At 33.3% G+C, this 60948-nt stretch overlaps 3 protein-coding genes across 4 annotated transcripts; 2 read left to right on the forward strand and 1 right to left on the reverse strand.

The window, feature by feature from the left end:
• The first annotated feature begins 26254 nt into the window (after window positions 1-26254).
• LOC107907838 (uncharacterized) lies at window positions 26255-28672 on the forward strand. Its single transcript, XM_016835151.1, has 7 exons — window positions 26255-26398; window positions 26542-26748; window positions 26910-26954; window positions 27050-27214; window positions 27485-27901; window positions 28232-28483; window positions 28604-28672. Exons 1-7 carry the CDS (start codon window positions 26255-26257, stop codon window positions 28670-28672), a joined length of 1299 nt encoding a protein of 432 aa, XP_016690640.1.
• Window positions 28673-36025: 7353 nt separating this feature from the next.
• LOC107909559 (pentatricopeptide repeat-containing protein At2g13600) lies at window positions 36026-38645 on the forward strand. The gene is made up of 2 exons (XM_016837142.2): window positions 36026-36126; window positions 36288-38645. The coding sequence occupies exon 2, from the start codon at window positions 36371-36373 to the stop codon at window positions 38447-38449; it is 2079 nt and encodes a 692-aa protein (XP_016692631.1). The 5' UTR covers window positions 36026-36126; window positions 36288-36370; the 3' UTR covers window positions 38450-38645.
• Window positions 38646-40936: 2291 nt separating this feature from the next.
• On the reverse strand, window positions 40937-45102 carry LOC107909558 (probable protein phosphatase 2C 15). Of its 2 annotated transcripts, none has more exons than XM_016837139.2 (9): window positions 43729-45102; window positions 43211-43583; window positions 42562-42733; window positions 42306-42459; window positions 42159-42222; window positions 41966-42073; window positions 41753-41878; window positions 41429-41661; window positions 40937-41343 (listed from the first exon to the last, which is right to left on the reverse strand). In XM_016837139.2, the coding sequence occupies exons 2-9, from the start codon at window positions 43418-43420 to the stop codon at window positions 41124-41126; spliced, it is 1287 nt and encodes a 428-aa protein (XP_016692628.1). In that variant the 5' UTR covers window positions 43421-43583; window positions 43729-45102; the 3' UTR covers window positions 40937-41123. The 2 variants fall into 2 exon arrangements, with proteins under 2 accessions (XP_016692628.1, XP_016692629.1); XM_016837140.2 differs by having other exon boundaries at window positions 44661-44893.
• Between the last annotated feature and the right edge of the window lie 15846 nt (window positions 45103-60948).

The raw sequence follows: 60948 nt of genomic DNA on the forward strand, positions 1-60948 counted from the left end.
ACAAAAGAAAAAAAGACAAATTTGAAATAAATGAAAAAAAAACCACTTTGAATGCGCAGGAAACAAGGGAGGACTAAAAGGGAAATTATTTCCACCTTCCCAAAACGCTGCGCAGTGATGGGCCAAATTGAAGCAAAATTGAAATCTGCAAACCAATTTAAAAAAGAAAAATAGGATTTAATCTAAAAGGCGTTGCAAAAGGGAGTGGCCAATTGCGCAAATTCCCCATTGAAGCCAAACGCGCGAATCCTCCCCTTCAGGTCAGGTCACCGCGCGGGTCAGGGCTTGGACGAAACGGCGCCGTTTTGATCTGTTATTTAAAACAAATTTTTTTACTCTAAAAGTCATTTACCCGAATGACACACACACAAAAAAACCGCCCCTCTTGTTTGCTCTGCTAGGGTTTGGAACCCTAGCGTCCTTGCGCCGCCGCTAACCTGGCCAGTGCTCCGATCGCGACGGAGATGGCCACCGATCCGGCGTTCTCGACGAATGGGGTAAGATCCTTCCCTTTTTTTCATTTTAAACAAAATAATGATGAAAAATAAAAGAAAAAAACAAGAAAAGTTTCGAAAAAATAAAACAAACGCTATAAAATAAAAAACAAAAATCACCTTTGAAAAACAAGTTTAATATCTGTATTTTCTTTCAATTTCTCTGTGTATTTCTCCGTCTATTCAATATCCGTCCCCCTTTTACATATAAAAAAAGGTCTTTTATAGGCCGAAAAAAGAAACAAAAATACTGTTTTTTTGCTTGTTTTTTTCCCTTCGGACTCTTTGAGTCCCTTTTTGCAGGAAATCGTGAAGCAAATGGCGCGAGGGGGAGGCCGAGACGTGCGGCGATTGGGCGTCTGCTGGAGACTGCTGGGGCTTGCGGCGGCGCTCCTTGCTGTTTAGGGCTAGGGTTCTTTTTGTTTTTTATTTTGCTTTGGGCCAGGGTTGTTTTGGGTTATTGGGCCGTGTAAAATGTAGGCCTGTTTATTATTTTTTTTGTTTTGGTTTATTATATGGGCCCAGGCCGATTGGGCCTTATTACAGCAATTATTTAGTTTCATAAAAAAATTGAAAATTCATCAGATATTAAATTTGATCTCTCTGTGAATTCCAGTAGTAGTCCCATTGGCCATAGTAGTACCCGTTTGATTGACAAGTTCGTATGTGTGGGTGTATGAGTTTGAATTTGTATTAGATACAAAAGAAAAAAAATATATTTCTATGTTGTTTCTTTTTAGTAAAATATTGATTGAGGTACATATAATTTGGTTAAATTTTTTTTTATTAATTCAAGGTTTTCAGAATTGGATCGATGGTCGAACTAATGAAATCATCGATTTTTTATTTGATCGATTCTTGATCCGACTAATTTATCTGATTCAATTGAATAAATTATTAGAAATAAAAATGTTTATAAAATAGAGACTTAAGTGCAATAGGAGTGAACAAAACTCGATTCGATTCAAAAAAATTAAAATTTGAGTTAATCGAATCAAATTGTTCAAGTAAATTGAGTCAACTTGAATAAGTAATTCGAGTTTCGAGTCAAGTTGAATTTTATAATTCGAATAACATATTGGTGTAAATACTCATTTGGTCTAAGGGTGAGCAAAATCCGATTTGATTCAAAAAACTCGATAAAAATTTGAATTTTGAATTAAATAGTTCGAGTTATTTGAGTTAATTAAGTTATTCAGATCAACCCGAATAAAAAATTAAGTTTTTTTAGTTTAGCTTGAATAAAAGGTAAAACTACATTGTTTTGATAAATGTTTACCTTTTCTAAAGTTAAAAGTCAAAATTAATAAGTTAAAAGGTAAAACTACGTCATTTTAATAAATGTTTACTTATTAAGTTAAAAGGCAAAAGTATTATATTGTTTATGTAGTTAAATAATTTTATACTTCGCCTACTAGTTAAATAATCGGTCCATGTAAACGCAACATTGAGTATAAACAATAAGATTCGTTAACTCGACTTAAAATTTCATGACTCGATTCGATTCAATTAAAAAAATTCAAATTGAGTTCAGTTGCTAAAATTGAATTTGTCAACTCGACTAACTCGAAATTTTTTGACTTGATTCTACTCGATCGAATACTCACCCCTACTTTGGTCCCTATCAATTTTGAAAATGAGTAAATTGGTCTCTCTTTCAACAAAAAATACAAAATAATTTTCAAAAATTCAAAATAATTTTTAAAATTTAAAATATTTATAAAAATTCTAAATTTTATATAAAAAAATTTAAAAAAAGTTCTAAAGAATATATAAAGAAAGTTCAAATTTTTAAAATTTTCTAAAATAATAATTTTGGGAGCTAAATAAATTAATTAATAATTTAAGTTTATCATATTAATATATACATTTATTATTTTGCTTTGAAAAAGTTTTGAAATATATACGCTTTCAAATTTATATACTTTGACATGGAATTAGTTATACTGTAACAAGATTTTAATTTAACATGTTTAATTTTTTTAATTTAACTCAAACAATTTCATTCGATTCGACTCGACTTGAATTTTATTTCACTCGACTCAATTTGAAAAAAATTCAAATTGAATTAAGATGATAAAATAGGACTCGTCAGCTTGATTAATTTTAAATTTTTAACTCGATTTAATCGAACGCTCACCCCTAATGTGCGAATAAGGAAATTGAATTATTTTAAGGCTTAAAAGTATGATTTGGTCCATAAAATAGATGAGTTTTTTCATTTCAATTTTTTTTGCCTAAATTGATATATAAGATTGCATTATGTTAATCAACTTAGTTTAATAATGCTAAAAAAATCAAGCTAGTATCACGGGTCACGGATCGAAGCCCGTGATGAATGCACATAGAATGTCCTATGAAGGTTAACTAATTAAATTAGGCTTATTTGATCTACTTGAATTGGCCCAATTTGTAAAACATGTGGAGAAGCCCATCTACTTGAAGCTTAGTGGTACAGTGAAACACTCAAGTAAAACTAAAGTTATCGTGGTGAATATTATAAATCCTAAGGGATAAAATTTTATAGAGTTTAAATATTTTAGGACTCTCATAATGTAGATAAGTTTTAATCTTGACCGTTGTAATAATTTATTGAATATATTTGAGAGCATTTACTCAAACACATCGTGTGCATTGTTTTATTGTGGTTTTTTTGTTCGATTTGAGTTCCTTTGTATTTTGAGTTTGCTTTTGCTTTATTTCGGTGCCTTGGAGAATTTCCTTTAAAGAATTTTTACTTTTGAGAGATAGACTGACTTAGACAGATTTGAGGTAAAGAAATCATTTAAGGTAAATAATTTCCTTTAAAGAATTTTTACTTTTGGAGAATTTTTTTTATCCTTTTAGATGAAAAGGTCACAAAGAAAAGCACAACTGAAAAAAAAAATTATACAATGTGTAAATGTTGAGGATTAAATTTTTTAGAATCAAGACTAAATTGACATAACGTATTAATGTTAAGGGTTAAAGTTGCTATTGTGCCAACTTTAAAAGCTACCATGTTTATGTTAGTCATATAGTGGATGATGACTAAAAAAGACAAAATCGAAAAATGGGTGATCATTTTGTAATTTTTCATATTTAGGTGATTAAAAAAAAGGTTAGGTGACTACCATTGTAGTTTACCCTTAATTTTTTATTTTTATTAATTAATTTTGGAATATATATTTTTTATTTTTTATAATTTGTACATATTTTTAATTTCAATACATTATGTCATGTTTTAATTGCCTGAAAGTGCCATGTAGTGGGTTCTAATAAGCGCCACATGTCAACCAGAGTATTTTTAATGTCATTGGACTTGATGAAATATAACTTTAGATACCAATATAAAAAAATAAATACCAAGATAAAAAAAATAGTATAATTTGGAGGCCTTTTAAGCCTTATTCTAATGGCAAACTTTAGGTTAAATTATGCTATTAGTCCTTTACTTTACGAAAATTGTGTATTTAGTCTATTTACTTTAATTTGATCAATTTTAGTCTTTTGTACTTTTTGAATTAGTTAATTTTAGTTCTAACCCGAACAATAGCAATTAAATTTATTTGGTTAAATTCAATTACTAGTCTTGTACTATGCATATAGTTGTAGATTTTGTTCATATTCTCCAATTGGATCATTCTAAATCCCTATACTTTTAGAATTTTAAAATTTCAGTCTTGACACAAATGACAGTCGTTAGTCCTTTAATTGAATTTTTAGTGAGTAATATTTGGAAATAACAAGTTGCATGACATTACACATATAATTATATGTTTGACACATCAAATTCTGAAAATAGCAAAACTGAACTTAATGAATTTAATAAATATTATCGAATGAAGATTAAAATTTTAAAATATGTGAATAGTTAAACTAAAAATTTTAAAATATGAGAAATAATTAAACTAAAAATAATCAAATTAAATTCGTAACATTTGTAAACAATTAGGACTAATTACCCGGATGTGGGTGTCATTGATCCGTCCCTCTAAGTCCTCATGATTCAAAACTCCCACTTCTAAAGGCCCGTAGGGTAGCCCACCACTTTTAGCAATAATGTGAGAAGCAAGCACCGACCCACCGGCCATGGAGGCCGCATTATCAGACATGCGTAGTGCCACAAACCTCATTAATTATACTACTGTCATACACTCCCATCTTAGTTTCCACTACCCGATCAGCTTCCTCGCCATCTCCGAGTAGCTAGCTAGGCTGGCCAAGGACGACCATCTCCGATCGTTCCATTTCATCATCTCTAGCATTTTCGGTTTGAGTATCTCCTTCCATTTCGTCGGACATAGCTTGAGATCATAATCACTATTTGTGAAGAATATGGCCATCATTAGGGAGCAACTCAATGTCTTCCACTCAATTTCCAATACCCGTTAAACATATAATTTCTTAAACTTTCTTCCTTTCCTCGGTTTTTCGATTAATATAAGACCCTAAGTAAATTTAAAAAAAAGACTCGTCAAGTTGAATAAAAGAACCCCAAACACTAGCATTACTCTGGAAAGTCCAAATATTCCTAACTTGAAGGAAATGCCATAAAAACATATCCAAGTAAGCATCTTAACATGGTTAAAGGTTAGTCTTGTATTATTTTTAGAAAGTGTTTTTGAAAATGATTTTGAAAAATTAAAATGTTCATTTTAAATAATAATATTGTTGAGTGGCACTCGACAATGCTAACTACAGACTGCCACTGAGGTGGTTATAAAACCTACTTTATTTGGTTTGACAATTTAATGAACAAAATATTTGGTTCTGGTTATATGCTGCTTTATTGAAGATATTATGATCCATTCATGGAAAACCAATCCTTGGCATTTGAAGATTGAATTGGATTCAAGTGAATCAAATAATCCCTTGAAACATGGAGGATCGGTGAAGATTGTGTGCTATTTTGGAAATTAGATCATTGATTGATTGTACTTTGATTATTTTGATTGTATTAGCTATTTTCAAGGAATTACTTTATATTGATTTAAATGCTATGTTAGTAAGCCGAGATTGATATATCATTTGAAGCTTGTATAAGTTATGTATGAGAGCTTATTTAGTGCATTCTAATATGTTCATCAAAGGAACGACTGTGTAAGAGAGTGCAAAGTTTGTATTATAAACATTGTTGAGAGCGTTTACTGCCAAAGTTCTCAGGGGGAAGATTTGGAGGTGAGAGTTCTAGTCTTTAGGTACAAGGGTGAGAATCTCTATACTTGGAGAGTGATAGAGTGTGAGTCACTTGTAGTATTCGTGACTAAGGATAGTGGAATTTCTCACTGAGTTAGGCTCCACAGATGTAGGGAAACTGATCTGCGTAAACAAATTCTTGGTGTTATTTGTTATTTTGTTAGCACAATTTTGCGATGCCAAGTTGTAGTGGCCACTGCAGTCTAGTACTTCCATTGCACTTGTTGTGTTAAGCAAATAAGCTACTTAAGTAGCAACAAATATTATAAAGTAAAAAAAAAGTTAATTTAAATGATATTCAAATTCCATAATATTATTATATATGAAAGAACAATTTTTAAATATTTTTAAACAATTAATATAAATTGTTTGTAAATTTGAATTTAAGTATATAAACAGTATTTTAGATATAAAAATCACATAAAAACATACTCTTATAAATTAATAAATATTCCATAATTGATAATTTACTCAAATGCAAAAGATCACTCTTTTCTTTGTATCTTTATTATTATAATGATGAAATGTTCGTTTATTTTTGTATTAAAAATATATATTCAACTTAGATTATAACAAAATATATAAAAAATAATTTATAATAACTCAATGTTAAAATTACTATTATATGAAATATAAATTTTAAATATTTTTAAAAAACTAATATAAATTATTTTTAAATTTTAATTTCAATATACAAACCATATTTATAATTTATAATTTGTCACTTGAATGAATTTGTGAAAGACAATTCTAAACCATGCCTAAACTAAGGATAGCAATGTAACACCCCTTACCCGTATTAAACACTGGAATAGGGTACGAGGCATTACTAGAACACATACACTTGTAAACGTATTTAACCGAGTTATAAAACTTCATCTAAATTAAAACTTTCAAATTATTAACATGCTTTTAAAATTCTTCATAATATATCCTCAAAATATTATATTCATAATAAATAGGACCTACAAGACCCGATACATATTCATGCAGTTTAGAAGTCTTAATAATTCAATGCTTCATTTCCATTTCATTCAATTCACAAATTTCTCATGTTCATAATTCAAATCATTAAGTTCAATTTTAATACGTATTTACCATTTAACTCAACGTTTATCGATTGTACCATTCATTTACACATTTATGAAATTCTCAATTTTGCAATGAAAATATCAATTTAGCTTAATAACAACATCAATCCAACTCATCATCCTAGTATAAATTCACTACCACTTATCCATTTACTATAATTCATTTGGGCCCATTTGTCACTTACCATCCTTAATCAAAGTAGGGAACGGTTACGGAAAATTGAGTACTTCACTTCCACTTTGCCATAGTATAACTATGGTCTTGCGTATGATCACTTAGCACTTTTCGAAGCCATAGCCCTGTCATGGTCTTACACGGATCACATTTATCACTTGTCACTGATCAAATAAGTGTAGCTAAAGCTACCACTTATCACTTGTCACTTGTAACCGATCAGATAAGTGTAGCTAAGCTACCACTTATCACTTGTCACTTATCACTGATCAGATAAGTGTAGCTAAAGCTACCAGTTATCACTTGTCACTTATCACTGATCAGATAAGTGTAACTAAACTACCACTTATCACTTGTTACTGATCAGAAGTACTCAAATCTGACGTTCCGCTCAATTTGATCATTTATTCGGTTTTCACATTGTTATTTTATTCTCAATTCATCAACAAATATATCTCATCATACAATATATAATTCATGAAATTAACATGTAATCATTAAATTTCAACCATATAAACTTAATATTTTATTACCTTTCTACACTCGTTTCCTATGCATATCACACAAGATATAAACATATCATTCGACCACAGTCGCAAGCTAGTGTATTTAAACATAACTTTTTTTGGAACTAACCACATGATAAACCATTTCACTAGAGATTACATAATTTAAACCTTACCACCCTTTTTTTTATGATCACAAGCATATTTCCAATTAGGCACTTACCATTTCAATGCATAACTTATAAATTTAATGTGGCATAATCCAACCACTACTTGGCCAAAGCCTAAGCTTGTACACCAAATATGTTGGCCAAATACACATATAGCATAAGCATTATAAGCATGGATGAGCACAACATTTATTCATGTATCATGCTTATCAACATGTGTTAATTCATAAACCATTCATGACATTACTTCATGTCAAATCATATACCGAATATACCATACATACATACTATGAAACTTTATTTTCACACATGAGCTTAAACCATGACCAATAATGCACAAATATAAGCATCATTTCTATTTCATCGTTTACCAATTATAATCAAGCATATGACCAATTATACACCAATCATTCGTATATTTTCCCAATTTTCCTCCTCCTCCTCTCCATTCCACATCCTTAATGTGTATAACACATTTAAACAACATTTTCCATACTATCACTATTTTCCTGTATGTAAATTCAAGTTGTTTATCTGAGTCAAAGTCACTAATTTATTTATATCTCGAGCTACAGAGCTCCAAATTAAGATCCGTTAATTTTCCCTGAAACTAGATTCGCATATCTTCTTACCATAAAATTTTTAGAATTTTTGCTTTAGCCAAATAGTACAGTTTATTCTTTAAATTTTCCCTATTTCACTGCTCGACAGTTCTGACCTCTCTTCACTAAAAATTAATTATCTCATTGTCTAGATTTTGAATATTATTTCCGTTTGTTTTTCTTGAAAATAGATTCAATGAGGATTCTAAACATATAAACTTTATCTCATATTATTTTTGAAAATTTTCCAAAGTCAGAACAGGGGATTCCGAACTTATTCTGACTCTGTCTAACTAAACTTCAAATATCTCAAAATATATAACTCTTTTTGCTTGCTCTGTTTCATTTATGTGAAAATAGACTCACTCAGCTTCAATTTCATATATTATTCAGCCTCTAATTCAATTTCCACCATTTTTGGTGAATTTTCAAAGTCGCACAGTTGTTGCTGTCTAAACTGTTTTGTTGCTAAATGTACTCTTTCATAATTTCACTTTCTCACTTTTCTTTTTATCGGTCAAGGTTAATTTCTCATCTTTCTTGATTTAATACAATACATTTAACTTATTTAGCACTCACATTATTCAATTTAGTTCAAAAATCACTATTTGGAAAAATTATATTTTCGCCCCTAAACTTTTCATTAATTCCTATTTCGTCCCTAGGCTCGAAAAATAAAATTCATGGAATTCAATCCCCTTTTCAAGCCTAAACGAAATTTATATGTATTTATAACAGTTCATAGATTTCACAAAAATTAAAATTTTTCCTTTGAATTTCACAAGTTTACCATTTAATCTCTAAATCTCAATTTCACCCAAAATCACTTTGTAAAAGTTGTTTATTTACTAACAACCTTTCATTTTCTACCATAAAATTTTAATTTTCAGCATGTTCATCCATGGCACAATTTCCATACCTTGATAACTTTTCAAATAAATCCTCAAAATAAAGAGAACATGTTATCTCGATCTCAAAAATATAAAAATTATTAAAAACGGGACATGATTACTTACCAATTTATACCAAGAAAGTCTCTTCTCTCTCTCCTAGGGTTTCCATGTAAATTTTGGGGAAGAAGATGATAGAAAAAGATGATATGTCCATGTAATTAATTATCATCTTTTAATTTCCCCAAATTCCAATTTAGTCCTTTTCTTTTTCTCAAATTTCATGGATGATTCATCCATAAAAATCTACCATATTTTGATTGATAGTTTATTTACCATATAAGGACCTCTAGTTTTGAATTTCATAACTATTTAACCCTTCTAGGTTCTAGAATCCAATTTCTACATTTTATACAAATAGGTCCTTTCCTTAATTAATCACTAAATCGATAAAATTTTCATATCAGTATTTTCATGCAACCTTCCTATCATAATGCAACCCATGTCATAATTTTAAAATAAATTTTTCCTCGTCGGATTTGTGGTCTAGAAACCTCTGTTCCGACTAGACCCAAAATCGGGCTGTTACAAGCAAAACCCGAACAATCCCATGGATTTTGAACTGATTTGTTCTGACTGTGGTAGAGATTTTTCCTTTTAAAAAGTGGATATGGGGCGGGGTAGGTGGATTTTTTTTGGATAATGGGTATGGAGCATTTATGATAATTGCTTGCCCTGCCCCGCCCCGCTCTACTATATGAAATTACCATTTTATCATTGATATATAATTATTGAAAGGGTAAAAATGTAATAATGTGTTATAGAAAAAAACCATATGTTTTATTTTTAAATGTTTTTTGAAGAAATATGTTTAAACATTAATTGTATTTAAAAAGATTAAAAATATTAAAGACAAGTAGCAAAAATTAAATTAGAATGAGGTGGGGTGGGGTGGGGTGGGGTAAGGTGGGTCGTGAAAGGATACATCCAACATCTATAGGGGTGGTATTAGTTTTCAAGATTATACATCTATAGTAGAGCGGGAAATATGGTGGAGCTGAGCGTACCGACTATAGAGTGAAAGTGGATTTAGCAACATCCGCCCCCATCCCACTCCATTGCCATCCCTAGCCTAAACTGGTGAAACAATACCACAGTACTCGACAACCAATCGTTAAACCAACACAAATTTTCATTCTTGAAAGAGATCAATTGATCAAGATCTTCAAACTCAATTAAGAAGTAGCCATTTCTAGATTTACAAGATTGACTTCCATGTATCTCGATTAAAGAAATTTTTCTTGATACCAGTAGCAACCATGAATGATTGTTTGAAGTTTATGTGAGACTTCACCACTAATAATAGCCTTACAAGATCTGAAATCCATCCAGATTAGACATTCTAAACTAGAACTTCACTTTAAGAACCAACTTTATCGGTACTTATTTTATTTCTTTTATCATACTCAAACAACATAACTTGTTTACATGTATATATATTTTTGTGCTCACTGTATTAATTATGGATGACAATTTCTTCCTTTGATCATCCGTAGGAACCTTTCTCCAAAATGAGGATCTAATACCAAATCTAGCTAGATTAACACCAAGATGATAATCCAATATCCACGTTCCATTTAGATTGAAAGAACCAAATCAATATTTGCAAGCAAATTTGAGCAGTACCAAAAGTAGTTCTTAATATCAAGGTACTGAGCATGAACAAGGAAGAAAAATAAAGAACATATTATATGTTTAAGCAGTTTGATTTCACTATGTCTGTGGGGCTTTTCTTAGAAAGATAATATACTATCTTAGTAACTCATATAACAAGTGATTTCAACCTCTAACACTCACCGGATTAGACTCCTCACTTTTGCATTTAAGATCTAGACAACTCTCCTCTAAATTTTCCTTTTGAAAACTTAAGACATAAACCAAGTTACATAATTGATTTTGCACTCAATGCACTCACAAGAGACATTTCTTAATGACCAAGAATAAGTACTCTCCAAATCAGTACTATACCTATACAAGTCTCCTTAATTTATTTTTAATCGGGACTTGCTAACATACTATATCAATTACAATCAATCTTTCCATGAAACAACAAGATAATAAGCATAAAGAATATCTTCAGTGAGCTTAAGATAAGTCTTGAATCTTTAAGATAAGCTTTCAAGTTTTACCCGATCCAATCCAATCTCACCAAAGCTGAGAAGATGATTTCCTTTATTCAAATCAATCTCTAAGATATGTTGTTATATGCAATTTGGATACCAAAGATGGACTTGTAGTTTTCCAAAGTATTAGAAAGACTAAAATTCCAAATATTTTTGTTGCTAAAATTTGTCAACTTAAACATGGCAAGTTTCTAAGAGTGTCTAGCACTGCTTAAAAATTGTTGAAAATAGATTATGAATAACCCTTTTTACTTTGAATAGTGTTTAATATCTCATGAATCCAAGTTGCTTACTATAGATACTTAGTTTTGGCTACTAATATTTTCTCTTCATTGAGATAAATAATATTATATTTCAGGAAATTGTGCTATCAAGTGTGTAACAACTGTCATCGTCGTTTCACTTAATATCTCTTCCAAAGCAACAAGGTTTTAGTTAGAATAGTTTTTGTTCAAAAAAATTTTTGTTCAGAAATAACTATGTTTAAAACAAGGCTTTAGTTAGAACAATTGTCATCTAGTGTAGTTTTTATTTGAGAACAACTCCTGTTGAGAACAACTAAAGTTTGGAACAAGTCTTGTTTAGAATAATGGTGTTTCAGGAATAAATATGCTTATAACTGTTGTTTGGAAAAACTTGTATTTAGAATAATTATGGTTTTTTGGAAGATTCATTATTCAAAACAAGTTTTACTAAGTAAAGAATCACCACAGAATAACACTTTTTCAAAACAGCCTCTACATTGAGAACAACTATGTTGAGAACAAGTCATGTTTGGAAAAAGTCAAAATAACCATTATTTAAGAACAACACTCATCCAAGAACAACCATCGTCTTGAGTTTTAAGAGATGTTTCATGAAAGATGTTTCATATGGTACCGCTTCACAAAAGAAAAAGAAGTGAAAGTAACCTCGAAATATGGTAGGGTTTTTAGGTTATTCACTCTTAGAATGTTTTGAAGAGCTTGGTTTGGTGGATAAAATATGGAGGGAGACCTGGTCATAGGCCAGGCCACCCAACCAGGCCCGAAGGCCTGCCCCAAAAGTGGGAGGGTTTGGGCAAAAATATATGCATGAAAAATAGGCTTAGATAAAAAAAGAGGCATATTTTCTAAACGGGTTAGGCCTCGGGTAGGTTTTTCTAGCTCGACACGGCTCACCTGAATCACATGGCCTATTCCCTAGCCCCTACCCTTTCTTTTCTTTTCTTGATTTCCTCTATAGCCACCCTCTAGCATTTCTAAATTCTAATCCCTAACAACTCTAAATCCCTAACAAATTGTCTTATCCACCTCCAACACCCATCGACCACCATCATCATCGTTCACCACTCCAGTCACTACCAGTCTACCCACACCCACTCTAGTCACCATTGTTTACCTCATCTGCCTTTTTTTTCTTTTTTATTTTTGCACTCCACTATTGCAAGACTTGTTGAAAAACCAGGATCGAAAAACACAATGGAAAATAAGTTTAAGGGAAAACCAGAGTTTTTAAAAATTTTCCAAAAATAAGAACTTGATTGTGTTATCTAAAGTAATAAACACTTAATTAAAATCGCACATTTATTATTCGTCTAGGATGAACGTTTTGACCCAGTAGTCTTCTCCAGTTATATCGAAGCACATGAGTTATATACACATGGTCAGTGGCTAAATTAGGATTTAGGTAAGTCACACCATGAACGTCACAAGTGAATAAATTTATAAATGAATTCAGAATCACTTCAACTTGGGTGCAGTCCAATGTATCATTCTTTCAATTAGTACATTTATGTCTCTACCCGTGAAGTCAACTAGTCTAATAACCAAGACCTAGCCATCTTCTTAATTGCAATTGTAGATGACATAATAATCCATATGAGTATTTGAATCCAATGCTCACTTCTTTTTACAGGATTACGAACTTGTTTAGATTATATACTAAAGTAAGTTGTCTTTCTCGCAATGTAAACATTCTTATAGTGCCACTTATCATCAATTTGAACTTAGACAATCAATGAGCTAACATTTGATTGCCACAATTTGGCTATGTATGCAAAACATGAAAAGCAAAAGCACAAAAAATATAATAGTGAAATGTGAAATTAACTTTATTTATTTATTCATCGTTTAAATACATAGAAAACAATTATATGTTTACTACAATATGAATACATTTTTCAACAAGACTGAAAATTCGAAGGTAACTACATCAAGAATCTCCCTTTCCTTCTCATTTTTTTTGGATATTAGTATAATTTGGAAACAAAAAAGGGGAGGACATTGTAGGAGACGAGAGTGAGTCTGCTTTTGTTTCCTGGTGGAAAGAGAAAAAAGGAAAAAAAATAAAAATAAAGCATGGAAAATTGGAAATGGATTTTTGAAAGTGGGCAAAACGACTAAATATTATGTGGCCAAAGAAGTTAAAAAAGGTGTGGTTAGTCGACATGATGATTTGTTTGCTAGTGTTTTGGATTTGGAATCCAATTAACTCACACTCATTTGTAAATTAATTTTAGGCAATTTTTTTAGCTTATTTTATATTACAAGTTTTATTTATAATTTTAGATAAAGTGTTTGAATCTTTGTTTGATTTGGTTTTTATCTTCAATGATAATAAATTTACTAGGATTATAAGTTTGAAGTCAAGATGTAACAATAGTGAGTAATTGGTACATCACTTTCCCTGTTAGCCCAAACCCTTACCTTATGCTTTGTCATTTTGATATATTTTTTTTCCCTTTCTCTAGCTAAGCATCCACTAGTAATGGAATGTATTTTCAATTTGTATAAAAGCTATCTTAATATAAAGCCGTTATTTTAATGTTTTTAGTGTATTTGATATATTATATTTTTAAAATTTTTTATATAATAAAATAATCTAAAAAAAACTAATACAACCGGGCTGGCTGGGCTTGAGTTTAGCATCTTCAGTCCGGGTCAGACTTGGGTAGATTTTTAGGCTTGTTTTTCAAGCTAGGCTGGGCTCGTTCTTAGTAAACAGGCTTAAAATTCTATTGTGGCCTGACCTGGCCCATGATCATATCTATATGGAGGAAGTTAAGAGGTTTTACTCTTAACATTTTTCCTGTAATATTGAGTGCTTCTCTCTTCTTTTAGAAACATAGTGAATTCATATTCACTATTTACTATCACCTACAAACCATTTTCATAATAAAAAGAACAATTAGTGCCTTTGTAATTGAAAAAATATCTATCATTACTTTTAGTAATTACTAGCTTTGCAACTCCTATTCTTGAAACACTATAAATAGGAACTTTTCACAACTGGTGAAAATGTTTTGGGCACTTTGGCATTCTAACTCTAAAGTTATCTTAAATTGTTTTTTTTGTTGAGACTTATCATCAGTCACATTTCCCTTTCTCCACCTTACCAACCACCACCTGTCACTACGCTCAATGTTACTGGATCTGTTCTAGTCTTCTTCCAGTACATCTCATTCACTTGTTTGCAATACTACCTTTTTGCACCAAAACCCTCTACATTTACCCTTCTTACTCCTTTAGGAATATATACATTGATGACTCTCTAAGAGTGCATTGTTTTTAACCATATTTTAAGCATAATTCAACCTTGTCCTTAAGCATTCTTAAGTTTTTAGCTTAGTTTTCCTTTATTTGGAATATTTTTTTTAGTCTATTAATGTTTTTCATGTTTTTAGTGTCTTTTAAATAGTTTTTAATATATTTTTTTTGAATAGCCTCTTTATTTTCCAAACTTATGTAGTGTTTTAGTAAACTCAAGTCAAAGGTGAAATAAATAAGAAATGGCTAAGTTTCCAACAACACAATTTGGTTTATTACAATACATCATCTATGTCACACATTTACTTGGTAAACCAGTATTTTTGGAAGGTTGTTCTGGAAAAACCGCCTAAGTCACGAGATTTAGACTGGTTAGTATTAGCAAATTCCCTGGCGAAGTAATTCGCTAAGCTTCACCACGTTTGCATACTCTTATTTCACAGTTGGTGAGTTTTTCGTTCGGCGAGATCCTTATTTGGTGGATTCTTCCACTAATAAGCCTGTCACCTATGTTTTTTTTTGTTACTATAAATGTATTAGTTGTGTTAGGAAACGTTGTTAGTGGGACACATTTAAGACATGTGGCATCCTAAGGGAGGTAACATGTCAATAACCAAGACACTTGGAGGGCCTCGTAGGATCTGATTAATTAGTGGAAATGTGTGTGCAAGGATACTGATTAGAAGATTTACTTAGAGTGGGATTTGGATTAGAGTTAGCTATAAATACGACAACCCAGTAGTGGAGAGAAGATTTTTATTTCATCTTCTCTGCTCACCTTCGTTATCATCGAAGAAAACTCAAAAGTGTTCTTCATTGTTAACAAAGGAATGGATTGTTAAGCTTGTATAAGCTACCTTCTTTTAGCTGACTATTGATGAACTCTTAAATCCTTTTTTAAGTTTTACCAGATAAGAAGAGGTAGTCGTATGAGCTGTTCGTTAAGGTTTTTCATCTGTAATACTAAATAGAAAAAACTTCCTTCTGGAAACTATTTGCATGCTTACCAATTCTTACTATTATGTTGAATTTAGTTTGTTCTTGTATTTAAAAAATTTATTTGATTTGTTTTTAGCCAAAGATAAGGGAGAAGTTTCCAATGCTAAAGGAAAAGAACATGTCGAGTAGATAAAACCCTGTGTGAAGGTTTTTGGTGAGTTCCTTTGTACTTTGTATCGATTAACTGAATTAACATGTTTAAACTATCTTGCCATTTATTCATGTGAGTTTAATAACCTTTGGTTTGGTACATCTGGCAAGGGAATACAGAAATGAGACGATGCATGTATTGTTAATGTTAGTAAATCATAGACATGAGTCTTGCATGTGCATTGGTATGAAAACTCATTCCTTGGTGCATAAGCTCTGTATCCGGAACGTTGTAAGAAGATATCAGAAGGTTGATATGTATGATGATGAAAAGAATAAAGGAGAAATGATAATATATATGTTTGCCTCCGATATGGCATTTTGATGCAAACCATGACTGGTGAATACCCAGCCTTGCGGGGGAACACTTACGTGTTCAAATTAACAATGAGGAATTGTGGAGGTTCGGTGGTTACAATTGGCCTACTGGTTCTACGAAGCGACATGATGAAAAGGGAATATTGGTTCTTCAGAATGAAGATCAAAAGCTAGCACAAGGAATGTGGTTATTAGTATAAAAGTGCATAAGTATGCATGGATGATGTGTGAACATCTGCATAAAGTGTAAAAGTACGTGAAATGGTAATAAAAGTTAGTCTATAATGCAACAAACCAATAGTGTTATCGTGACATGCGTTCGTCATATGTTGGAATTTGATAGTGGATAGTATCCGCCAGTTGACCGTATGCACTTGCGAAGAATATCAGGCAACAAGTATTTTGAATAAGAAAATTGTATCTGCCAATAGTGGTGTGCCTTTTAGTCGGTCTATGTCTTGTTAGGCAACGGCAGTTGAACCTTGTTGTGAGGTTGTGCTTCCGTGGAACTCACTAAGTTCTTATGAATTTACTTAGTCTCTTTTTCTTATTTTCAGGTGTTTAGGTTGGAACAGTGTTGAAGGGATTCAGCCAGAACTACAGCCTCTTTCGTGAGACATCTTTTATTTATATTTGTAACATGTAATCGATGGGGATAGGATAAATTTTAGATTCCGCTAGTTTTAAATTTAAAAGCTTGTATCTGAATAGTTGATTTTGTACCTTTGGGCTCTTATGAGTGGTATTATTGGGCACTTTGCCACACTGTTTTAAATGATGATAGTCAGCCAACAATGAATTTTGAACTTTGAAATGAGAGTTAGCATCATTTATTTTTTACTCATAACCAAGGAATAAAGGGCTTTCACCGAATTTTTGTTTAGACATTGTTTAATTATACTTAGCGTACTACTGCATGAAGTGCACTAATAAAGCTTATATGTCGTATGGTATTTTGGGTTAACACCACAGTTTATAGAGTAGTCCGCCAAACTCAAGATATTAGATTTTATTTGGTTCGCCTATTCGATTTGTTCTTAAGTGTAACGCTCTATACTCGGATCTGACAATCGAGTCGGGTGTAAGATGTTACAATCTAAATGTCATATTTCCGTTATCAGAAATTTCAAAAATTTCATTTCAGTTATCAGCCTTCATACGTCATGACACAAGGTTATGGTTTGTCATGACACACAACCATATAGCATAAAATATCTATATTCTAAAACATTTAAGGGCAAAATTATCATGTCACTTCTAAATAGATTTTTCCTATGAATAAACACTTTAGGTTTTCATTTGAAGAGGAGATAGCTAAGGAACTCATGTAAATAACATTTGGTCATCCCTAATTAGTGTTAGGAGTCTAGTTCTTTCTTTCCTTTTTTATTGAGTTCGTAAGTGATAGGAATCTTGAAGCATTCTTTGGGGTTATACTCTAAATAAATGAATGGACTTTCAAGATTTAGAGATTAGTTTTATTTTTTATTATATTTTATGCTCAGCTCTTTAATTCTATAATGTTATTGAAAGTGATAGTAAAATGGCAATGGATTTAATACTAAGAAATGAAAGTGGGAAAGCCATTAGATAGGGTCAAAGATATGCAATTGGATGACGAAAGATTGGTTTGTTAAAGTTCGGTTTGTGCCAAGAACAACAAATAGGGCTACTAATGCTGTAGCCAAGGAGGTCGGAAGGTGTAAAATGGGGTGAGTTGTTTTTGTTCAACCGCCTCCGACAACGTATAATACAATTCTACAAGATAACAGTTAAGCAAATTAATTTTTAGTTTTTCTCTGTTAGAGCACTTTTGTTTTAACTTCCCTTTGTTCTAAAAAAAAAACCAAAGATTGGGGCTAGCCAAAGGTTTATGGATAAAATATTCAATCTATGAAGTTTATGTTTATTTACGATTCTATGCTTGATTATTAAAGTGAGCATAACCCCATTAGTCAGAGTGACACTTGATTAGTGTTATTTTTGAGTGGTGATATGAAAGGAGTAAAAGAATTTCCTTTTGGTAATCACTCCATCTTGTGATGATTTAAGTGGACCACAAGACTTAATCGGTCATGCGAGAATAGAGATTAAAGATAAATCTATTAATCGACTTAAACTCATATATTTGGAATTTAATATGACTTGGAAGAGTGCTAGGTGCTAAATCGAATTACTAAGTCATAATTAATGTGAATTCAAGTAGGTCTTGCTTAATTTCGCTAACCTCAAGCACCCACAATCATTACCTATTACTCTTGATTTTAAGTCTACTTCACGTTATTTGCTTTTATTTATTTTAACTTATATTAGGATATTCTAAAAAAATTATTTTTTAAGTACTAATAAAATAATAACATCTCATTAATTTTTAAAGACATAAAATTAGTATTGTGCACTCATCCATATTTAATATTTTCACTAATCTCATTTATTTAAGGTTAAACTACACCACAAATCACCCAACTACGGGCCTGTTTCTTTTTTGGATACCTAATTATGAATTTTTTTTAATTGGTCACTCAATTTTGGGTTTATTTCTCTTTTGGTTACCCAACTATGATTTTTTTAAAAAAAAATTGGTCATCCAAATAATTGAGATTGTTTTTTCTTTTGTCCATTTTCGTTAAGTGTTTTTAAGAGTGTAACTGCAAGGTGATGTGATAATTAAAAAATCTGTATAGTAACAAATTTAGTCTTCAACTTTTACATATTATATATGTTTAGACTTAATTTTAAAAAATAACCTTAAAAATTTATAAATGGTTTGATTCTAATTCTAAAAATTTCAAAGAAATATATAAAAATACATAAATATTTTAAATAATATATAATAATAAATTTAAAAATATATAAAAATAATTTTATTAATATTGAATAAAATAAAAAAATACCCTATCCCTCTCCACTAATAAAAAACCCACCAAAAACTTTGTGAGTTGTTTGATGTTTATGAGCAAGTTCTCAATATTGTAACCATTTAAATGTAATTGTTAGCGAATTTTGAGTCTGTCAAATATAGAAATGATTCAAAATCAATTAACTAAGATTTTTTTTTTTTGAGAATTATTTCTATGGAAGATGAAAATCATGAGGAATAAGTTAACAACACGGTAAGTTGTAATCATACTTTTCGCTAAATAATGATACTATAGGTGGAAAGCCGTCTTTATATCAATTCTCAATCAATTGAATTTGAGAAAATATCAAATATGAAGATAAGTGTATAATACTAATTTTATGCCTTTATAAATTAACGAAGTGTCATTATTTTATTGATATTTAAAAACTAAAATTTTTAAAATCATACCTTTGTAGTAATAATAAACAATTAATTTACTACTCAATCCAGTTAATTAAGTAGTACGCCAAGAAAAATCGCATTTCCTTAAATCTTTGATATTTTCTTCACAGGGTGTTTAGCTTCTCTAGGGTTCAGTACTTAGTCATGCACTTTTTGAAAAATTCAAAGTTGCACCTCTTTTATAATCTTTTTTTCCTGAAGGTGTAGCCATCGATGGACCTAGTTTTTGACATTTTGTCGTTGATCAATTGCAAAATATTATTTATTTCTAAAGGTATAGGAAAGACTTTAATTATGTAATTCATTAGAGTTTATTTTTCTTTTAAGGAAACAAAAAACAACATTTCCAAAAATCCCAATTGCTTAGTTAAATCCAATGAAGAATCATTTAATCAATTCATTCACTTTATTTTATTTTCCTTTTTCAATTAATAGATATGTAGATTTTTTTTTTATTTCCATTAAAAAGAAAAAGAGTAAAGTTGAAACCAACAAAATTCTTCCACCCCTCTTTGTGTCTCTTAATGTTCCTTCAACAATTTCAATATGAATTTACGATATAAAAAATTCTTAATTTCAAAAAAAAAAGTGTATAATAAAAAAGTAAATTTCACTGCAAATTATGAATTGGAATGCTTGATCTCAATTTGCAGAGTATTAGGTGGTGGAGTCCTATTCTTTGTGGGTTTGTTTTGGTTATTGAACCAATTATCTAGACACTTTGTAATTTTTTTTCCTAATAAAAGTTAAAGGTAAGTGATGGATAGATTTATTTTTTATGGGATATAATATAAATTATTGATATATATATATACATGATGTACAGATTGATTGTAACGCTCCAAAATATATAGGTTAGATGAAATAAATAACCAAGAAATGACCTAGGCCTAATGGTTAAGTAGGTACGGTTTTTGTTCTTTTCCCTATTTCTTTGTAACGCCCAGCGTAATTTATTTCTGTTTCTATAAATATTTAACACAATATGTATTTGCTTTAGTGGTTAAGTGTTTTGGGTGTTTGTAAGAGGTCTTGGATTCAATTCCCACTTTTGGCAATTTTTGTTATTTTTGACCCAAGCCTTACCCTTGCTGAGTGAGCTTTTATAAAATTGTTTGTTAATCCATATCAGAATGAGTCTGCTTGTAACGGCCCGTTTTTAGTGAAATCAGAACAGTGATTTCAGGACCACAAATCTAAGGTCGTAAAATTCATTTTAATATTATTTTAATATCTACAGCATGTTATAATTATGGTATAAAAATTTCGTTAAGAAATTTTACCGGTTGTATGCTCAATTTGTGAAAAAGGACTAAATCGCATAAAATGCGAAAGTTGTGTTCTATTAGCTAAAGATATTAAATAACTATAGAATTTTAAAGTGGAGGTCTTTACATGGTAATTAGACCATTAATTGAGTTAGTGGATGTGCATGGCTTAGTAATTATGAAATTTTTAAAGTCAAGTAAGGGTAAAATGGTAATTAAGTAATTAAAGGTTAAATTAATTAAAGAAAAGCTATCATCTTCCCCATTTTTCTTCACCATAGTCGAAATCTACCTAGGAGAGGAGAAGAGATTTTGTTCAAGCTTTTCCTTTGCATGTAAGTGAAAGCCTATCCCGTTTTTAATTAATTTTATATTTTCGGGATCGTTATAGCTTAACCTAGCTAACTATGAGACTAATTTGCAAAATGGTTGAAAGTATAAGGTATTTCCATGAGAGAATTTTAGTTGTTTGTGAAGTTTAATGGAAGAAAATTAATCCTTGCTGTGAGTTAAACACTTTTTGTTGAGTGATATTTTATGAAATTGTAAATTAGGGGTTAAATTGTGAAATATGAAAATTGTAAATGTGTAAAATTGTGAAATGTATGGACTGCTATTAGTATTTATAATAGTCGGCTAGGCTTAGGTGTGAATGAAATTGCACGAATTTCATTTTACGAGCCTAGGGACTAAATTGTAAAGAAGTCAAAAGTATAGGGGCAAATAATAATTTTGTCATAACATGATTTTTGAATTAAGTTGAACGGATTGAGAATTAAATTAGTTAAATTTGATTATTTAGATTAAGAAAAGCTACGTTCGGAATTAGATCGAGGCAAAGATAAAGTAGTGGATTGATCGGTCAATTTCCTTTGTACTAATTCGAGGTAAGTTCGTATGTTAATAAGCATTAAACTATATGTGTTTTAAATGCTTAATTATTATAATTGTAATGATATGACTCTACGAAAATACTCGACAAAGATTTGACGACTTATGGATTGGATCCCGGTTGAACCTTAGAAATAGATAGGATACAAATGACATGTCATTAGGGGTTACCGTGTTTTGGGTGTTGGTCTCATATGTCCTATCGGTGGCTGAGTTTTTGGCACGTGTTATGGTTACTTTACAGCTTGTGTGAGCAGCACCATGTAGCTACGTCTTGACTGACAGCTTGTGTGAACAGACCCAGCAATGGCTCGAAAGTGAGCATTTATATGAGATATGAGATAGAGGTGGTTTCGACCACGTATTGGCACTTAGTGTGTGAGATACCCGAGTATCTTATAGTATTCTAAATGGTTCAACGGGCACAATGATGATTTGAGGTTACATGAGTTCGATTCGAACTAGTACAGGTATTTATGTGAAATACAATAAGTGATTTATATTTGATATATAAATACATGGCTAGCATGATTGTGATTGTGAGATAGGCTTTGGGCCAAATTAAGTTGCATCTATGCTTTTATTTTTGTTTACCTAAATTGTGGATGATTTGATAAGTTGTATTTATTAGTCATACGAACTTACTAAGCTTAATTGCTTACTCTATTTTAATTTTCGTGTTTTATATTGATCTGGAAGCTCGCTCAGTTTGGAAGTTGTCGGAGATCGCGTCACACTATCAAACTCTTATTTTGGTACTTTGGATTTTATATTTTGGGTTAAATGGCATGTATAGGTATTTTAGCTAATGTGGCTTATATGTTTTGTTGTGTATTTAGCCAATTGGTTTGGCTTGAAAATGGTATATATGTTGATATGTAAAAAGATGTAAATGACTTTATGATATGTGGTGTATAGTTGCTATATGAATGTCTTGCTTGTGAGATTGTGTGTTAGCACTAAATGATTGTGTTTTAGATATATATGTATGCTAAGTTTTAGATACAATGTCTCATATATGTGATTGACCATTTAGGTAGACTTTGGAAGTACATTTGGTATGTTTAAAAGTGGTCATATAAATGTGCTTATGGATATCATGTTGTATGTGTGGATAATACATGATATAAACTTGATATTGGTTGGTTTTGAGTGCTTATTTATGCCATGGTTATGTGCAAATTGATATGTATACATTGGTACCAATGTGGGTGAGGAATATGGCTTGGAAAATAACCTATTTTTGTCCACATGGGTAGAGACACGAGCATGTGTCTCAGCCATGTGTGACACATGGCCAGGTGACACGGCCGTGTGTCCCCTGATACTTTTATAGGAATCAAGTTAGTAGCTTCACATGGCCTAGCATACAGGCGTGTGGCACAAGTCAGCATACCCTCTAGTTTTCACACGGCCTAGCACATGGCCTGATACACAGGCGTGTGAGGCCATTTTGAAGGGTACACGACCTGGCACACGGGTATGTGGTTTGCCGTGTGACCCAGGTCAATGAGTTACACGGGGTCGGACACCGGCTGGGACAAGGCCATGTGTCCCTATTTTGAATGCCCACACGACCTGAGATACTAGCGTGTCTCTTGGCCATTTCAGACACACGGCCTGCCACACGGGTGTGTGTCCCCTATACTTTGAAAAGTTTCAATGTTTTTCTAAAAATTTCTTAAGTACTCGATTTAGTCTCGAACCCCTTTTAATGTCTATTTGAGGCCTAGAGGGCTCGCATTAAGGACTGTATGAATGTATTTGAATGATTTTAGATTTGACTGATAATTGACTATAAAATGTATGATTGTTTAAGTTGTAAGTTTGGTAATGCTTTGTAAACCTATTTCGGCGTCGAATACGGGTTAGGGGTGTTACACTTCTGGTTCGAGTGGTAAGGGAGTTAGTGTGTTGGATGTCCTGTGTTCGAATCCTGTGCAAGTGTGGAAGTTTAATTTTTGCTCGGTTATGTGATAGAGTTTTAATAGAGTTGGAATCCTGAGGTGTTTAAGAGTTAGTGGGTTACTAGGGGAGTGGGAAAAAAGCTGGGGATTTGTCATATATGTTTTTAATTTTTTTATTTTCCAAAAACCTCTCCATCTTTTTGATGTTCCTATTCCTTTCTCTGTAAAAAAAATATTGTTCTCTCTTGTTTTCCCCAATCCTGCCCATCACCCATTAACTCTTATTATTACTTTTGGAATTTCGTTGCTCCTTGCTCGGTTAAGGTAAGTAGGGTTGCGTCTGTAGGAGTTTTCATTTTCTATAAGGAGGGTTATTTCCTTCTGTGATGAGTTGGTGTAAATGTGAAATCTGATTTTTCGACGATTATTTAGGTGTAGAAAAAGGCGTTGAACTATGAGTTTCGCTCCATTTGTTTGAACTGTGTTAGCGGTGGTTTTCGTCGTTAGTAAGTCGAGTTTTTGTCAAATTATTATTGACAAATTCATAATTTAGCCATTAAATCGATGTTTTGTATGTTGTTTTTTAGGTTTTGGAGGCCTCGGGATTACTGTAGCCTTTAAAACAAACCAAGTGTGTACCCAAAACGCAGAAAATTGAGTTTCAACGAAAGCTAAAAAACCTTACTGTCAATGCCACACGGGTGTGTGCCTCGCCGTGTGGTTGGCCGTGTGTGAAACACGGTTGTATGGTTGATGAGGGCATAGCCGTGCACAAGACACGATCGTGTGGTGGTGTGAGTGTGGTCATGTAGGTCACACGGGCTAGGCTAAGTTGGGCATGTGGGCCCACACAGGCGTGTGGGTTTTGGGCCAAGCTGTGTGGGACACACAGGAAGGCCAATCTGGGCGTATGGGCCCACACGAGCAAGCCTCATGGGCATGTGGGCTCATAATTCTAAAATTTTCCTTAAGGTCGTACGGGTCGTTCTGATCGACTATGGGCCTAACGTACGGTCAGTAAGGTCTAACCAAACCCTAGATTATGTGATCTGTTTTTCTGATCCTATACTCTGAGTAGGAAATTGTTATGGATCTCAGCTTACTTCTGTTTTAATTATATTTGAAATCTATATGCGAGCATGTTAAGCATGATAATTTTGTATCTGTAATCTGTAATTATGTTTGGGGTAAGAATTGTATAAGTGAAGGAAGAGTTCTGTATGGTGACCTTCGCCTATATTCTGGCTGCTTGGCTACACTTTATTTGATGTGTCATAATGGCACGATATGGTGTGTAGGGATGGGTGAGTGTTTTTAACCTCACATGGTGTGATGGGATGGTCGAAATTAGTGTGTAGAGAATGGGGTGGGATTCTGTATATCTGATCTGTATATCTAATTATGTTATTTGTATCTAAAATAGACATGATTCTGAATCTGTATTTGACTCTATATGAGATTTATGTATGCTTGCATGTCTATTTCTGTTGGGTTACACACTGAGTTTACGTAAACTCACTTATATTTGTTTGTTTCGTTCAGGTAATCCATAGACTTAGGCAGATCGGAGCGGCGGAGTCTCGCGGTGGCCACTAGTCTATGAATTGACTTTAAGTAAATGTCTTATTTATTTAAGAATTATTTCTGAGAGTTTTGTATTAATTAAACTCTCCGAACTATTTAGTTTAATTTTTGGGATTTAGATTTTTCGTTTAATAATTAATTTTCAACCATTTTTTGAAAACATGGTTTTTACTTAAACAAAGGTTTTCTGAAAATACGAACAGGATTTTCAAATATAACAATTTCATGACTTTTGCTGTAAGTAACGTGTTGGCAAATAAATGAATTAAATAACACTTTCGATAATAGATTTAAACTAATATAAATTATAAAGCTTGAATGATTTGACAAAACGATTTAGTTTTCAAAACCCTTCTTTGTGACGCCTCCGGATTTGACCATAATGTCTAGGCTGGGTTTGGAGTGTTACATTTAGTGGTATTAGAGCCAGGTTGTAAAACTCGAGCTGTGAAATTTTGAGATCCAAATTTGTGTTTCAAAAAGAACTGATTGTTAAATAATTTGGATAATTTCAAAAAAATATTTGGTACACCGAGTTTCTGGCCCCGATCTTGTAAGTATTTTTGGACTTAAATAGTATATTCTATGAACACTATAGATAGTACTTTCTAAAACTGTACTGAAATAGTTAGAGACTGAAACCTCTGAAAACATCTCTAAACTTTTGATAATTTATGCATAAAATATCTGCAAGAAAATAATTGAACTAATACATAAAATTTTATAATGTAGACAAATTTAAATTTACGATGAGCGCTCATGGAACTCGGGGTCATGGTATTCATAGGCACGGTAGAGGCCGCAATAGGGCTTAAGCTGAGTTTTCCTCTCTAGGCAGTATGCCAAATGTAGACATGAGTGAGACACCAATTTCACCTGCTATTGGGACTGGGTCTCAAAATCGTTCGGCTGGGTACGACGCATTGTCTCAAGCCATGTTGAGGGTGTTAGAGAGGGTCACTGGACTCCATTTTGGATTTGGGGGCCGTGGGTCGATAACTGAACTACTCCGGTTCAATGGAGCTGTTGATTAGGGTTGTCACTGGAGTCACCCCTATTGTGGCTGAGTATTGGTTGGAGGACACCGAGAGGATTATGAATGATATAGACTGTGCTCCTGAAGAAAAACTTAAGGGTGCAGTCTCTTTGCTTCGCGATGAGGCATATTAGTGGTGGTTATCGATTGAGGAGGGTACTCAGTTTGATCGTTTGAATTGAGATTTTTCAAGACTATTTTTTAGGGGAAATATGTGGGTACGAACTATGTTGATACTCGTAGACGTGAGTTCATGAATCTCACGTAGGGTGATAGATCAATGACCGAATATGAGGCTGAGTATCTGAGGTTGAGCCGCTATGCTCGAGGCATGGTGGCATCTGAGTATGAGAAGTGTGTTTGCTTTGAGGACGGTCTGAGGGATAGTTTGAGGGTTCTGATTGCTCCACAGAGGGAGCACGAGTTTTCTGTTCTTATGGATCAGGCGAAGATAGCCGAGGAAGTTAAGCGCATGGTGTGCTACAATAGGGACCGAGAGAGAGGCAAGAGTAAAAGGGATTCGAAGCCCTGTAGTTCTATTTAGAGGCCTAAGAAACGGGCCAGACCTGATAGGTCGGTTAGAGTAGCGATTCCTATTGCTTTTACCGGGATTTAGCCATGGAGTAATTATGGTAGGTGCCATCTGGGCGAGTGTTAGAAGATGATAGGGGCTTGTCGGAGGTGTGGTTCTTTGGAGCATCGGATTTGAAAGTGTCCACAACGGGCTGATCAGATGCAAGCTCTGGGATTGAGTTCTGTGCAATCTCAAAAGGCAGTTCAGCAACCACCTAGGGGCCATGGATCGGCTAGGGGTGGTAATGGTATGGGTCGAGGGCATAGAGCACTGGGCAGATGTGCTAATTAGACGGAGGCGAGGCAATTTACACTGGTCTTTGCTGCTCGACGCCGAGAGGATAGAGATGCACCTAATGTCATCACCGGTACGTTTTTTTTTATTTTTGATTTATCTTATATTACTCTGAAAGACATGTTCTACACACTCCTATGTAGCTAGTACTATTTCTAAAAACCTGAGAATTTCTGTTGGGAGAAATTCTAGTAAGATTACTGTACTGAATCCGTTGAGGCAGTCTGTTCGAGTTAATAAAATTTATAGAAATGTTCTGTTAGAAGTGTAAGGGGCCGTATTTTTGGCAAATCTGATAGAGCTTTATTTTAGGGAGTTTGACATGATTCTGGGTATGGACTAGTTGGTTGAGCATCGAGTTAGTTTGGATTGCGCGACTAATAGGATCATTCTGAGGACCGAGGATGATAAGGAGGTGGTTGTGATCGATGAGTGCCGAGATTATCTGTCCAATGTGATATCTGCTCTTATGGTTGAGAAACTGGTTCGGAAAGGGTGTGAGGTGTATATGAATTTTGCCAGTGTTTCAGTTTCTAAGGACTCTTCTGTCGGGAATATCAGAACAGTGAAGGAATTTCTAAATGTCTTTTCTAAAGAGTTACCGGGTTTACCTCTGAGTCGAGAAGTTGAGTGTGGCATTGAGCTTCTACCGGGTACAGCTCCGGTGTCTATCGTTTCCTACCGAATGGCACCAAAAGAGCTTATAGAGCTTAAGGCTCAACTTCACGAGCTTCTGGATCGTGGTTTCATCTGTCTTAGTGTGTCTCTGTAGGAAGCACAAATTCTGTTTGTAAAGAATAAGGATGGGACCATAAAGATGTATATTGATTATCGGTAATTAAATAAACTGACGGTGAAGAATAAGTATCCACTTCCGAGGATCTACCATTTGTTTGATCAGTTCTGAAGGGCTTCTATGTTTTCAAAAATTGATCTCCATTCTGGGTATCACCAGCTCAGAGTTAAGGAAGTTGATGCGCATAAGACTACACTTAGGACTCGTTATGGATATTACGAGTTCCTAGTTATGCCTTTTGGTCTGACGAATGCTCCGGCTACATTCTTTGATTTGATGAACTGAATCTTTCAGCCAGATTTAGATCAGTTCATCATAGTTTTCATAAATGATATTCTGGTTTACTCTAAGACTGATGATGAACATGATGAGCATATTAGATTAGTACTTCAAATGCTCCGAGAGAAACAACTCTACGCTAAGTTGAACAAGTGCAAGTTCTGGTTACGAGAGGTAACTTTTTTGGGGCACATGGTTTCTGCTAAGGGGATTCGAGTTGATCCTAGAAAGATTGAGACTGTGCTGTATTGGAAGCAGCCTAAGAATGTATCTTAGATCCTTAGTTTTCTGGGTCTTACAGAATATTATTGACAGTTTGTCGAGGGGTTTTCTCTGATTGCAGCACATTTGACTAAGCTTCTGTGCAAGGGTTTTCCTTTCATTTAGACTGATGCGCAACAATCAAGCTTCGAGAAGCTCAAGTCTGTTTTGACTCCAGCTCCTATTTTGATATAGCCTGAATTTGGTAATGAGTTTGTGGTATATAGTAATGCATCGCACGTCAGTTTGTGATGTATACTGATGTAAGATGGTAAGGTTGTGGCTTATACGTCCTGTCAGCTTAAGACACATGAAGAGAATTATCTGACACATGATCTCGAGTTAGCTGTTGTGGTTTTTGCGTTAAAGGTTTGGAGGCATTATCTATATGGTGAAAGGTGTATCACTTACACTGATCACAAGAGCCTCAAGTACCTCATTTCTTAGACGGTGTTGAACTTTAGACAGCGTCAGTGGATTGAGCTGCTCAAAGATTATGACTGCAAGATAGAGATTATCCTGGTAAGGCCAATATGGTGGCCGATGCTCTCAGTCGTAGACCGATGACTGATTTGAAACCGATGTTTGCTCGTTTTAGTCTGTTTGATGATGGAGGTCTGTTAGCCGAGTGGCAAGTTAAGCCAACTTGGATTGATTAGATTCGAGAGAAATAGTTAAGAGATGAATATTTGCTTTAGCGATTTCGTCAGATTGAGAGTGGCAGTACTTCTGATTTTGGGTTGAATAGTATGGGGTTCTGTGTTTTCGAGGATGGGTTTGTGTACCAAACGATTCTGATATGAGGCAGTCGATTCTGAGAGAGGCGCATAGTAGCCCTTATGCTATGCATCCCGGTGGTAATAAAACGTATCGAAATCTCTGTGAGTTATACTGGTGGCCGGGTTTAAGCATGAGGTTACGAATTTCATTGCTCGTTGTCTGACATGCCAATAAGTTAAGGCTGAGCACCAGTTGCCTTCGGGTTTGCTGCACCCTATTAAGATTCTTTTATGGAAGTGGAAACGAGTAACAATAGACTTCATTAATGGGTTTCCCTTAACACCCACTGAGAAGGATTCTGTTTGGGTTATCGTGGATCGATTGACCAAGTTCGCTCATTTTACTCTGATTTGGATAGAGTACTCTTTGCAGAAGTTATCGAAGCTCTATGTCTCCGAGATTGTAAGACTGCATGGGGTTCCTGTTTCAATAATTTCTAATAAAGATCCTCGGTTCACTTCTCGATTCTGAAAGAAATTGCACGAGGCTTTGGGTTCAAGATTGGATTTCAGTACTGCATTTCATCCTCAAACCGATGGTCAATCTGAGAGGATGATTCAGATACTGAAAGATATTCTTCGTAGTTGTGCGATAGATTTTCGAGATAGTTGGGAGGATTATTTGCCGCTAGCTAAGTTCGCCTACAATAAAAGTTTCCAGTTTAGCATTCAGATGGCACATTACGAGGCTTTATATGGTTGTAAGTATCGTACTCCGCTATGTTGGACTAAGTTGGGTGAGCATCAGGTTTTGGGTCTAGAGTTAGTTTCTGAGACCGAAGATAAGGTTAGACTAATTCCGGATCATCTGAAGGCGGCTTCTGATAGGCAGAAGTCTTATGTAGATCTGAAGATGAGAGATATTGAGTACTCTGTGGGTGACTTCATTTTTCTTAAGGTTTCTCCGTGGAAGAAAGTTTTGAGGTTCGATCGTAATGGCAAGTTTAGCCCTAGGTTTATTGGGCCATTTCGGATTCTGAAGTGTGTGAGACCGGTCGCTTATCTGTTGGAGCTACCTCCAGAGTTAGACCGTATCTATAATGTCTTTCACGTCTCGATGTTGAGGCGGCATCGATCTAATCTATCTCATGTTGTCTATGTGGAGGAGATCGAGGTTAGACTAGATTTAACTTTTGAGAATGAGTCAGTTCAGATTTTGGATCGAGATATTAAGGTTCTAAGGAGAAAGTCTATACCGCTAGTGAAAGGTCTGTGGCGGAATCACGACACTTAGGAAGCCATGTGGGAACCTAAGGACTCAATTCGTCAGCAGTACCCTCATCTATTTGGATCAGGTAAATTTCGAGGTCGAAATTTCTTTTAAGGGGTAGAGTTGCAACGCCCCGTCTAATTTATTTCTATTTTTATAAATATCTAACACAAATGTGTATCTGCTTCAGTGGTTAAGTATTTTGGGTGTGTGTGAGAGGTCTTAGGTTCAATTCTCACTTTTGGCAATTTTTGTTATTTTTTATCCAAACCTTACCCTTGTTGAGTGGGCTTTTATAAAATTTTCTGTTAATTCATATCAGAATGAGTCTGCTGGTTCGAGTGGTAAGGGAGTTAGTGTTTTAAGAGTTAGTAGGTTACTAGGGAAGTGGGAGAAAATCTGGGGATTTGTCATATCTGCTTTTAAATTTTATTTTTTTTATTATTTTCCACAAATCTCTTCATCTTTTTGACGTTCCTATTCCTTTCTCTGCAAAAAAAATTCCATTCTCTCTTGTTTTCCCCAATCCTGTCGATCACCCATTAACTCTTATTATTGATTTTGGAATTTCGTTACTCATCGCTCAGTTAAGGTAAGTAGGGTTCCGTCTGTAGAAGTTTTCATTTTCTGTAAGGAGGGTTATTTCCTTCTGTGATGGGTTGGTGTAAATGTGAAATCTAATTTTTTGAGGATTATTTTGATGTAGGAGAAGGTATTGAATTGTGAGTTTCGCTCCATTTGTTTGAACGGTGTTAGTGGTGGTTTTCGTCATCGATAAGTAAAGTTTTTGTTAGATTGTTATTGGCGAATTTGTAATTTAGCCACTAAATCGGTGTTTGGTATGCTGTTTCTTAGGTTTCGGAGGCCTCAAGATTACTATAGCATCTAAAACTAACCAGGTGTGTACCCAAAACGTAGAAAATTGAGTTTCAGCAAAAGCCGAAAAACCTCACCATCGACGCCACACGAGCGTGTGCCTGGCCGTGTGGTTGGCCGCCGTGCGCAATACATGGCCGTGTGGTTGTGTGGGTGTGGTCATGTGGGCCACACAGGCTAGGCTAAGTTGGACGTGTGGGCCACACGGGCGTGTAGGTTTTGGGCCAGGCTGTGTGGGCCACATGGGGAAGGCCAATCTGGGCGTATGGGCCCATACGGGTATGTGGGCCCATAATTCTAAAATTTTCCCTAGGACCGCACGGGTCATTCCGATCGACTGTGGGCCTAACGTAAGGTCGGTAAGGGTTAACCAAACCCTAGGTTATGTGATCTATTCTTCTGATAGTATGCTCTGAGTAGGACACTATTATGCATGTCTGATTACTTCTGCTTTAATTATATTTGATATCTGTATGTGAGCATGTTAAGTATGATAGTTCTGTACCTGTAATCTGTAATTATGTTTGGGGTGGAAATTGTATATGTGGAGGAAGTGTTCTGTATGGCGACCTTCTCCTATATTCTAGTAGTTTGGCTGTACTTTATCTAATATGTGTCGTAATGGCACGATATGGTGTGTAGGGGTGGGTAGGTGTTTTTAACTCCACATTATGTGATGAGATGGTTGAAGTTGGTGTGTAGAGGATGGGGGTAAGATTCTGTATATCTGATCTTTATATCTGATTCTATTATCTGTATCTGAAATAGACATGAGTCTGAATCTATATCTGACTATATATGAGATTTCTGTATGTTTGTTTGTCTATTTTTGTTGGGTTACACACCGAGTTTACGTAAACTCACTTCTGTTTGTCTATTCCGTTCAGGTAATCCGCAGACTTAGGCGGATCGGAGCGGCAGAGTCTTGCGATGACCACTAGTCTATGAAGTCACTTTAAGTAAGGGTCTTATTTATTTAATAATTATTTCTGGGAGTTTTGTATTAATTAGACTCTCCGGACTGTTTGGTTTAATTTTTGGGATTTGAATTTTTAGTTTAATACTTAATTTGCAATGGTTTTCTAAAAACATGGTTTGTACTAAAGCAAAGGTTTTCTGAAAATACGAACTGGATTTTAAAATATAACGATTTTACGACTTTCGTTGTAAGTTACATGTTGGCAAATAAATGAATTAAATAACACTTTCGATAATAGATTTAAACGAATATAAATTATAAAGCTTGAATGATTTGACGAAACGACTCAATTTTCAAAACCCTTCTTTGTGACACCTTCGAATTCTACCATAACGTCTAGGCCGGGTTTGGGTGTTACATTCTTCTTCCTTTCTTTCTCATCATCTTTTTTACACAATATTTGCTATATCACAAACAATAATAGTAGAGTAGTACATAATATATTAATTATTATCATATATTATTGTTTATTATACTAGTTGAAATATACTTTAAGTCCCTATACTTTTTCTACACTTGAAAGTTAGCCCTCTTACTATTGATGTATATGCATCAATGATTAAATATTATAATATCATGTAATATTATATTTTTTATTATAATCTATACTATAATAATTGTTATATATAATAATACTACATTATATATTAATTATTATTATATATTAGGCTTATATGTAAAAAAACCCTTAAGAAAATACAAAAAAAAATCAATTAAGCCTCTGTATTAAATTCGCACCCAATTAAGCCCCTGTCATTACCTAAAATAATCAATTAAGCCCTTCTATTAATGATTTTCATCATTAACCATGTTGACCATTAAAATAAATTGATGAGCCGATCAGATGGTGACACATGGCAACTTCTTGTTTAATCTAATATTTTTCTCATAAAATGATTAAAAATCAGAAAAAATTATAAAAATTATAAAAATCAGAAAAATAATATAAATAATATTAAATATTAAAACCATTAAAATTTATATGAACTTATTAAAATTATAAAAAAATATAAAAACTTATAAATATTATAAAAATATAATAAATCTAATAAATTATAAAAAAAATAATTATTATTTAAAATATTTAAAATTTAAAAAAGTATTAGAATTATTAAAAAAATTAAAAAATTAAAATTTATATAGACTTATAAAAATTATAAAAAAAATCAAAAAAACTTGAACTAGACCGGTTAGCCTGAAATTGACAACGATACTGGTCCAAAGAAAGCCATTAGACTGGCTGATCTGGGAACCCGACGATAGAGCCAATTTTTTATTTTTTAATATTTTATCAAACCAAAATTTTTTTTATCCAACTATTAGCATATGTCATAATGAAATATTCTAATCAAGGTTTTCAGAACCGAACCAGTGGTCGAACTAATCAGGCCACTAGTTTGCCTGTTTGACTGATCCGTCCAATTCAATTAAATTAAAAATAAAAAATATTAAAAAATTGTTTCAACTGTCTAGTTCTCAATAATGGTTTTTTCTGGATCGATACCCTTGTCAATTTTGGTCTAACCGGTCCAACCGACTGATTCGGTCCAGTCCAAGTTTTTATGATTTTTTTATAATTTTATATCAATTTTAATTTTTTTTATAGTATTTTAAATATGTTTTATTAATGTTATAGTTTTTTTAATAATTTATTAGAATTTTAATTTTTTATAATTTTTATAAGTGTATATCAATTCTGATATATATTTAATTTTTTTAATATTTAATAATATTTAAATTTTTTATTTTTTTATTTTTAATTATTTTTGGGAAAAATATTATATTAAACCAAAAGCTATCACGTGTCACCAACTGATTGGTCAACTTATTTATTTTAACGATCAACATGGTAAATGACAAAAACTGTTAACAGAGGGGTTTAATTGATTACTTTAGTTATTAATTGGGTGCGAATTTAATATAGGAGCTTAATTGATTTTTTTGCATTTTTTTAAGGGATTTTTTTTTCACATATAAGCCTATATATTATTGTTTGTTATTATACTGATTAAAAAATGCTCTAAATCCCTATATTTTTAGTAAATTTGAAAGTTAGCTCTCTTACTATATTATATTATATTATATAATGCTATATCATATGATATAGTATATAATATAGCAGTAGTTATATATATATGTGCATAAAAGACTAAACATTATAATATCATGTACTATAACTATTATTATAATCTATATTATAATAATAGTTATATATAATAGTAGTGCATTATATATTACTTATTATATATTATTGTTTATTATTATACTAGTTGGAATATTCTCTAAGTCCTTATATTTTTTTACATTTGGAAGTTAGCCCTCCTATTATATTATATTATATAATGCTATATCATATCATATAGTATATAATATAGCAATAGTTATATATATATGCATTGATGATTAAACATTATAATATCATGTAGTATTATTATATCTTTTATTATAATTTATATTATAATAGTTGTATATGTATTAATATGTTTAGTAATAGCTATATATTATAATATTATTTTATGTACTAGTAATATACTAATTTAATATATCGGTTTAAGGTTAAGTAATCGATTTCAGTAATAGTTATATAATATATTATTATATTATCATTAATTTTTAATTTATAGATTTTAATAATTATTAATTTTATATATTTATTATACATGTATAATTATAATATTAAAAATATTTTATGTTAAATTAATGTTTTTAAAAATTTATTCCATCTTATAATTTAACATAAATATTATTACTAATTAATTTTTCCCATTAATCATATTTTGATATAAATATGCAAGGTTTATAAATATATTTTAAAAAAATTATCATTTATTTATATTTTAAATAATATCATAAAATTATATTAATTATTAATGTTTATTATGGTTGTTGATTTATAAAGTCAGACTTTCTCGAGCTTTGAATCGAATTTATCTCGAGCTCAGATATGTTACCGGTTCAAACTTTATCAAATTCAGATGGTTTCAACTTAAGATTAGACCTGTTCATGGGTCGGGCCATCTGACCCGTCCCGAAGGCCTGCCCGAAATGTGGATGGGTTTGGAAAAAAATATAGGCCCGAAAACGGGCTTGTACAAAAAAAATAAGACTCGATTAAAAAAATGAGTGCGGCCTCGGGTAAGGTATATTTTGACCAGACCCAGCCTGGCCCGACCTAAATTTACTAAAGTATAAAAAAAATCTTTTTTTTTTATTTTTTTTATTTTTTATTGTTTTCTCCTTATTTTGCTACCATTTTACTATTATGTTGCTACTATTTTGTTGTTATTGTTTGGATATTGTATAAAACTTGTTTTATAATTAATTTTGTTATTATTTTAGAGGCATTTGCTTATTAAGTTGCATCTATCTTAATATCATTTAAGTATACATATTTTTTAAAATTTATTTTCAATTTGTTGGGAAATATTTATTTTTGATGTTTTTAGTATTTTTGATATATTATATATATTTAAAATTTATATAAAAAATAATATAAAAATTTAATATAGGTGGGCTAGGCCGAGCTCCAATTTTAATATTTTTATCCGGGTCGAATTTAAACAAAAATTTAAACCAACTTTTTAGGCCGGGCATAAGCTTAATAAACGGGCTTAATTTTTATTTGGACCTAACCCAAACCCAGTCAAAACTCATCCCAAACCAATGAACACCTCTAGTTAAGATGGTTAGGAACGGGATTAAGAGCTTCGCATGTTTTGTGAGCTCTGAAGCCCAACAACCGGTAGAATTTCCACCCAAAAAAGAAACACTGTTTAATCACATTTCAAAGGTCACTGCTGCTCAGGTATTAGAATCCGACTCTCCACTTACTTCGCGTCTCGTTGTCGGAGAGTTGACTCGTTATTGTCATTGAAATCTTTTCCATAACTAGAAATTTTGAAAAAAAAAAAAAACTGTTGGCATCACTTCTATTTTCCTTCCATTACTGAGTTAGAAACATCTCAGTTTGCAGCCAAATGCTAAGGGAGATGCAAAAACCGTAGCAAAAGAGCAATGCCCACCAACTTTGTTTCTTCCAGGATAATGGAATGGCGAAACTTGGATTGCACAAACAAATTGTGGGTGATCTTTCACTGCCCGACTCTTCTCCTTTTGCTAAGCTTTTGGGTTCCTACATCCAATCCAAGTCTCTCCTTGATATACGTCGGTTACATGTTCGGATAATCAAATCTAATTTTGCGTCTGAGACTTTTATCCTAAACAGGCTTATCGATGCCTACGGCAGATGTGGCTCCTTGGAGGATGCCGGGAAGGTGTTTAACAGAATGCCTCAAAGAAACATTTTTTCTTGGAACTCGGTCATATCTGTATTGACGAAATTGGGTTACGTTGATGAGGCAGCAGGGTTTTTTTATTCCATGCCTGAGCATGATCAGTGCTCTTGGAATTCCATCATTTCAGGGTTTGCTCAGCAAGATAGATTCGGAGAGGCTCTTTTCTATTTTGTTAGGATGCATAGAGAGGACTTTGTGCTTAACGAATACTCGTTTGGTAGTGCTCTTAGCGCTTGTTCTGGGTTGAAAAACATTAAAATCGGTGCTCAAATCCATGCTTTAATCGCAAAAACTAGGTTCTTTTCCAATGTTTATATGGGCTCGGCTCTTGTTGATATGTATGGAAAATGTGGGAGTGTCAGCTGCGGCCAGAGAGCTTTCGATGATATGAGTGAGAGGAATAGAGTCTCTTGGAATAGTTTGATCACTTGTTATGAGCAAAATGGTCCAGCTAGTGCAGCTCTTCAGGTTTTCTTGAGGATGATGGATTGTGGAATTGAACCAGATGAACTCACATATGCCAGTGTGGTTAGTGCTTGCGCTAGCTTGTCGGCAATCAAGTCAGGCAAGCAGATTCATGCTCGTGTTGTGAAATGCAATAAGTTGAGGGATGATCTTGTCCTGGGAAATGCATTGGTTGATATGTATGCAAAATGCAATAAAATCAATGAAGCTAGATGTATTTTTGATAGGATGCCAGTTAGGAATGTAGTGTCTGAAACCTCAATGGTAAGTGGGTATGCGAAGGTAGCCAGTGTGAGAACTGCGAGATCAATGTTTGCAAAGATGATGGAGAGGAACATAGTGTCTTGGAATGCGCTAATTGCCGGGTATACACAAAATGGGGAGAATGAAGAGGCTCTTAGACTTTTTCGTCTCTTAAAGAGAGAATCTGTTTGCCCAACTCATTACACGTTTGGCAATCTACTGAATGCCTGTGCTAATCTCACTGATTTGCAGCTTGGAAGGCAGGCTCACACACATGTTTTGAAGCATGGTTTCCGCTTTCAGTTTGGAGAAGAATCTGATATTTTTGTTGGCAACTCTCTCATAGACATGTACATGAAATGTGGATCAGTTGAAGATGCTAACCTGGTTTTCAAAACTATGATGGAAAGGGATTGGGTATCATGGAATGCCATGATAGTAGGATATGCACAAAATGGTTATGGAAATAAGGCTCTTGAGCTGTTCAAGAACATGTTGGCATCTGGTGAGAAACCAGACCATGTCACTATGATTGGTGTTCTTTGTGCTTGTAGTCATGCTGGGTTACTTGAAGACGGGCGACATCATTTCTCATCTATGAGCAGGGAACATGGTTTGGTACCATTGAAGGACCACTATACATGCATGGTTGATTTACTTGGTCGAGCTGGTTGCCTCGATGAAGCAAAGAATCTAATAGAGACAATGCCAATGAAGCCTGACGTTGTTGTCTGGGGATCTCTGCTCGGTGCTTGTAAAGTACATCGTAATATTAGGTTAGGAAAGTATGTAACAGAGAAGATATTAGAAATTGATCCTAGCAACTCCGGACCTTATGTTCTTCTCTCAAACATGTATGCCGAGCTTGGGAAATGGGGAGATGTTGTTAGAGTAAGGAAGTTGATGAGGAAACGGGGAGTAATCAAGCAAACTGGTTGTAGCTGGATTGAGGTACAGGGTCATGTAAGTGTTTTCATGGTGAAAGATAAAAAACATCCTCAGAGGAAGGCAATCTATTCAGTCTTGAATGCCCTCATTAAACAGATGAAACGAGCTGGGTATCTACCAGATGCTGGTGATGAAGTAGCTCACGAAGAGCTTGCCACTAGTGCGGCGGTTGGTTGATAGAATATATTCTTAATGATTATCGTCAAAATGGTTTTTATTCAAATTTTTGCATTCATTGCATTTTATTGGTTTAGTTTCTCTCCCATCTTCTGCTACTCCACTTGGTTTCATAGACGCCATGCTTCCTTGTATGATTGTTAAACTGTCAGAGAGAGTTAGACATTTTGTAATTCAAAATGTGAACAGTTCCCTATTATGAGTGCATCGGTCCCAAAATGTAGTAATCTTCGTACAATTGAAGGGCATTCAACGACACGACCTTAAGTGAGTGCATAAAATAGGACAAACTCAGCTCAATCTAATGCTTCCATGGGATATTACTCTAAAGAAGCAAACAAAACAAAGAACTAAATCACTTTTAGGCACAATTACCTTTGAAGATTTGCTTTAAGTTGTGGTGAGAACAAGCTATATTCTTGAAAGATTGACCATTTCTTATTAGTTAATGAACAACAAAAGTTATAATCTCCTAAAAAAGTTTCAACTATACTCCAGGTTTACATGTAATTAGTGATTGCTCGGATTAGCTATTGTGTTGAAACAAATGATTGACCCAAAAAATGTTGCAACAGATGCAAAATTTATGCCTTGTATTTTTTTTATTTAAAAGTAACCCTTCGCCGTTAACAACTAAAGTTCTACGCACAAAGTATTATCCAACTACGAATTTTGTCAATGCAAGGTTAGGAACAAACATATCTCTTACCTGGTGCAAAAAGCTTGGATGCAAGGATACAATAGCGAGTTGGCAACGGTTGAAATATTGCAATCTGGGAGGACAAGAACTGAAACCTGCAAATTTCAAATGTCAAGAGTTATGAATAATGTTGAAATGGTATCGAAATTAATTGAACAAGACACGCATTCTTGGAATAGGGATCCAATCAATACCTTGTTTGATAGCCAGGAAGCACAACACCTCATGAGAAATCCTTTGGTTGAACAAGAGATGAGGGACACTTTGGTGTGGAATTTGGAGAATACTGACAGATACAAATTTTTTATTTGAAATGGTAATCAAATACACAATGTTCATAGCCCTATTATACAAGCATTCTATGCTAAATTATGGTTATTACATATCCCAAGCAAAATCAAGATTACGGTTTGGCGATTTGTACAAAATTTTGTTTGACAATGGAGAACCTACATGCTAAGCGAGTTGCCTCAAACAGTATATATTCACGATGTAAATCAGAAACAGAAACAACTATCCAGTCCACTAAAGACTTTCTCATATCTCAATGTTTGGGTGAAGCTAAGTGTAACCTGGCTAACAACCCACTCACTCACCATAATAACAAATTGGTTATACACTATATCTGAAAATGAAGATGATGACAGATGCGGTCTCATCGAAATAACTATTTGGGATTATCTCTTCGTATAATTCTATCTAAACTAGCTTACGGGTCGGGTTATTTATCCAAGCTTGAAGGTTTATTCGAAATATGACTAGAAAAATAAGCTTAGACAAAAAATATTAAACATATTGAAAATTTGACTCTGGCTTCAACATTCAAGACCCAAGTTTGGCCCATCCTAACTCGTTTTATATTTTTATAATATATTTTTATATTTTGTGTAATTATATCACATAAAATTAAATATAAATAATAATACAATACTATGTAAACATTAAAAAATACGTAATTTTATTTAAACTTAAAATCTTAATAAAAGAACATTATTTTAAATATTAAATATTAAATTAAAAATAATATGGTATCTTTAAATATGAACGAGTACCCCTACTCTTTACTTTTTGAAGCTGTATGTTGTTTCTGACACAGGTACCCCTTCAATGCAACCATGATAGTTAACATGGCGACCACCACCCTTGGGATATGTAAAATTAATTTCGATGGGGTGTTTAAACAAAACGAAGACAAGGCAAGCATAAGAGTGGTTATGTGAAATGAGAACCGAGTGGTAATGGGTGGGTGCATAACAGAGAACATATGGAGACTTATTCATTGTGGAGACATAGGCAGCTTAAAAGTTTTGGAGTTTGGGGTTGACATTGGATTACTTTTGAGAGAGATTGCTTGAGCATTAGAAAGAATCTCCCACACCCTCCGTGTTGGGAATCAAGTTGCAGATGGACTAGTAGGATCAGCACAAACAATTGTCAGGTTGAGGATGATCCACCGACGGTGAAACCGTAACTCTCATTAAAGTTGAAGCGGAATCATCAAAGAATCATGTTTTATCTCTTCTGGCAATAGAAGATTACCAATGACAAGGTTTTTGATTCTTTGGAAGAAAAAAAAAGACTTGGACTTGTAATCATCGTTGTACCATGTGTTTAGCTCTTAATTTTTAGATGAATCCACAATTACCTAAAATTGTAGTAATAAAAGGAATTGCATACAATCAAGAAACAATTTTCCTTAAAAATGCTATCCACTTATTAAAGAAACATCTCTACTTTTACTCGAAAATATCTTATTGAAAATTGAAACTGTAATAATTAATTTAAAATTTCAACAAAGAATTTTTGCATCCATGCTTTTATTATTATTATATATATTATTGAGTGGGAATACATATACATTTGCACATAATATAGGACTAAAACAATTGCCTAACCTAGTAAAAAAACAAGGATTGCTATCAAAGAATTAGAATGGAAGAAGGTGGCAAATATATATTATAATAATAGAAAAAGCTAAGCCACTTTTACTCCACTGGGACGTTTTCCTTCCATGGCATCCTTTTTATTACGGCAAGCAGCACAAAGGAAGGGCCCTTGCCAGGGCTTTGAGCTGGTCGAGAATATGGAACCTGCATGAACTGAGATGCCTTCACTTGGTGCAAGGTCGACTTGGCATACACCACATGTGAATAGCCCAGATGTTGTTTGCCCTGCACCCTCATCAATTCCTAGTCTGCACAATGCAGTACTTCACTTTCAGTGTCCATTACAATGGAGTTTATTATTAACAACAAGCAAGTCTAGTGCTAAGTGCTAACCTTTCAGCAAGCATTGCTGAGCCTTCTTCAAACAGCTCTTCAACTATACCGACAGCTGAAAGCTTCTTTGATAGTTTATTGGCAGAATCACGAGAGCTCTTCCTGAATAAGAAAGATCTCAGTTTGTTTGGCTTTTTGGGAAGAGGAGAAGGCGGTGGTGAACTCTCAGGAGGAATTATGTCGACAACAATGCAGGTCGTGTCATCCTTTAACCCTCGTGTCCTTAATGCTTCCTGAACAAAATGATATTAGGAAAACTGGAAAAAGGCCGGTCTAAAACAAGGGTAAAAAAAGGAGAAACTGTACGGTGATGAATTGAATCACCTTAACAACTTGTCTAGCAGCAAGTTCAGCTGGTAATCCACGGCAAGATTTTGCAGCCATTTCCGATGATAGGGCATCCCAAATACCATCCGAAGCAATTATAAGCCTCCCACCAGCGTTTGACAGCTTTTACAAACATCAGCGTTTTCTATGTCAAATGAGAATGTAATCATAACATCAACAAGAACATTGCACAAGATCCAACAAGCTTACCTTTACTTGCTTTACATAAGGTATGGGAACTATAAACTCTCCAACATCCATATCTCCTATTGACCTAGACAGACATAAACCTCCCGGCCAACATCGGAGAGGACCAATCTGTCACAGTCCGGAAAAAAGTTAGATTCCAATGCTACATGTTACTAGGGGAGAAAAAATAAAGTTGAGATTTAAAAACACCAACCTCGGCACCACCAGCAATGCTAAGCCTCCCAACCTCACCCCCACTAGCAGTGACGCGTTCCCTCCTGCAATAACAAAAGCACATCACCAATTAAGAATTCTGTTCATGGAAATGGAAGAAAGGAGATCTGTCAAGATAAAGACGCACTCTTCCACATTCTCTTCAAGTCTGTGATCAACGGTTAAGGTAGAGATTCCACCACCCTGAGTATCTAAAATGCAACGAGAATCCCCAACAGAAGCAACAGTCACTGTCCATGCATCAACTATTACAAATGTAGCAGTAGTACCCGATGTTTCACCTGCAGAAAAAAAAAATCAATAAGGACAGAGAACACCAGTGTCATCTAAATGTACAGAAGAAACAATTAGAGAATATAAGAATTGGAAAACAAATTCCATGCCTCTACTCTGAAATTCCTTGTCGGTCTTCACAAATCCGGCAACTAATGCTCGGGGTAAAGCTTGAAACCACTCCTCCCGCCCAAGGCCACGAGGAACAGCACTCAATATATGACTCAAAAGGTGCTCCCTCGTAAAGATTGCTGCAGCATTACCGTTGTGCCCATCAAAGATCTGAAGGCAGAAGAAAATAGTCACCACCACAGACGAAGTGAAGGAAGTAATGAAGAAACCATCCAAGCGCAAAGATTACTATAATTCATCAGAAAATGTAAAATGCTGCTCTTGTTTGTAATCTCCATATGTATCATCCTCAAGAGAAAGAAAACAATTGCTCAAAGCATGAATACTCCTACCAACTCCTAAGCAAGTCAACCTTGCATATTAAGTAAGAACCATGGGACCATATGATACCGGCTTATGAACTAGTACAATAATATCATTACATCGTTTCAGTTTTTGTATCTCTATCAACCGATACCATCGCCTGCACCTTATTTGATCTTTTAACCAATTTCTAATTACCAGCTTAGGGGTTTTCTCATAACAATATTATTTAAAGCGGACTAAATATATCACCCAAAGCACCAAGCATGTGAAAAACAATGAAATGGCAGTTTGTTTGCAAAAAAAAAAAAAGAGATTCATTACCGCAAAAACAGAGAAGGTAGATGAAGGATTGCCAGGCACTCGTTGACAATCCGTTTTAACCAAGAAATAATCTTCTCCTTTCCTAGATTGAGCGGCATGACCGCATCTCACACTTGGCTTCTCCATCTTCTCATTCTTCATCTCTCTGCTTATTAATGCTGCCAGAGGCACCAGTTCATGACCACGACGCCGGCCTGCTCCAGATGCCATATCCTACCACCCCACAAGGTTAATAAATGGCCCCCCAAACTCAACAAACCATTGTTGCCCACTCAATCACAAAGAACAAGATCCTCCCCTACAGATCTCAAAACTACAAGCACCTTCTTCCAATTCACTTAATTATCAAATCAAAACCCACTATGAAATTCACCTGCAGTGAACAACTCAAACTGTCAGTGTAAGATCCAGCAAAAACAACAGCACCACATCCAAATTGCAGATCCTTAAGCAGAAACAAAGACACTTGAGTTTAGAAAGATGACAGCAGACAAGGAAGTGAAGGAAGATGAAGTTACCAGCAAAGAATGTTTGGTTTAGCGTCTCGTACAAAACCAAATGCCAGATCTGGTTGCTACACTAAGCAAACCATAAACAATGAAGAGGAAATAAATCTAGCTGGGGAACTCTACGCGTTTTTGGTGACAAGGCAATGAACTGTCGTATATCCAATTAATCTAAAAACCAAACCCTCACTAAAAAGAGTTTTTAGTTACAAAACAGAGAAAGGCAACTTGTATTTTTTTAAAGTTAGGAAAAAATAATAATACTTGAGAATTGATTATTATGAGAAAGAACCCACCCCAACCCAGGTCAGCTTCACAACATTTCCCTTCCACCAAGCACTCAAAAACAAAAGTTTTTGCTTTTATTTGTTACAGAAAGGATTGCGTCCCAAAAGAAAAAAAATGGACAGCTTTCTCCCACAAAGAAAGCACAGAAAGTGGGTTTTGCTGACTATACAGCAATCTGCCGACAAAGCCACATTCTGTTTCTGTTTAGAGTCGGTTTCAATAGTGAAAAGCAGCTTCAAGTAGTTAAATAAAATTCAAGCAGTAGTATCATAAAACTAAGGAATCTTTGCAAAGACTGCCTTTCTGTTTGTCCTAAACTCCTCTCCTAGTAGATCTAGACAGTGAAAAATGTTTCGCTTCTATAGATCACTTTTTTTATTCTTAATATGTGTTTTCTTTTTACATGACAAAGAGATGAAAATTAAGACAATGAAAAACTAATAGAAGTTTTGGACGCGCATTTTGCTCAATTAGTGACGTTCCTCATTAGGTGAGGGTCATTGTTCCTATTCTTTTATGAGTTTTGAGAAGTTCTTGCATGTCATATATTGTTGGTTGCCATGATTCTTCCGAGGATAATATTGATGAATTTTCCATCTTTTAACATGAATCTACAAAATAAAATATTATAAGCTTTCAAAAGGGCAAGGGAGGACCGTGGCTTGAAAATCCTTGCATATTGTTTGGAGGCAATAGAGTAGCTTTTGACCATGATGAGTTGATTGCCATTATTGTTGTCGATGATTGCAGTACCCCGATGATAGTACGCCCAGGATTCCTGCCAATATCTCCAGGGAGTGTGTGTGAAACACCTTCTTCAAGGGTTATTTGGGGTTGATGACAAATGTTGATTGTTGGAGTATTGTTGAAGAAGGCTAGGATTGAGAGTTGCATATCATAAAGTCGCATTATGGCTCTTAAAGAATAGGACCAATGCCCTTGAATATGAACTCATTTCTTGTTTTAAATATTGACCACAAGGTGAAAATGAATATTGTGTAGAATTTCCTTGATTCTGGTGGGTTGATTTCTTTGACCTGGAGCCATTAAGAGATCAGAAAGGTAGAGAATGAATATTGATATTATCAATGCGTTGGGAGAGGAAGGATCCAAACCAAACTGCTCGAGTAAAACTGAAATGTAGGAACAAATATTCCATGGATTCTGCAAGAGAGTGATGGAAAGGACAACTAGAATCCATGCCAATATTGCACCTATGAAGATTTTCCATGGTTGGGAGACAGTTGTTGCAAATTTTCAATAGGAACGTGATGAGTTTGAAAGGTAGTTTAAGCTTCTAAAGTTGTTTCCATACTTTAGTGTTGACAAAGGTGGGGCCAATGTTTTGTTGTAAATTCCAGATATGGTTGTATGCATTCTTGACGGTAGAGACGCCACTGTAGTCATCCCGCCATACGATTCTATCTTTTTCCCCAACCAAGGAGATTGGCTTGTTGATAAGATCATTTGCAAGTTGGGGGCCAAGAGTTTCTCTTGATTTACTTTCATTCCATCTCATTCTACTTTGGTCAATGCAAGAGAAGGCTTGAACAAAAGTGTTATGGGTTTAGACTACGTCCAACTGCTTTTCAACGGCATTCGGTTTGATCCAGGAATCATTACCACTCCAAATTTGGACGTCCTTCCCTTGTTGTAGATATCTCTACCTAAAAGGATATCTTTCCATACCCAAGAGTCAGTAGCATTGAGTTGGACAACTTCAAAGGCGTCACGTTTGTAGTATTTAGCTTTTCGGACTTCAGCAATGAAGGAGTTGGGCGAAGACATGATCCTCCAAGCTAGTTTAGCTAAAAGCGCTTCGTTCATGAGTTTGGCTTGTCTAATCCTAAGTCCTCCTTCCAGGATTGTTGCACAAAACTTGTCCCAATTATAGAGGTGTAACTTTCTTTGACCAATATCATGTTCCCACCAGAATGATCGGATAGTTCTATCAATCTTGTCATAGATGCTCGTTGGCGCCTTAAAAGCCGAGAACATATAAAGTGGTAGTAGATTTAATGAGAGTTAGTCTTCCTTTGGATGACCAGTTAGCTCCATTTCATTGTGTTTGAACCACTTTTTTAGTTCAAATCTCACTGATGAGTTGTTTGGATAATACCTGCAGTTGCCCACTAAACTGATTCTCATTGTGCTGCACCTCTAGTTGCTTACTGATGCTTTTTACTTCAGTGCACTCAACGTAGGCTTTTTTTTTTCTATTTTACCCATGGCCCTTTCTAACTTTTTTTAATCTTTTCTTTCCCTTTTAATATTTGAAAAACCCAAGCAATTTATCTCTAGATTAGGTAGGATAAATACTTATATTATATAATAAATTAATAAATATTATAATTTATAGGATAATAAGTAATAACAATTAAGGTGTTTTAAGGTTATAACTATCATTTAAATAAATACAAATATGATAATTTATAGGATAATAAATAAAATATCAAAAGATACATTTTAATATTTTATTAAATGAATTTATAAATTCACATACTTTAATAATTTTATAAAAGTAAAATAATTTAAAAAACTTTTGATATATATCAATTCTAATTTGATGTCCTTAAAAGTCCTTTTCTATTCTTACTTCATCGCCACAGCTGCATTTGAATCCAAACACATACCCCACCGCTGTTTTTAATCTCACCGCTACAATATCCAATCTCACTACTTCAATAACTAATCTCACCGCCACCGTTGTTTTTAACCTCACCGGAGCTAAACACACCGTCCATCCAAACTAAGCCTTAATCTACCTCTTGCAGAGAGGTATTTGACTTTTCATGAGGTGAGCTTGTTGTTTATTTTATCGAGAACCCCTTGGAAGAAATCGATTTTTTTTTGTCCATACCGAGATACAAACTTAGGTGATAAACTCTTTTAACTTTTAGAATACCACTAAACCATTTCTTTGCTTGGGGTCTAATGGAAGGGCTAAGAAAGAGACCAAACTTGTTAAAGTTTATTAAAGGCCTGAAAGATTACAGCAAAGATTAAGAGTTTGGCAAGAGTGGGCACTAACGTTGAAATTTATGTACAAGTCATCTATGAAAAGAATATGGTTGATGGGAGAGACATTCCTATTGATTTTAACACCCTTTATGATCTCTTTAGAGTCTATAGAAAAGAGGAGTAAAAAGGATATTTTTGATATAGGAGGGATCACCTTGTCTGAGATCTCTCCATAGGCAAATGGGTTTTGAAAGAGAGCCATTAACCTGTGTAGTGGAGATACATTGATGAATGAGATTGATCCATGTGAAAATCAAATGTCAAAAATCACAATGAATCATAAAGAAAGAGAAAAAAATAGAACACACAGATTTTACGTGGCCTTTTGGGAAAAACCACGGGCAGAGGAGAAGAAAAATTCATTAATTGTTGAATTCGAACGATACAAGAGTAGAGACGACTACATCTATTTATAGGTGTAAAAACCTTATTCTAATCAAAATCTAATAGAAGCAATGCAATAAGGTTGAAACACCTTATTCAAATCAATATCAAATGGAAGAAGTGTACTTCTAAACGGATTCCACTTGTGCAGCCTGTATTGTACCGCGGGGTTGCAACCCTAATCTAATTTTATGCTTAATGCAGATCTGTGGCGAGCTGCGGCCTTCGTCTCCACAAATCCCCCTATCTTGTCACTTTTTTTTTTATTAACAGGAATTTGGGTCACACAACTCTAACATTATGTTTCACAAAATCAAATTAAATATTTAATTAAGTATAAAACTATGAAAATTTAATAAGGTGTAAGGATTTTGTCATTTAATAAAATGATATTGGATTTTTTATAAAATAAATGATTTTATCTCTACTCATGTACAATGTAACAACCCAATTTTCAGTGGTGTTGAAAATGATGGTTTCGGAACTCTATTTCCATAAACCAAGTTAGTAAATATTAATATTAATATTAATATTTACGAGATTAATATAGAAATATATTAAAGTTTGGTCTAGTAATTTTGTCATATTGATAATTAATTAAAGTATAATGATTAAATTGTAAAAGTTTTATCATTATAGATATTTAAATTTCAAGAGGATCAAATTAAATGGTAATTAAACCAATTTGCATCATCAAATAGTGGAGAATGATGTTATTCTCCATTAACTTTGGTTAATTATAATTAAGCTTTAATTAATTAAGGTTTAACTAAATGAATTTTTATTAATAAAGTTAATCTAAGAATATAAAGGTAAATAGTGCTTGTCATTTTAAATTTTTTTCCTCCTTCCTCACCGAAACACTAAATAAAAACTTCAAGTTATTCGGTCCTTCAATTGGTAAGTGTATTCAAGTCATTTTATTGTAATTTTTATGTTTTTGAGGTTATGGGAGCTTGATTTAGCTAGCCCATGTACCAATTTGTAAAAAATGTTAAAGTTTTTGAAAGTTTCCATGGTTGATTTATTGAAAAAATAGGGGTTAAACTGATATGTTTTAAGCTTATATGTGGAAAAGGACTAGATTGTGTAATGTTTAATTGTTAGTTTTGTTCAAAAGGACCAAAGTGAATAAATTACATAATTGATGTGAAATTTCTATAATAATAGATATTAAAGGGTCCTAAAAGGATTTAATTGAGATTTTTTTTGAAATCGAAGCTCAAAATTGAAAGATATGACAATTTTGGTTTTAGGGACTAAATTGAATAAAATGGAAAACTTAAGGAGGCACTCAAAAAATGAAATTAAATAGGTACATGCATATCATGGAATAATAAAATATATTTGGTATTGATAAATTGAATTGAATAATTGGATAGATCGAGAATTGGATCAAACAATATATAATCGGAGAAAAGCCAAAATTATCGATTAGTCCTTGCAAATTCAACTTGTTTGTTGATTTGAATAGGTAACTTCATACGGTATGATTGTGTTTAAATTTTTAGGTATTTGAATTATAAATATGTGTATGTTTGGTTGTAATTTTAATTGTTTGCGAATTAGTACAAAAGGTTAGATATGGACTAAATTGTAAAGAAATGATTATATGTGTTAAAGATGCCTAGGTGAACTTAGTAAAGATTAGGATACAATTGACATGTCAATAGGGTTATATGCATGCCTGTATGGGATAAGTGATTGTACGAAGATCATTATAGATTATATCGGGACCCAACATTTGTTGCGGACCATCTGATATTGTATGTCTCTACAGAGACCCTAGTATGGTGGAGGGATGTATTGTTATACAATTATACATATGATTGCCTACAAGCTTTGCATGTTAGTGCCCTAGTGTGGTGTAGTTATTGCTCGAATGAGCAATCTGGTGTGGTGCAGTTACCTGTGTATGCAAATTTGTTCACTAGAGTTCATCGGGCTAAATGGTTAATGAAAAGGGAAAAAATTACAATAGAGTGGTATGAATTTGGTATTCAAATGGCTAGATGTTGAAATTATTATGAGAATGGCATTGAAATGTTGATTTAAGTAAATTGAAATATTATGTGTTTGAATTACTATATGGTATGGTTATATGTTAAACTCACCTTGTTGTTATGTGATTTGTCATGTTTAGGCAAACTTTGCCAAGCTAAGTAGCTTCTTGTGTTTAGTTGTAAGATAATGTAAGCTTTTGTTTAATGTCTATGAACTAACTAAGTATCGTATATGCTTACCCCATTTGTTTTCCCCTGTCCTTATAGATCATCATCTTGTGGAACGCGTCAAGTCGAAGCGTCATCGAAGCTCACACTATCCTTTCACTAAATTGGTAGTATTTTGATCATATTGAGTTAAGGAATTGTGGAATGTATATAGTTGTCTTGATGTATATAAGTGCTTTGACATATATCTTAATGTATAAGATGTTTTGATGAACTTGATATCTTGTGATGATTTGGTGTTTTGGTTCAATTGTGAAGATGAACATATGTGCATTCCATGTTTAATGAAACAAGGATATTTGTTTGAGTGCCTGAGATATATGAATTGGCATTGAATAAGTAGAAGTGGTATCTTAATGATAGGTGAATGAGATGGAATGTAATTGTGCATTATTAATTTGAAGTATGCTTGATAAATGTAGACTAACTTGGGTAGATGTTGATTATATAATGCTTGTGACTTAGTTGTACATATGTGTATTTAAATGGTCAAAAATGAAGTTGAAATGGCATGTCTCAAGTTGATATAGTATAGGTATAACTTGGTATTTGGTTTCATATGCTTTAATGATAAGAAAATGCTAAAGTTTAATTGATGTTTAAGTAGTGAATACCTTGTTGATGAGTTGATTATGAATTTTGAACTAGTGTAGCATGATTTTGGCATGTTTTGATCCCATTGAATTTGGTGTTTGGTGCAACTGTTGTAGGTTTGGTTTGGAAGTATCAAATAGGTACCAAATAGTTCTTTCTACCAAAAACATAGTCCACGTCTCGACGAGCAATCTTCCTCGTTGCAACGTCAGCCAACAATGAGTCATGTCGCGACGTTTAATGGCTTGAGATCATGACGTGACAAGCTGTTTGGCGATGCCATGACATGGAGGAAGTGATGTCACATCGTTGGACTTGAATTTCTAAAACTTTACAATTTAGTCATATTTTGTGCTCGGGTTAATAAAAGAACTTTTGTAAGATTGATTAAGTCTCAAATTTGATTGTTTAACATAATGTGTAACAGCCTGATTTTGACCCTAATCGGAACAGTAGTTTTGGGACCAAAAATCCGAGTCTGAAAAATATTTTAATATTATTTTCTGTGTTAAATATGTGTGAAATTATATGGGTGAAACTTTCGTGAAATAATTTTATTGTTTGTGTGCTTAATTTGAGAAAATGGCTTAATCGCGTAAAGTAAAAATTCGAGGGTTAAATATGAAAGTGCTTAATTATTGTTGTCTTTATGAAATGGAGATTTTATGTGGCAATTAGGCCATTTTAATGTTAGTGGGTGGCAATGGTCAAAATTAGCCTTATATTATATGTTATAAATATTTATTACTAAAAGGTTAATTTTGTAACTTAGTTAATAAATTAAGTTATAATAAAATAAAACATAAAAGATGACTATTTTCATCTTTGTTGGCCGAATGGAGAAAAGAAAGAAACCATCCATGTTTTCTTTAGGTTTCAGCATTATCTAGCTTGATTCAAGGTATGTTTTACTTTAGTTTTTGATAATTTTTATGTTTTTGAGATCGTTGCTTCATGTTCTTCAAAACCCATACCTTAATTTTGTGAATTGAAGGTGATTTTGAAATGTGCCATTAATGAATGTTTGAGATTTTTGTTGTTTGATGATGAAATATTAAATATATGTGTTAAATTATCATGTTTTGTCTTTGGATTTTTGATGAATTTGAGTAAATTGGACTAAATTATGAAAATAAATTTTTGAGGGACTAAAATGTGAAATAAATGAAATGTATGGACTTAGATGAGCTAGAGTGATAATCGGCCAAGCATGGGTATTATGAAATTTTGTGTATTTTGTGTTTTATGCAATAGGGACTAAATTGTAAAAAGTGTAAAATGTCAGGGGCAAAATGATAAATTTTTCATTTATGTGTTTTTGGATTAAATTGAATGGAATTATGTTTAAATAAGTTTAATTTGAATATGTTTAGATCATGAACCAAAGAAAACGGATTTGGATCGGGGAAAAACAAAAAAAATCGAATAGTCGTCTATTCCGTCCGTCGATATCCGAGGTAAGTTTATAAGCAAATAGACGTTGTTAATTTTAATTAAATTTGAATTATATGTGTTGAAGTGAATATGTGAATAAATATACGTATTAGCCGAATGTGTACAAGCTTGGCAGCTATGTTTATGAATTTGTTTCGACTAAGTTACGACGTCTGAAAGCCCCGTATGAGCCTTAGGAATAGTTAGGATACATATGTCATGACATAGGATTTCGATATGTGTTTTCGTGTAAGACCACGTCTGGGACGTTGGCATCGACTTGTGTTTACGCGTAAGACCATGTCTGGGACATTGGCATCGTATTTGATTTGTGTAAGACCCTGTCTAGGACAGTGGCATCGATATGTGATTACATGTAAGATCATGTCTGGGATGTTGGCATTGTACGAGTCTTCCGACTATCCGAGTATCCTTTTTAATTCCGAATGGTTCAACGGGCAAAGATAAGTTGTGTACGAATGTATAAATCAGGCTAAGTGACCAGGTATGTGATAGTTGATTACCTATTTGAAAATAAGGTAAGTTGTATACTTGAATTGATGATATGAAGTTATGTGAAATATGAATTATATGATTGCGTATTTGAATATATATGTATTCGACCTTTGATGTATATGTGCATTGAGGAAAGTGATGATTGGTTATATTAATGTTCAATTGATTATTCAGTAAAAAGGGAAGTTATTACAAATTATATAAGTTTTGATATATAAGTTGATAAATTGAATTATATGTGAAATTATAATGGTTTATTACTAATTTTCTAGCTTAATTTACGTAAATGATTAAATGTTTATTTGATTATGACTTACTAAGCTTTAATAGTTTACTGTGTGTAATTGCTTTCAATTTTATAGATTTGGAAGTTGGTTAAGAGCACGGGGATCGTCAGAGAAGTCTATCACACTATCGACTGTTTTCGGTATTTTACTAAGTTTGAATTTAAACTTATGGCATGTATAGTCTAGTTAATATGTTTGATTTTTGGGTTGTAAATATGAGCCATGTGAAAATGGCTTATTTATTTTGTTAAGCATGGTTTTTATGCTTTTGATCAAGTGATAGATATGTTGATTTTGGTATTTCGGCTATGGCATATTTATTTATGTGAATTATGTTTGATATGTTTTGTTAAGAAGGTGGTAAATAATTCAGTATAGGTGAGCTTAGTTAAAGCATATAAGTGAAGTGAGTTTGGTATAATATGTTAATCTCTGAATCGGCCATGGTTTAATCTTATATGGATAGTAATTACATGGTATATATATGCTATGGTGTTTTAGTCATGTGCTTCGGTAATGAGGTAAATGATATTCAAGCTTAATTAATCTTGGTTATGTGTTATATATATATTATATGTGTGATATGTTTGGTTTTGGTCTTGGTGTTTCGGCTATGATTTATTTATAAGTAAATGTATGTGAATATTGTTTGATATGCTTTGTTAAGGTATTGTTATGTAATTTAGTAATTAAGTGAACTCGGTTATGGCATATAGGTGAAATGCTAAGTAAATCATAGATGAAATGACAGTTAAATTTGGTTTGTAAGAGTATATTTGCATTAATAAATTGATTTGAAAGAAACTAGTAATGTGCATATGTATGTACGGTTATAAGGTATGGAAGAATATGTGTATATTTGGTCATGATCTAGACCTGTTTTGGAAGTGTGTTTTATGCTATAAATTGGTGTATGGATATAGGTTTGGAAAATATGAATTGATATGTATGATTTTATTATTTGAATCGATATGATTTGATTAGGAAATGACATATTTTGACTTATGATTTAATGGCTAAATCTTGTACAATTTATGAGGTTATTAATGGATGCCAATTTTTTATGAAATAAATTAGGAATGTGGAGTATTTAATAAAGGTACGATTTGCTTATGAAAGTGGACTTAATATTCGATTTTATATTTGTAAAATTATATGAATTGTATGGATTTTTGGATATGGCTAAAATGGTGTATTCATATGCGCAAACTTGTAATAGATAAATATGCATGTTTTTGGTCTTTTAAATGATATATATATAAATGATTTTAAAGTAGGCTTAAAATTTATGAATAAGATACATACAAATTCGGGTAATGATAGTTAAGTGAGTAATACAAGTTTGAATTTAGCTTTTATAAATTTATTGGATTAGTTGATTAAAGGATAAGTTGATTTGTATTGAGCGTGTATAGTTTATGATTGAATGATTTCATTGAAATGGTCATATGTGTATAATATAATGACATCAAAGGTATGTACGGCCATAATATAATGTTACTAATGTTGTATATCTGATTGGACATTAAGTTGTATACATATTGATTTCATTATGTACATATACAGAAGTTATGAAATGCAATGTTTGATATTTAGATAGTGAAATTATGTACGAAAATATTTTCTGTATATGAAAAGTGAAGATATATGCTTGAATATGATTTAATTATGAAAATGTCATTAATACAATGGAATTAGGGAAATCGAATATTGAAAGTATTATATAATTTAACGTGACTCTGATGTATACAAGTTTGGTTCGAATTTGTTAATTATAGAATATGTTCGATTGAGCTTTGATGTATGTTTAAATTGAATTAGTTTGAATTTTGAAATGTGTTTATTTGTGATACATGCTTAGTAAGGTATGATTGATTTGAATTGTAATTATCATTTATATATTTGAATTTAAAATAAGTGAATTGAGATTATTCAAGTTTGATAATGTTATAAATGTATTGTTATTCTTTGGTGTATGAAAGGTGATAAATGACTGTGCTGAACTGTGTCTTGTTCGGTAATGCCTCGTAACCCTAATCCGGTGACGGATACGGATTAGGGGTGTTACATAATGTAAATGTATTTAAAAGATAATTGCATGTTTACAATGATTATTTTTGTATAAATGACAGTTATTGCTCCGGAAATGAATGTGGCATCTTATAGTTTCGACCCGATGATCAGGTCGGGCAAGGGGTGATACATATCAGAGAAGAGTTAATATGTAGTTTCCCCTCGAACTTGTTCAAAAGTATTTAGTTGGTACATGAATTTTTTTTGGTCCTAGCTTGCACCTGAACTTGTATTCCGTCACCTTAGTTGGAACCTCTGCACTAACACCGACACTTTGTGTTGACATGGCACTTATAGCCAATCCGGTGGTGACATGTGGCAACCTTTCAATATGTAACGAGGTGAACATAAATTTGGAAAAAATTTAAAAAAAATGAATTGATAAAAGAGAATAATATTTTTTTTCACATCAAGAATGACATTGGACATTTGGATGTCCAGACATATCAAAATCATGGCACACGTTTGTCTAGATTCATTTCTTAAGTAGTTTTATTATTAACTAGTTAATTTTCACAAAATAAAATAGTAGGGTAAAATTGAATAAAGGTGTAAAGATTGGGGTTATATTTGTTATTATCCCTTATATGTAAAATGCTAAATTAAACATTTTTCGATAGAATTTTAAAGGAGCAGCTAATTTAATCATTCTTCTGATGTACATATGGATCGGTTTGCTCTTCCTTTTAATAGAAGAACCAAAATGCAATTCGAGGCATAGTACAAGTTCTTCTACGGTACTTTTATGATATTTTTTCATATTTAAAATTTTAGACTTTTCAATAACTATACTATATTTATATTGCCCAAGTGATTTAATATGAAACAGTTAATATACTAATCTTAGACATAAAAACATCAAACAACTCAAAAAAAAACAATATCACCACCAAGTTAAGCAATTTTACGAAAATCGAGTACCAGACAAATCGTATAAATATTTGTGAAATTTCAATATCTTTTGAATTTAAGTTCAATCATGGGGTTATCCATCATGAAGACTTGGTTAATTTGCTTTGCACTGATCAGCATGGTTGTGGTCTAAGTCGATGCTGTTGCACGTAGTCGTGTGACGTACATTCATCCAGGGATCCTTGATCCTTGTAAAAGGCCTAGCGAACTGCACCCGGGGTGTCATCCTAACCCAAAAAGTGTTCCCACACAAGCTAATACCTACAACCGTGGTTGCTCGAGACACCATAGATGTCGCCAATGAGGAATGATGATCCGAAGAATAAATTGTGAAAAAAAAAGTAATTGAAAGCATCGTTTGATAAAGTACTTGTAATTTTTTTTCATGTACGATTTCTTCGATAATTATGTTTCACAAAATAAAATTAAATATTTAATTAAATATAAAACTAAAAAAATGTAATGACCCGTGTAAAAATCACACAACTCTAACAATCCAGCTGTGACTAAACCCCATGGAATGTCCAACTTATTCTACGAAAGGCTTTGTTCATGCCAACTTTGAGGGCAACAAGGGATCGCTTTCCTTTTGTTTATCCCTTTAATGGTGTAGAGGATTTCGCTACTTAAAAGCACATTATCAATAATAGGATGATTATGGAGAAAGGCATTTTGATTTGGCAAAATCTTTTTTAGTTGATTTCCAAGAATTTTAGACGACAGGCTAATCATTGATTTTAGTATTTTAAAAGACTAACAGTATATATTTATAAAATTAAATGACTCTACAGTATGCTAAATTTGTAAAATCATATATATAACATAAAAACGGCAAAAAAATTAATACAAAATAGGCAAGTTTTAGGTTGAAGTTAGTTGTCGCTTCATAAAAGAAATTGATTGTTGATGAATATTAATTAAATTACCTTGCAAATTAATCCCACACTAATTACTTTCAATTAAATTACTTCATATATTAAAATTGAAATTATATTATTCAACTATAAGTTTTGAAGCATTTTGCCTCCAAATATTTTAGAAATTCGACAAGAATTTTGGAATTATGGCTTTAACTTTTGATATAATTTTGAAGCATATTGTATTTATATTTATTAACTTTGATAGTATTTTTAGAATCATTTTGAACTAATCCATTGATTTTAGCAACAGGAAAATCAAATAATAATGGAAACATTAACCATTTTAATTTTTCAAAAGTAATGCTTATATATTCTGTAGTAAAGTTTTGCTTCAAAATAGAAAAATTGGCTTTGATGTTATACTTTTTGCACCAAGTCTAAATTATATATTTTTTATTGCCAATAAGATTCTATTGTATATGTATACTATCAATAATTTTGTGTTTTTATCATTAAAGCAAACGAGAAATTATTATGATTTCTTTTAGTTGAAAAAAGCATTAAAGGTACTTCACTTTTTTACCGCATCCATTTATATTTGGATGCTCAAATTATTTAAGGTTTGAAAATATTGTGATTTTTATTAAAAAAATTTATCAGTAAATTAACATTAGTTGTATCAATCTCATTAATCGGAGCATTCTTTCGTTGAATTAAACATATACACAAAAAAATCAGAGTAGTTCAAGCCCAAGGTATGTCATATGATATTTCTTTTTTTTAACAAGCTTAACAACCATGTCTATATATCTGATTTTTTATCACTTCACTTTCCGATTTATAAACATTTTTAATAGCATTTGTGTATACCCATATTGTCGGGGTTAATTGAAATAATTAACCAAGTATTGAATTAAGCTTGATGATTAAGTAGTGGTGCACTTTCTAAAGGTCTTAGGTTTTATTCACCCCTCTCCCATTTATTTCCTTTTCTATTTTCAGTAAACTAAGTTGAAAACCACATTAAAAGAAATATTATTTGGACTTAAAGATCAATAAGAATGGGTAGTGGCCTAAACGGTTAAGCATTACCTTTCCCCCTTGGATGCTTGCATTCAAGCAACCCCAAATCCCTATTTCTCTTTCATTTTCGGCGACAAGGGTAAATTTACTATGCATCCTTTAAAAATCTATAACCCTTAACAATTTTAGTCCCTTTTTCCCTAATTACATTAGGATTATGTTTCTTTTTTCCATTCTAATTAGAAATTTTGCTCTCCTATCTCTATTTCTTCTCACCTTTCTTTTTCATAATCTTTTTTACAAAATATTTTCTCTCCATTGCTGAATTATTATTTTTTATCCTGAATCAAGTCAATCTCTGTTAACTCATTTTCTTACCGAAATCGTAATCGTCATTAGAAACCCCTCAATCTTTGCCAAGAAGCAGTAAGTACGCCTCAAATCCCGATGTTTAATCTCAAATCCTTATAGATTTACTATCTAATGATAATCTTACGATCAATAAATAAATAACCTAGGAGTACTTCCAAGAGGCCTTCCAAAAGAAATATGTTGGCACTAGGTACGTGGAAGCCCGCAAGCTCAAGTTTATCGAGCTGAAACAAGGAGATAAGAACATTGCAGAATATGAAGCTGAAGTTTTGAGGCTCAACTGTTATGCCCAAGGTATGGTCGCCACGAAGCAAGATAAATGTGTGAGGCCCGAAAATGGATTGCGTTTCGACCTCAAGATTCAGGTTACTCCACACCAAGAACGAGTGTTTGAGACCCTAGTGGAGAAAGCCAAGATCGTGGAGGAAATTAAGTAGGTGGAACGTGAAAATTGGGAGAAAAGTAAGGTCCCGGTTAAGAGATATTTGAGTTCCACTAGTTCAAACTCTTGCCCTATTAAATGAGCCACATTAAGGGGTTTTTGTAACCAATTCAAGAGGAAATATTCCTAGTTGTAAATATTGTGGAAAATATCACTTGGGCAAGTGGTGGAAAAAGTTGGGTCCATGTTTGAGATGTGGGTCGACCAAGCACAAGATTAAATAATATCCTTATCGGACCGACCCAACACAAACTCTGACCCAATATCAGGCTGAAAACCTTAGAGTGAGGCAGTTGCTTCCGAGGGGCAAAGGTCAAAATAGGGCCACAAACATTATGCCAACTAGTGCGAATCAAACCAATGTTAGAAAACTTGCCATTATTTATGTCATTAGGGGTCATGAAGAGAGGGATGCATCCGATGTCATTACAAGTATTTTTACTATTCATTTTGTCTCATATTTGGCCCTAATTGACATAGAATCCACCCATTCGTATGTTGCATGTAATATGTCTAATAAATTAGGTGTTGGGGTTGAGGAAACCACTACTAATGTTACCGTAGTAAGCCCCTTAGGATAATCGATTAATGTAAATAAAATCTATAGAAGATGTTCATTGGAGGTTCAATGGGTAGTGTTTCCCGCAGATCTTCTGGATTGGTTAGTGGAACACCAAGTTAGCCTAAATTATGCCTCTAAGAGGGTAACCTTGAAAACAACGGAGGGTAGTGAAATTGATATGGTTGGGGAGCGATGAGATTATTTATCCGATGTCATTTTTACTATTGTTGTCGAGAAGTTAGTTCGGAAAAGGTGTGACGCTTATCTAACCTATGTGATGGATGAAAATGCCAATAGATCTGCCTTAGATAGCATCCAAACTGTTAGGGAATTTTCAAATGTGGTTCCTGAAAAGTTGCCAAGGTTACCTCCAAATCGTGAGCTAGAGTTCAAATTTGAACTGGTGCTAAAAAATGCTCCGGTGTTTATTCTTCCCTACCGTCTGACACCTAAAGAGCTACAATAGCTAAAAATCCAACTTCAAGAGCTTCTAAATCATGGGTTTATTAGACCTAGTGTTTCTCCATAGGGAGCTTCGGTCCTATTTGTTAAAAAGAAAGATAGCTCCCTAAGGCTTTGCATAGATTATCGGCAGTTGAACAAACTGAATGTCAAAAATAAATATCCTCTGCCTAGGATAGACGACCTATTTGATCAATACGAGGTGCAACGGTGTTTTCAAAGATAGATCTAAGATACATGTACTATCAACTAAAGGTAAATGAGGTGAATATGCTCAAAACCATATTTAAAACATGTTATGGCCACTATGAATTCCTTGTAATGCCATTCAATTTAACCAACACTCAAGATAGAGGTCATCCTAGAATGGAAACAGCCCAAAAATGTTTCTAAAATATAAAGTTTCCTTGGTTTAGTCGGGTACTATCATCTATTTGTTGAAGGGTTCTCTTTGATTGCCACACCCCTAACCAAGTTATTAAGGAAGGATGTTCTACTTAAGTAGATAGATGAACAACAATCTAGCTTTGAAAAGCTAAAAGTGGTGCTGACTCAAGCTTCTATATCAATCTAGCCCGAACTAGGGAAAGAATATGTAGTGTACAACAATGCATCCTATATTGACCTTAGATGTGTGTTAATATAATGCAGTAAAATAGTTACCTACGTGTCGAGGTAATTGAAACAACATGAGTGCAACTACCTGACTCATGACTTAGAGTTGGTTGTAGTAGTTTTCACACTAAAAATTTGAAGGCACTACTTGTATGGTGAGAAGTGCTACATCTATACAGGTTAAGTTTAAAAATGATGTTTGTTAGGTTAAGTTTAGTGGTTGATAGAAGCTTGCTAGCTGAGCTACAAGTGAAACCTACCTTAACCAATGAGATCTTAACCAATAAGATCAAGGCTAAACAATCATTAGATGTGTCATTGTTACCATGGATCAAAAAGGTGGAAGATGGCAAAACCGAGGATTATGGGTTTAATGACGATGGTATTTTGTACTACCATGTGAGATATTGTGTGTCAAACAATAAGGACATAAGATAAATCATACTTTGGAAGGGGCATGCTAACCCTTATGCCATGCATCGTGGAGGAAATAAGATGTATTGGGACATAAAGAAACTATATTGGTGGCCTAGACTAGACATCTAGATTTTTGCTTCCAAAATAGTTCTTCATGATACAAGACAGATTCCAATTCATCCCTAACCTGCATCTCAATATTCATAAGTTGATTAGAGTTGGAGCTTTCCAAAGCTCTCTAAATATCTGCCAATCTATTGAGAAGCTATTTTTTTCCTTGATCTAATATGACCATACACCATTTTATTACATATCTTGATATCATACGTAAAGTGCGAAAGGGTCTTTGTCATGTTACCATTAAAATTCCATTTTTCTTTAACAAAATTGAAAAAAACTTGATGATCAATCCACCCTTCCAAGAAACGAAAAGGATGTCCCTTAGAAGCATAGACTTCTAGTTTAAGAGAAAGGAAAAGGGTTCGATGATCTGACTTAATCCTCGGAACGTGAGAGACCCAACATATGGGAAAAAACTTAACCCATTCATCATTACCAAAAGCTCGATCAAGTCTACCCCTATGCCAAGTGAATGTCGAACCCCTGAATCCTAAATCATGCAAGGCAAAAGAGTCTATAAATTTTCTAAAAAAAGGGTAACATTTACCGCTAGAGAGTCCCCCACACTTCTCACTCTCTGACAGAATAGCATTGAAATCCCCTATCGACATTCAAGGAA

This window comes from Gossypium hirsutum, chromosome D02, assembly GCF_007990345.1.
Source record: "Gossypium hirsutum isolate 1008001.06 chromosome D02, Gossypium_hirsutum_v2.1, whole genome shotgun sequence".
NCBI lineage: Eukaryota > Viridiplantae > Streptophyta > Magnoliopsida > Malvales > Malvaceae > Gossypium > Gossypium hirsutum.

Excerpts from the sequence above, each read along its gene's own strand:
- LOC107907838 (XM_016835151.1), top strand. The coding sequence starts at position 26,255 with ATGGAGCTGTTGATTAGGGTTGTCACTGGAGTCACCCCTATTGTGGCT. Across the intron at positions 27,215-27,484 it reads TGCACCTAATGTCATCACCG|TTGGTTGAGCATCGAGTTAG; the intron begins GTACGTTTTTTT and ends GGTATGGACTAG. Across the intron at positions 28,484-28,603 it reads ATTGGAAGCAGCCTAAGAAT|ACTGATGCGCAACAATCAAG; the intron begins GTATCTTAGATC and ends CCTTTCATTTAG.
- LOC107909559 (XM_016837142.2), top strand. The coding sequence starts at position 36,371 with ATGGCGAAACTTGGATTGCACAAACAAATTGTGGGTGATCTTTCACTG.
- LOC107909558 (XM_016837139.2), bottom strand. The coding sequence starts at position 43,420 with ATGGCATCTGGAGCAGGCCGGCGTCGTGGTCATGAACTGGTGCCTCTG. Across the intron at positions 42,460-42,561 it reads CAAGGAATTTCAGAGTAGAG|GTGAAACATCGGGTACTACT; the intron begins GCATGGAATTTG and ends TTTTTTCTGCAG. Across the intron at positions 42,074-42,158 it reads GCATTGCTGGTGGTGCCGAG|ATTGGTCCTCTCCGATGTTG; the intron begins GTTGGTGTTTTT and ends GGACTGTGACAG.